General features: G+C 41.4%; 2 protein-coding genes across 4 annotated transcripts; both read left to right on the top strand.

The window, feature by feature from the left end:
* The first annotated feature begins 467 nt into the window (after nt 1–467).
* On the top strand, nt 468–52,174 carry rab11fip4b (RAB11 family interacting protein 4 (class II) b). Of its 3 annotated transcripts, XM_035181693.2 has the most exons (16): nt 468–668; nt 5,511–5,598; nt 6,841–6,902; nt 38,367–38,617; nt 39,116–39,301; nt 40,544–40,678; nt 42,061–42,096; nt 43,087–43,186; nt 43,624–43,727; nt 43,918–44,058; nt 44,380–44,461; nt 45,054–45,191; nt 45,379–45,537; nt 47,658–47,738; nt 48,220–48,363; nt 49,347–52,174. In XM_035181693.2, the coding sequence occupies exons 1-16, from the start codon at nt 516–518 to the stop codon at nt 49,461–49,463; spliced, it is 1,977 nt and encodes a 658-aa protein (XP_035037584.1). In that variant the 5' UTR covers nt 468–515; the 3' UTR covers nt 49,464–52,174. The 3 variants fall into 3 exon arrangements, with proteins under 3 accessions (XP_035037584.1, XP_035037594.1, XP_035037602.1); XM_035181703.2 differs by lacking the exon at nt 47,658–47,738 and having other exon boundaries at nt 473–668; XM_035181711.2 differs by lacking the exons at nt 468–668; nt 5,511–5,598; nt 6,841–6,902 and adding an exon at nt 25,961–26,408.
* A 635-nt stretch (nt 52,175–52,809) lies between these two features.
* Nucleotides 52,810–56,385, top strand: LOC118123308. The gene is made up of 4 exons (XM_035180656.2): nt 52,810–52,956; nt 54,189–54,687; nt 55,240–55,352; nt 55,485–56,385. The coding sequence occupies exons 1-4, from the start codon at nt 52,860–52,862 to the stop codon at nt 55,652–55,654; spliced, it is 879 nt and encodes a 292-aa protein (XP_035036547.2). The 5' UTR covers nt 52,810–52,859; the 3' UTR covers nt 55,655–56,385.
* The last annotated feature ends 4,563 nt before the right edge of the window (nt 56,386–60,948 follow it).

Genomic DNA, 60,948 nt, shown 5'->3' with positions numbered 1-60,948 from the left:
AATTTCTGCCAATAGATTTTTTTCACCTAAATCCTACACACTGGACCTTTAAATATGTCTGGGACTCCCAGCAGTCAGTTAGAACTGAACAAGCCTCTTGGATGAGAGGTGAAACGTTTTCAAGAACCTCAACCAAGTCCAGTTGACTGGACTGCTTTCAGGACTTGGATTTGTCACAAAGTTTGTTTCTTCCCACCTCTGAGTATATTATAGGCTATATATCATGGGCCTACTGTATTTCTTACTTTCCTCTTCCTCAACTCTCTGTGGAATATTCCCAGCATCATCGGTTGCCATAGCATTTACCCAAACACTTGCGGAGGTGTGTTCCCATCTTCTTCCGGTTCTTCCTGTCAATCACTCAGCATCACTCCTCCTCCTCCTCCTCCTCCTCTCGCGCTCGGCCGCAGCAGCCGCGAGCTTCAGTGTGACACGCGCACAGCCAGCACGCGGGGAACCAACCAAAACAAGCCCCGAAAATAAAAACACAACAATGATGATAAATCCGTAAAGAGATGGAGGAAGAGTGGAACCGTGAGCCGGAGCATCTGCTGACATTACTGAGGAAACTCCGAGAGGTGTTCGACGTGTGTGACGAGGACGCGGACGGTTTTATTCGCCCTGAACACCTGGTGCAGCTGGGATCTCAGTTCGGACAAGAAGAACAGGTGAGCACATGGAAGTATTAAAGGTGCTGCAGGCCACTGAAGAACACAAAGGATGGTCTCATTATTTCTCTGAGACTTAATGAGCTTCTGTGATGGGCTGTGTCACCATTTGGGCGAGTTGGGTGCAAACTTTTCAACTTTTTGTAACTTTTCAGTCAACTTTTGTAATAGTCTGGGAAAACTTTGGTGCCAGCTTTTAAATTCTTATACATACTCATCATCTTTAGATTTACTTATCTGCTGCTATATTAATTCATCTATAACACATCTGCTGTATATGTATTTATTCATATGCCACAATATTTATTCATCTGCTGCTCCCGAACCTGTAGATATATTCTTCATCATCAGTATTCACCTCAACTGTTTATAATCTCTATATATATATTTATCTGCTGCATATACATTTATTCCTACGTTACAGTATTTATTCATCTGTTGCTACCTGGTCCTGTACATATATTCCTCATTCTCCTTAACTGTACATCATTTATGTCTGTATCACTTGCCTCAGTGCACTACGATCACTTTATTCATTCAGTATTTATCTATGTTCTTGCAGTCCATTTTCTCAGCTGTTATCCTGTTCACCGTTCTTTTACAGTCATACACTACTTTTACTTCATAATTTTAGTATACTACATTTTGAACTGTTTTATTGCACTGATGTCATCGTAGTTTTCTTTCTTGTTTGTACTTGTTGTCTTCACTCCGGGGACAAATAAAGTTGTTTTGAATTGAATCCAGTTAGACATTTTCACGTCAGTCGATATTGATAATGATAACGATTCATTTCAAATAGTTGACGGACTACTTGCTCCTGAGGGAAGGTTGTGGCTTTAAACTCTGCTTTATGAGCAGAGAATGACAAACATTTGGCAAATCTGAGGAAGAATATTAAAACCAGCGGTGTCTTACACCTCCTCAATGTGCTTACATAATGGATAAGCAATATATCCATATATATATATATATTGAACTTTTATTATATTTCTGTTGATGAAGATTTTCGTAATTATCTGTCTGTTGCACTTTAAAGTCTGGAAGGATTTAAAGGATCTGACTTCAGAGACAGTTTTCCTGCCAACTGCAAATCAACGTCTATTACAGAAGTCACAGGCTTTTCGATTTGAAAATGTTTATCTTACACTTTTAGTTATGTATTGACACATAAGAGGCTAACTGGGCTGAGCTGAGCTGGACCATTCTGTTGCAGTGGAGGTTCATTAATTAAAGTTTTCCAGGTTGGAGCCAGAGCAGAAGTTTCTGTTCTTACAGTAATTTAACAGAGGGAACACTGAATACTGGTCACTGAAAAGTGGAAATATAAGTTTTAACAGTGTTACAAAGGACATCAGAGACATTACATCCCTGAACCAGTGTGTTAATCAGATGCAAACCACTGATACAAGAAGTATAAAACAGATGAGCAACATGCAATGTGAACAGTGCAAATTGTTCCATTCAAGGGTTGTAACACACTGAGGAATAGAAATCGATTGATGATGTCTGATTGTTTATACAGTAGTTGCTGTATCAGTAAGTCATTCATATTTTGCATTTTATATTTAATGCCATAGTTTGTCCTCCATATGCACTAAGGTATGTCAGTATATATCTAGACACAATTCTATAGCACATTTAATAGATTGCTGTGAAAAATGTATGTTTATACTACATGTTAAAATAAAAATACTAGTATCGGGCTTAGAAAACCAGTATTGGTTGGGCTACAAAGACAGTATATCCCTAATATAATGCAATTTACAATGCAAAATGCAAAAAATACATAAAACTGCTGACCTGGCCATAGAGGGTGTAACATGTCTGTCACACAGGGCTCAGTGTGCCGATACAGCTCCAGTCTCCTGCATCCAAAAACAGGCCAAGCACCGTTTAGAAAGGGTTCAGTGGATGGATGGAGTGTATATTGGAATAATGTGAGGACCTTCATAAGAGGGTCTATTGCCGGTGGCAACGTGAAGAGCTGTAAAGTGAGTTTCAGTTCATTCTTTAATAGTCCAGTTTACAACCTGCGAACAGATTCACCTGTTTCTGCTACTGCCCTTGATCAAGCCTCTAAATCTCTGGTACAGCTGTTGTTGTGTTGGGATGTTGTTTTTTTCTTACTTGGGTTTGCAAAGAGAGGCCTGCAATCTGTACGTTAGTGTAGGATTTGTTGATCTGAACCGTCAGATGCAACATATGCATATATAACTATGGGATGGATGGGATGTACGGCCGCTCTGACAGATGAAATGCATCATGATTCACTGGAATTCACTTCGGGAATGCAAACTGCAGTTTTGACATTTTGACAAATGTTCTTTTTTCCAGTCGTATCCAGTTTCCAAGGCAAAAGTAATGATTTATAATAAAAGCCAAAGGATTAAGCTTTCAAATGGTTTTTATTTCATATTTCTGTCTGTCGAAAAATAAGTTTTAGAGCAGTTTTTTAAACAATAGTTAGGTTTCAGTGCTTTTTAAATTGCACCTCATGTCTTAATGTGTTAAAAACTCTTTACCTCACTTAAGTTTTTCAGTTTTTATTTGATGGTGGATCCTTTTGAATGATTGCTTCATCATATAAAACCCATGGCTACAAAATGTAGAATATTCTGTAAACTATTCGCCTCCAAAGCTTTGTGTGAGATGACTAACGGATATTATTTTATTTTATCTTTATCTTTCGTTGTGTTTTTCCATCGGTTCATGTGTCACGTTGGACGTCCCTGTGGCCTCTTGTGTCCCGCTGCTCGTCAGGGTGGTTGAACACTGCCTCTGATTGGCTCCCCGGTGGTGCGGGGCTCATCAGCAGGAACATTGTGGAGGCACTGATTAGCTCCTGGGGGAAGCTTTTCACTGACCTGGGAAATCGCTTCATTGGATGCAGTGCCTGTAATATTTAACTCACTGACCCACATGTTACTGGTTCCTGTAGAGTACAATGCATTACATTTTTACTTGGTGGTGCCATCACCAAACCAGTATTTAAATTAGGCAGTTTTGTTAGTGCGCTCCAAGTATAATACTGAGTGTTATGTACTGAAAGTAATTTACACAAAACCCCCAGAATTTGATTGTGATCATGTGACCCAAATAAGATGGTATGAAGAGGAGTTTGTATTTTCTAATTGATGGACTGCTAACTGTTGTGTTGTCCTCCCGTGTCATTGCGCTCTGTGAGCAAATCCCACTGGCTGCTTTGTGCCAACCTGACCTACTAATACACACGCTGGCTGACACTTTCCCAACCGCACAGTCACATGCACACACTCCCATAATCCTTCAGTTCTCTCCTCTGACCTCCTTTCTCTCCCCTTCAATCGGTCCTTAAAACAATATGCGGACAAGCAATTAACAATCTATGTAAACAGTTTTTTAACGGTACCTGCTGAATTATACAAACTGATCCAAATAGATGACCTTGAGCAAAGTCGTCCACTGACCTTTTTAAAACATCTTGAAATTCCTCAGTGAGCGCTGCTGTACATGTGACCCAGTTGCTACGGCAATGAGTGTGTACCATCAAAATAACTCCTGACAAGTTTTATACAACACATTATTTTCACACCATTTTTTTCCCCGTCATATACTATCTCCCTCTTGAGAAGTGAGGCATTGTCAACTTTTTTAATTTGAACCTGGGAAAACCCCTGAGGTTGTTTCCCTTTCAGTCACAAACCTGTGCTAAAATTAGTGTCGTTAAAATTGAAATGGTTGTGGCTGGCTCGCAAAGAGAAGAATGCATTATTCAGCCCCAGCGCAGAGGGCTCAGCGGCTGCAGCCCTCCTCAGGGAGTGCATGTACTTGGTCATGATTTACCCAATTTTATTAGACAAATGTGATGTTTTAAGTTATTTTCAAACATTACGCGAGAGGGGGAGGAGGAGGAGTGATGCTGAGTGATTGACAGGAAGAATCGGGACTGGAAGCCTTATCGTCCGTGTGTCCATCAGTAAACAGATCTACTAACAGACATTCTATGTCTCCCTAATATCAGCTCCGAGAAATCCACATTGGTCGAGCTCTAATTGGTACGTTCCTATCAAGTCATATCAAGACTTGATATTCTCTGGTCAAACAAACCCTTTAGCACTGTCATGTAATAAATATAAAGACTCTACGCGGCTATAGACTGTGCCTTGTTTTAAAAGATGATCAACACTAAACTGTTGTCATTTAGATGTTTATTGTTGGGATGATAAACCTACAAGGTTTTAACATTTTAACATCTCAAGCTGCCCTTTTGATGATGTAATAATGACACAGCATCATCAAATCATAAACAATTTTCTTCTGTTATCGTGGAATACATATTTAACCATGCATTTTAAAAATCATTTCAGTATTTGATGCACAGCAAATGAAAAGATGGAGCAGCATGATGCTATATTGTGATTATCAATACGCTGCGTCTCTATAGAGAAGATCCTTGGTGTTATATTGAAAGTGTGGATGAGTCATCTGGTTTGGACTTATCAGCCACCTCTCTGTCTGGGAAACCAAATGGTGCAACATGAGGCAGTGGGAGGCTCAGACCTGCGTTAAAACACACAAACAATAGGCTGGATATCAGTGCGGTTATTTTTCAGATGGCTACAGACACCAGTAAGATGGATTGATTTTGTCACAGCAGGAGGAGGAGGTGTAAATAACACATAATAGCAACGCTTCTCTTCTTATTTATCACATCCCTGCTATGCAGTTGTGTTTTTCTGCAAATCTCCAGCAAGAAAAACAATGTTTTTTGCCTCAGTTCTGTATGATACTGGTAATTTTAAACAATGAGAGCAAAAATGAGCTCATCGGTAAATAATTGTTTGGTGTGCTTCTCCACAGGTGAAGAGGTTGGCCAAATGTTTGGACCCCAACGCTCACGGGAGGATCAACTTCAGAGACTTCTGCTGTGGCGTGCTCACAATGAAAGGTGCGAATGGGCGACATTTTGTATGTGTTCTTCTGTGGATACTGGCATCAGAAACAGATCAGGAAAACAGAATTGAGTCACAATATATAGAATTAATAGTTTAAGCACTGGCCTCATTTCAACTGAAGCAATGTTTTACTAAAGTAACCAAGCAGAACAGTTTCAGCTCGGGCATCAGTCTTTAATGTATGAAGCTCACGGTTGGCTGCTTTTATCCACAGTTTAATATGGGGTCACGTCTGCGTTTGATTTGCACAATTTGAGATTGATGGCCGTGTGGGTGATCTGAACCAAACCTCCTCGCTCATTCACAGTCGTGTTTTCTTTGTCTTCTGCCCAGACTGAGAGTCTGTGTAAAACCAGGTCAGTTTATCCACCACAGTGGACCAAGGCCAAACAGGACAAAGGGGGGGACACAGCCTGAGCAATAACAGTTAGAGCAGAGGAACAAACTGGGTTACTGCTTCTGCATTGTGAAGTGTTACTGAGTACTGAGCATTAATAATAAGATGTTAATTTAACACTGTGTGGGCCACACAGCATGTGTCGTCCATTAGACTTAATGTTCATCATCATGAGACCCCATGACGTTTATCTCTAATAACTCCATTATGTATCATTCAAATCACAAGGACATTTAAAGGAGCTATTATAGATATTTTTAGAATAACATGTATTAAGTGCCAATGTGAAATGAATATGAAATAGACGGCTTATAGTAATGAACCGAAGAATTATAACTGAAGGCTGCAGCTCCTTCCGGCTTTTCAGAGCTGTAAAGTGAGTTTCAGTTCATTCTTTAATAGTCCAGTTTACAACTTGACTGTTTTCATTCCCTCTGACTGGTTTCATGAATGTGTGCACGTCGGGTATCAGAGGAGATCATTCTCAACTTCTTTAAATTACACAGGAGAGTCTGCTTGTTGGGACTTTTGAAAGATTTGCAGAATATAAATGTGTTGTTGATTAGAACTTAAATTGAACTAGAAGTCTCTGCTAGTACAGCACACCTTTAACATGTGGCACATCTATGCAATATGCTGTAACAAATATAATGAGAACAGTTCATTTATTTAGGACAATGGGAAAACTTCATTTTCAATGTAAATACAGGTAATCGCATGCAAGTGAATGATATTAAATATCTAAATACATTTTAATTGTGTATCTTGCATCAGTTTTTTTTGCAGAATCTCAAACAGACAGAAATGAGTCATAAATGTTTTTTTGGTTTTTTTGCAGGTTATGTTTGGAACTTTAAAAAGAAAAGTTCAACACATGAAACAGCCAAGAGTTATTATCAGGTACGTTTTTAAACTGTGTGAACATAACCAGTTACAGTGTCTCATGGGCAGTTTGATCACTTGGAGGAATCATGACGATAACAGTAGCAACAATACTGCAGGTCAACTGAAACTACACAAAGCGTGTAATACAGTACTTTGTCCACTAGAGGGTAGTGTTTAGCTGCAGAAGACAAAAAGTATCACTTGTGTCATGACTAGAAACATCCAAGACAAGTTCTAGGATACAACTCTACAAGCTGTCGGATATGTGCTTGTAGATGTTTGATTTTGGACTTTAAGAACCTTTGGTTAAATTATGAAACATTTGATCTCTTTCACAGTTTAAGGTTAAATTAGGTTTTCTTACCTCTTGACGTTGTCCTATGTCTTTTGTTTGATTTAATGTCCTGATGTGCGGGTTCACTGAGACGATTGATTTGTTACATCAGTGAGAGGAACGGACCCAAGATGTTACATGTGACACAGATTTCATAAATGTCTGGTGTGATCTCTAGGGAAATTTCATACTCTGTACAATGTCACTATATCTCATTAACAAGACGGGTGACTCACAGAGCCACAGACATCAGCTCAGTTTTCTGTGCATCAATATCATTGTGCGTCTTTTAATATTTCCTTTTGTTTATCTCAGCTCCAGAATGTTTGCCTGGAAGCTGGGAGTCTTTTCTCTACCTCTGGCATAGTATAACATTTCATCGTACCAATGGAGAAGTGCTCCTAAAATATTCAGACTGTGTGAAATGCAATACGGTCGTTGCCTACTGAGTCGTTCACCGACAACAACATGCTGATTTGATAATGCTGTTTCATTTGTGCACCTCCCTTGTGAAGCACGGCGTATAAATGAGTAGCAGTCATAACATCCCATATTCCAAGAAGAGCTTTAATCCAGGATTTCTTTTGACTGCATATCATTTTCTCCACACAGTGACAGGTAGGAGTGATTTGCAGTTGCAGGTGTGGGTTTATTTTTGCGTTTGAATAAGAATTCATTCCGTCCATGTGTTTCGATCTCTGAGATATTTGTGCACTGACTGGGAATGACAGCAACAAATCACCAAAGGATGGAAATTTGCAAGCTACTTTTGTAGTGTGGACACTAAGACTAAGGTTAAATGTGTTCTTGCTGAAATGGTTTTCAGCCGTTGATGAGAAACTACTGAAACATAAAAGTAGTAAAGTGATAATATAGATAGGAATGATATATAATATAAAAATTATGAAAAATAACATAGTGTATATGAGTTGTGTGTTAAATATGATACTTACTTAACAGTGTTTAAGGCGACATGATGGATATGATCAAATCACAATATGAAAAAACAAATACTGGGATATAGGATCATATCTCCCTTTCTTAACTTAAAGTAACTGATGTTTTTTTTGGAGGATAATGTTCTACTAGATAACTTTAATGCACTTAACCTTGTATTAGTGCTGGTTGAAGTGACGACAGCTCTGCTTACAGCTCCTCATATGAGAACTACTTGGCCTGGTCTGTTTGCATTATTGATCTGTGGTATATTGTCGAGTGGATTCTGCTGATCTCACATTTTTCACACTGTTTTTATGTTTTCTTGAATGTTTCCCTCGGGTGTAAAAAAAGGAAAAAGACTCACAAGTTCTAAACTGTGGCAAGAGAAAGCAGTCACTGCATTTAGACTCATTGGAAGCTGCAGCCGGTCAATGTATGTAAATACAGGGTGTAATCAGCAGGTACTTCCTCTGTTCTCTCCAGCTTATCTCAGCTTTCCTTTAGGATGCTGTTTTCCTCCTGTGGTGGAAAGAGATAAAGTGAAACTAATACCTGCTGTTTAAGCTTCTCACTGACAGCAGCCACTTTATTTACATCTCTGTAGTCGACTGGACGTCTTTTATAAAGATCTCTTTGTCTTATTTTCACATTAGAGAGGTTTCTCTCTGCTTTTTGTTGGGTGAAGATATGTTGCTTATTGAAAAAATTTAATCTATGATCCACAGAAGCTCAGTTATTTCAAGACTGCGGTGTTCAATTGTGGGAACGCAGTCAAGTTGCGTTTCCATAGCAAAGAGATGGAGGAATCCCAGAGCTCCCCAGGGTAGCTCTCTCTCTCTCTCTCTCTCTCTCTCTCTCTCTCTCTCTCTCTCTCTCTCTCTCTCTCTCTGTGTGTGTCTGTGTGTGTGTGTTGTGTGTGTGTGTGAGAAAAGGTGAGAATCGCCTCATTATTTCAAGAGACATTGCAGTTGAGGATTTATTAGCTTGCTCTCTTCTGCTGCTGAGGCAGACACACCTGACTCACACACACACTCTGACACACATGCACACACACACACAAATATTAGTGAATGCAGGAGACAGAGTCAGCACGGCCGTGTCAGGTGCTGAAATGTATTTTGGCACATAAGACAGATTAAACTGGGGCACTAACCATCTGGGAGGATACGTGTGTGTGTTTGTGTATTCATTTTTGTTACCTTTTGAGGACCTTTTCCAGCATAAACGCTGACCTTGTCAGGACCAGTAGACCTTGTCAGGACCAGTAGACCTCATGGGGACCAAAGCTTGGACCTAATGAGGCAAAACTTACTTTCTGAGGTCCTGCGGTTGGGGGAAAGATGTGAAATGTGGTTAGGCTCAGAGTTGGACATGAGTAGGTCATGGGTATTGATTAGGTTTTGATTAGGCTGTCCACAATGAATGGAAGTCAATGTAAAGCCCTAATAAGGATATCTGCACAAACCTGTGTGTGTACAACCTGATAGTATCCCTAAGATATCAAGGTTTATGATTGTTCTATGAATTTATTATATTTACATGTTCAGTTTATTGTTTTTTTATATAATTAACATTTCAGATTGTTTATTTTTTTATTTTTCCGTTTTATCCCCTCACAGACACTGAGTGGTAACTGTATCCTCCCAAATACAAACCGGTGTTGCCATCTTAACCAGCAGGGAACCTCACAGAACCGGATCCTATAAAGAAATATGTTAAAACTCAGTGATGGCCCAGATCTGCCACTGCAGAAAAATAATCAATAATTTACACCTCATTTGTCCTCTAATGGAGTTTTTTTTTTCTCTTCCTCCTGGGGGTTTCCAGGAGGTCACAGGAATCATCTGAGATCCCTGCCTCTAATGTGCTCTCCTCCTGCCACCGCTCGTCCACTCTTTCCCCGTGTGTTTCCTTCATGTCCTGCTTGTTTGGTTTGATCCCTGTGCTCTCAGTGATCATGGGTGAATGTCAGACAGAAATCTGTGTGTTTATGAGATAGTGTCTGTGTGTGTGTGTGTGTGTGTGTGTGTGTGTGTGTGTGTGTGTGTGTGTGTGTGTGTGTGTGTGTGTTGCGCCTGCAGAAGTGAAGGTTTGCAGGTCAGACATAAGCACTTGAAGTGACTTTATCTTGTCCCCTCATCTGTTTCTTGGTTCCTCTCTATTTTTATCCCTTATGCTCTGTTAGTAGAACATACCTCCTGCTTTTATCTTTATCATCCATCCCTGCCTGGTGCATGGCCGCATCACTTTCTGTTTTGCATGAACGCCTCTATCCCCTCATTTCCTCTCCCTTGCTCGCTGATGTGTCTTGCTCTCTTTTTCTTTGATTTCTTTTTTTGCCATTTCCCTCTTCCATCATCCTTTTCCTCCTCCCCTCCTCCTGCCGCCGTCCACATTAGCACTTCAGATGAACAGTGAGGAGGAGAGAGCTCCGCCAGCCTCTGCAGTCGTCTCATGGTCTAATTAAAGAGCTGAGATGTGTGTGTGGGGGGGGTGAGGAAGAGAGGCGAGAACTGAGACCAACATCAGGGGTGTAATAATGGCAAAAGTTGAAACAAAGAAAAACCGAGAGGGGGATGAGAAAAGGGAAATAGAATGAAACGGAGAGCAAAATGGAGAGAGGGGGAGAGAATACAAAGGGTATGTTTACTGTTTACCATTGTTTGTGTCGATGGGAAAATCCGCCCACTGAGCTGCACTGTAGCACAGCCAACATCCCTGTCACTGTCTGCAACACGAGCACTTCCCCAGGATAACGATCAACAAGCCTTCCTCCGAGCTCTGTGTTTGTTAGTGAAGTGGCTCTTTTTACAGCAGAAGTTTGTTTAAAGGTCACTGTCAGTTTGTTTCTGTATTGCTTTCATGCAGTTTGCATTCATGTGTCGTTCCTCATTATGTCAGTGTGTGGCTCATGAGCTCATTTCATGCAGAAGTGACTTTAACCTATAAGACTGAATAACTCATAGTCACTGCTGCTGCATACATGTCGATGCACAGTCTGCAGGAGCACTTGCTGACAAGGAGTGAGTGACCCTGACATCAGAGATCTTTATTCACAACCTGTGTCCTACCAACAGACGCTGTCGTTTCATTACTTCTGCCAAGGGTTAGCCTTCCGCTGTTTGTTTGTTTGTTTGTTTATTGGTTTGTTTGTTTGTCTAGTTGTTTGTCAGCAGGATTATGCAAAAACTACCGAACAGTTTTCCAAAGAACTCAGTGGAAGCAGGAGACAAAAAAAGAACCCATTAACATTTGGCATGGATCCGGACAAAGGGGCGGATAGAGGTTTAGGATTAGGTAACATTACAGGATGCCTGCAGTAATGCAAGGCAATAACTCATATTTAGAGGACTGATATTTATGAGTGAGCTAAATCGAGCGAATTTAAATGTGGTTTCTCGAGGGGATTGATGGGCCTCAGCTCCACTGTTTGCCATCCTAGTTACCTCCCCTAAGGAGGTGGTGTTTTTGCCCTGTCTGTCTGTTGGTTTGTTTGTTATTTGTTTGTTCGTCAGCAGTGTGTTATTTGGTGCAGCTTGATTGAATTAAAGTGGACTGCTGGGTCTTGGCAAAGGTATGTGCTCTCTGCTGAGTTTTAAGCATAACCTCTGTCATTCCCTAACCTTAACAAAAAGTGATGGTTCTAAACCAAATCCAGAGTCATCCTTTTCTCTTTTCTTTTAATAATTAAGATATTGCTTAAAACTGTAAGAACTGCCCTATAATGACTTCCACTACTTGGATTATTCATAGCGGCTGACATGTTGTAAGTTCTGGGCACACTGCGTCTGTCCACAGAGACGTGATGCCACAGGACGTTTGGACAGTCTGAGACCAACATGTCTGGCCACACAGTTGACTGATAGTCAGCCATGGAAACATGAATATGACAGGATTTGACAGCACATTTTGATAAGCTGTCCTTTAGATTTCCCGCGTGTGGCTTTTCTGTGGCATTTTGCTAATGACACAGTCCTTCCTCAGCTGCTGGGGTGAATGTCATGGTGACATTTCACTCAAGACCATTTCAATCATATGTCATACAGTAGTAAACTCAGTGTAGCTTCCTTTGTGAACTTTCCTAAGGGAAGAATTACACACCATTTTATGCAAATATGCAATGTTGAAGGAAATGTTAGGACTTTACAGCTGTTTTGCTGATTTACAAATGTGTAGATATAAAAAAACGACACAACCATTATGAACAATATTTGAAAAATAAGAACAATGAAACCATATGTAAACAGATCTGATGTCCGGTGTGATGACATATGCCAGGAAATTATGGTATGCAATGAAACCAGTTACGTTAATTTTCTACTTGAGATCGGGGCAGGAGAAACAGAAAATATGATTATTTATCAATGCATTATTTGGATCATAATCAAGATGATAAGGGACGTACTGAGTCGTACAGTCGTTTTTTCATCACAAAGATGGGTGTAGTGCACAACAAGACAGCGACAGTACAACATTTACAGCAAAGTGGTGCAGGAAATAGGACAAGGATCTGGCTATATTATGATGCCATGTCATATGCAAAGTGTACTAAACAAACAGAAATGTTCTAAATTTGGAAAGGGTTTGCATATGTGACTGTGAGCTTTGTGTAGCTGTCTCTGAGAGAGGGAGCAGAAAGTGATGGGGTGATGACGACAGCAGAAAGAAAGAATCACACAAGGGAAACAGAAACGGGGAAGAAAAAAATAGTCAGTTAGAGGAAAAGAAATATGACGTTAAAGTGAAAGATATACGGCATGTGATGGATTGAGTGTGAATGGCTGTGAGGGAATGAGACTTTGGAAAGCGATAAGAGCAGCAGATGGAATGCAGACACAGAGATAAAGTCCGAGGAGAGATGAGAGGAAACGTAGCAGAAAAACGGAGAGAAAAGAAAGACATGATAAGAAATGCAGGCAAAGCAAATGAGAAGAACAACAGAGGGAGATAAACAAAGCAGCGGCTTTATCTAATTTGCCTGTGGTTGTGAGTGACAGGGTCCATTAGTCCAGGTTACGCTCTTCAGGCCACACCTCCAAATCTGAACAGACAGACCCGGGGAAAGGATGTGTTGAGGCCGAGCCAGAAACGAGTGTGTGTGGTCTCTGCTGTGGCTTTTCTGCTGAGAAACATAAACGTGGTCAGCACAGGTCTCGAAAAGTGGTAAAGCATATTAACTGAAGCCCCATTACGGGCTTGAACACAGTTAATTCTATTTCCGTCTGTGTTTGTTAGCAGGATTACGCAAAAACTACTCCGCTGATTTCCATGAAATGCTGTGGAGTTTTGGATGATGACCCAAGAAAGTATCCATTAAGTTTTGGTGCCGATCTGGATCAGGGGGCAGGTCCAGGAATCTTTTCTCACTTTCCTCTGACTTTGCAAGATTTTCCCTGATTTCCCAGTGAATAATTCATGGATCTTGATGGAAAAAAAAAACCAGCCAGTATAGGGGACTGATATTTATGAGTTTGTGCAATTTGGTGCAGATCCAAAAGAGAATCTGGATCAAGTGAATTTAAATGTGGTTTAATTAAGGGACTGTTGGGCGTTGAGGGAAATTAAATCTGAAAACTACTATTTGATCTTCTACATGTTAAAACTAACTGGGTAACTTATCCCAACATCTGATGTATTCAATCTTATACTTCTCACAAGTGGTTGAATTTAAATGTGGTTTCATAAGGGGACTGTTGGACCCTTTTCTTTTGCAACTGACATTAAACAGTTCCAGGTTTTAAATTGGACTTTATACATTTTGGAGACACCCAGCGAACTGTGTCCCCTCCTACGACAATATCTAATATATCCTCAAAGCTATCTGATTTCTGACTTATGCAGCAGGGACTCCATCTGCATGTCTAAGATTTGAGACAAACCAAATCCTGGGGTCACATGAAAAAAACAGTAACTGTGTGTGGAAAAGAAAAATGCTGACATTTTCATCTATCAATCAAAATGCCGCAGAAGTCTGCATATGTTTCCCTTGAGGAAATCCGCTCGTCGACCAGTATTGTGGAGTTGCAAAATCATTCTGTGTTCGAAGCAGAGATCGACAGAGAGTATCAATAAAGAAATGCGGCAGAGGATTCTTGGTTTTTAAAAAAAGGGTGCATGTTGCTGAATCAGCTTAAGGACCATTGTTTCAGGCAACTGTGGCTCAGGAGGTAAAGAGGGTCGTCCATTAACCAGAAGGTCAGTGGTTTGATCCCTTGCGTCACTAGGGTGTATTCTGAAGTGTCCTTGGCCAAGATAACCCAAATTTCCCCTGACGGCTGTACCGACAATGTAGGAATGGTGTGTGATAGTAAAAGCGCTGTGTAAAGAAGCGCTGTGTGAATGGATGAATGCAACTTGTACTGTAAAGTTGACTCTAAATACGCTCTATACAAACACAATCCATTTTCCATTTGCTTCCTCTCATTCCGTAGTTTTTGTCCGAATGTTTCTCAGTGCTTTACATTGTCTGCTGCAAAAAAATGTAAAATGCCATCATTACAGAATACTGAGTGCAGAATACTGCACTTTGTTGCCGCTACTATTGTCTCAGCTATACATCCGATTTGGAGCGGATTGGAAATGTTTGCACAATAGGCTAATTGGACAGGCGGGGAATTATATTTTGTCGATTTGGAGGAACACAAGCATTAAACTGCCTCACGCTTTTTGGCAACAATTTGTGTGTGAGGCTCAGTTGGTTAATTAAAGTTTTGAAAGACACACACACACAAACACACACACATGCACAGAGTCTGGAATAGAGACAAGGCCCAGCTGAGTCCCACCAATGACAGTCAAGGACACACCGCCACCAAGCCGACATGATTATCCCGCACCTCTCCCGCTCTAAGGGAGGACTGCTAATGAACAGAAACATCCCTCGTTCACCCCGGGACCCTCCCTCTCTCTTTTTCTCTCCCTCTTTTTTTCTCTCTCCATCTCTGTCTCTCTCATGTTCACACATGCACGTACAACAATTGCCTTTCTCCCATGATCTCACTGACTTGCAATGGCTATAGGCTCAACTGGCTCTCACTCATTCCAGTTGTGCTGTCCAATCCCCCAGTTTAATGTGCATGCATCTGTGAACTGTACACGTGCATTAACATGTTATTTTTAATACCCTCACACTTTATTTATTGTTCATGATCTTTTCCCCCTTTTTCCTGGCTTGAACCTCATCATGTAGTTTGCAGAGTAAATACAGAAAAACATGCGAGTACGCCCAGCTCTCTAATTCCACTGTCTGATAAATGATGCTGTTTTGCATTTGATTACCTCAGCCGATCCCGCTGATTTATCGTTGGTGTGTGTGTGTGTCCCAGAGCTGCTTCTTCTATGTTATGCTAAACAGTCGCACAATTTCACAAGTCCGACTCCACTGAGGGTTCTTAAAAATCTTTTTATAGTAACATTCATATGAGAATATTACATCATGCTACATTCCGAGCTTGAGGCATCGTGAGAGGAATTATCTATGGGAAAAAATAAAACTGACACCAACGTGACGACCAAGGCTGAAGGAGGTGGAAGTTTGCATGACCTTATTCTGACTTTGAGCAGGCGTGGAGTTTTTATTCGCGAGTGTGTGTGTGTGTGTGTGTGTGTGTGTGTGTGTGCGTGTGAGTTTTCGTTCGGGTGTGATGCCACAGGTCCAGACCATCTGTTAGAGCACAGAGGTCGCCTCCTGCCAGCAGCATCTGTGTGCAGAGCATGAAGCGTGACACATACAAACACATGGAGGATGAGCTTATGTCTCTATAGCTGCACTTATTTCTGTCAAGGAAGCACACCAATTCACATACCCAGTAATGTGAAAGTTGCATATTCAGATTGCATTGCTCAGGCTGTCAGAAGGCAATTCTTTTTTACATATAACTTGTCTTTGTGCAAACACGCTCTTGATTTGCTGTTTTTTTCCACATCCTTCTCTGCACTCGTATCTTATCATGTTTTGCCAGATGGAGAGAACGAAGTGTTCTCAAACAGCAGAATTGTACCCAATGTAGTAAAGCTGGTCACTGCGGCATGTAGCCCACATTAAAGTACAGTAAGGAAGCTTTTGTTGCAAATCAACTTTCGTACTCCGGAAATTTGTATCTTCAAAAGGTGCAATTATGTGCCTGAAGTAAGCAAAATGTACCTTTGTAATGAAACAGTAACAACGAGCAGTAGTGAGAAAATCACTGTGCTACACACTTAAATATTTTAAACCTTATAATAGGTGGATAAAGATTTTTTAAAGTCTGGTCTTGTGTGAATTTGGGATTTTGGACAACCAAAAAATTTGCCTCTACACATCAACTGGAACAATAGTCAGCAGCTGTCCGCCCTCGAACACTGTTTGATAGAGGCAGTCTGAAAAGCACCATTACTGAGAATTGAATCTGTTCTTTGCAGTGATGGATGAGTGTTGTTTTTTTCTGCCTTGGCAGCGCAGGTGCCTCAGTGTGAGTTTGGCCTTCACTGGTTTAATACTGTGCTATTCTCGCCTTTAGTTCAGGTTGCAATTTTTACACACTTTCTTAATATCTCAGAAACTGTATTTTGAGTCTTGCAGAATTGAAAAGTGCATGTCTAAGGGGCCTGCTGTCTGTATGTATAGTGTGTGTGTGTGTGTGTGTGTCTTTGTTTGTGAACTTGAAAGAGACAAAGACAAAGACAGTGTCTAAAACTGTCCATTTTGTCCTCTATCCCCACTTTTTATGATGACACCCCTTTTTAACACTTAACTTCCCCTTCTGTCTTGGTGCCTCTATCCTCATCCCCTGTAAAACAGAGCAAAGTGCAGAACTGACGTCACTTGAACTTGTACCTATGTAGTGTCCTTTCTCCAGTCAATGAAGAAGAGTGGGAGTCACAGGGCTCAGCATTAAACAGGAAATGTGCCTTTGCAAGTAGATTCGATATTATTAACACCTGCAGATTTACAGTATTTCTTCAAATATGTCTTTATAAAATACCAAATCACATATACTTTGTATACATCAGTGGATAAACGGATCGATCTCATTGCTTCAAACCAATATGAAATCTTTCATAGATAGCAATATTGAGCATTTATTAGCTCAGCTTCTTCCTGCTTCACTTTCAATGAGGGCTAATGGAACGGTAGGGAGGTGTGCTCTCTTTCCATGTACCGCCCGCGAGTTTTTGCAATTTTTGGCTTCGAATACATTTTGAAAGTGGTCCCGACTGAAATGTATTCACAAGCAATACCACTTAGAAATGACTCTGTGGTATTCAGCTGAGCGTGCACTTTACTGAGTCTGAATGATGCCTTACAGGAAGGTGTCAAACAGCTGAATCAGTGTGACCAACAGGATGCATTCTCTGTCATTCATTCCCCTGCAGAGTCTGTTTTTTTTTTTTTCTCCGTTTGCATTGTTAAATGTGCTTGTGTTGTTAAATCTTCAGAGACGAAACTAAACAGTTGGGACTGTTGGGACTGTGTGGTTGTGCGCAAAAACATTACCCATGTGTCATCTCTGTGCCCTGAGTCTTATTAAATAAATGAGTCCACTCTTCCTCTCTTTCTGTCTGACCCTCCCTCCCTTATCTCTCCAGACCAGTGCTGAGAGTCTGGGTAAAGCTCTTCTGTCCATCTGTCTGTCCTGTTATCCATAATTAGTTTCCAGACACTATCTTCTTCTCTTCAAAGCAGATCATCTGGCTTTTCTGTAACAGCACCGTTGCCCCCAACCTCCCTCTCTCTCTCTCTCTCTCTCTCTCTCTCTCTCTCTCTCTCTCTCTCTCTCTCTCTCTCTGCCCCCAAATCTGTGCCAGCAGCATTTCTTTCATTGCTGGAGGCCAGTGAGTAAAAACCCTGGACCCCTCCTCACTACCGCTGTTACCATCCCTCTTTTCCTTTTTTCCTACTTTCTGTCTCGTCTGCAGCCCATGTTTTATTTGGGCGTTGCCTGATTTAAATCATTGATTTTTCTCCACAGGCTCAGGATCCTCTCTCCTTTCCCTCCCTCTCTCCTTGCAGATTTTTGTTTCTCGGACCCCCCCTCCCCATTTTCACATTCAATGAATTCATCCCTCTTTTTTTTACATTCCCCTTTCTTCCTCTCTTTCTTTCTCTCCTTCTTTTTGCCCCTCATTTTCTTTCTGTTTGTTTAATTAGGTCGCTGATTGTCCTGTGATGTGTGGCCTGCATATAAAAGCTGTCACAGGAGCTCAGTTCTGGATCAGTGCCTCTTCCTTCTCCCCCCCTCTTTCTATCTATCTCTCTTTCTTTCACCCTCTTTCATAAACAACATAGTTATACTCACACACACTCACACAAATTACCATGGGGGCTACAACCTTTCATTGCATTGTTTTGAATTTAAAAACATGATATACAACAACATAATGTAAATGAGTGCAGTAGCACAGTCTTCAAACTTTAAAAGTGGGGCGATGAGAGGACAGTAAGTCACTTACAGCATGTTACTGTATAAATATGATCCATAAATATCACTGTGAACTCAACCAAAAGGCTTTTGATTGAATGAATAAAGACTGGAATAGTCAAAAGTTGATATCCATTGTTTGGAAGTGTTTCTTCATGCTTTTTTCAAAAGTTTTGTATTGTGCTTTACACTGTTGATCCTAAAAATGATGTAACATTGTTGACTCCAGCTGTGGAGATCATAGCACGGAGAAAGAAATGTAGGAAGAAATGAGGAAGATTCTTGTTGCACAAACTGTTTCAACAGGTGTTTCAGCAGAATGTTAAGCTCCACAGTGTCACAACACACACACACGCACGACACACACAGACACACAATAACCTCGGGTGGCTCATAACCTTTTCCCATGCTAACAAGAACTGTGAGTAAATAGAGGAGCCATTTTCATGAAAGTGTTACAGAGACCAACTTCCTGTGTCAACAGCCAGGTGTCACCACAGCAGTGGTGAGCAAATTAAATACTACTCCCAGTGGTCCAGTGGTACTCACAAAAAATACAAAATACTCAAATGCTCATGAATATAAAAGAAGCAATAAATATCACTGTTATTAAAAACAAGCCCTAAAATATTTACTGCATAGAAAGAAGTGGTGTATCATGAAAATGCCACATTTGGCCACTTGTTATTTCTTTGGTTTCTGCCAGACATTTATTTTTTATTTTTTATTGCTAACCCATAAACAAGTTGACACAGAAGGATGACTTGGCAGCATTGACTTAGTCACTCAGACACCCTCTGCCCAAAAGCAATACAATAATGAAAGACCATAAAATATGTTGTTTTGAATTCAAATTGCATCGGTACCAATATCAGAATGGACTCTTAAAAAATATAGAAGTAGTATAGTAGAAAAACATATAAACTTATAAAACTAAGTATAATAGCAAGGTACTGCTATATTACATTGCATCTGCTGTGGTAGCACAAAACTGTTAAAAGCGTCACCTTCCCTTACAGGAAGAGGAGTAACCAATGAAATAATGTGACCAATAAAAGTTAAAAATGTGTGATTTCAGGCTGTGATAATAAGTCCTGTCCTCCCTAGTTAATCCAAATACCTTCTGTGTGCTCTTTGTTTATCTCATTGCAAAGTGCATTTACATTCCAATGCTCTGGTCAATAACTTCCTTTCATGGTTCAGTGTTTTCTCTCCTGTCTGTGAGGATAATTAGCAGCCATTGTTAGTGGCATTGTTTCAGTTCAGCTCACACAGAGCGCCCTCCCTTTACCCACTGGAACCTTTCAACAGAGGAAGTGAAAACCTCAATGTATTCCCCAACGTCCCGCTAAAGCTCTGTACTACTTCCTCTTCAGCTTGTATCAAAATAACAGTTAATGTTTTGCAGCAAGTGTTGTTTTAACTTTTTTAATTTTGTTCATCCCTTTCTCTCTGCTCTCTCTCTCTGGTTTTAATCAGACTTGTCTTTATTTTCCTCTTCGTCACCTCCTCATCGATTCCTGTGTCACCTGCTGTCTCAGAGGTCTGGTAGTGATTTGATAGATGGATCCTTTGGTCTCGTATTGATCATGGAGCTTTGATCTGCTGTCAGTCAGGTGTTAGTCAGACCTGCTCAGCATACTGACAGAGTAGATTCTCACTATTTGCTGTGGCCAATGTTATTATTTTTTTTTTTTTATGTTTTGTAATTCTATACAGTATATCCAACAGCACATATCAGCCTGTTTGCAGAAAAAGGAGATATTGAATCAATCATGCATTTATTATCTGTGCCCATTAACCTGTATGAAATAAATCTAAACAAGGAGCCTCATTCACCAAGAAGAAATTTCTGCTTAAAACAGTTTTTACAAAGATTCTGACATTCACCAATGTTTTCTCTGCTGGGATTTGTTCTTATGTAAGAACAGAATCAATGCACGATGAAGAACACACATACAGAATATTTGGTCTATACTGTGAACTCAAATGTTTACATTTTGAATGCAAGCTAAGCACCAAATAACACATTTTAAACCCATGATCATGTTGAAGAGGACAATAATTAGTCACAAAAATAGGTCTTTAGGTTTTACTCGCTGGTGTATATTTAATTTGTCCCATGTCTCGTGGTTTTACAGCAACAGATGTTACCGCGCACTGAGCAGGACCTGAACCCGAATATTATTTAAATCATTTTGTCTGAACCCGAGCCAGCATGTCCGCTCCCGATGGGTCCTGTCAAGTTCGGTTGGTGCTAACATTACGTGATAGTGGATGTGACCAACTTGAACCTTTAACTTGCCTTGGTTTTTATGGATCTAAATTGAATGTTGCTGTAACTACATATTACTAACGCTGAGGTGCATCCTCTGTGTCTTCTCTTCTTACTTGACACTCGCTTTTCATTCATAACCATGCCAGAGTACATTGTGTCCCTCTATATACAGATGCAATCTACCCATGTAAACAGTAATCAATCCCTCCACGACACCGTGCGAGGTTCCCTGAAGGCATCACTAACCCAGTGGCCTCTTTTCACTCATATTGCATGGCAGCCACATTGTCACCAATATATAGATTTGTCAATGGCTCATCCTGTACACGTCTGAGCTGCAGGAGTCCTGATGTGAAAGCCTGAGCAAACGTTGCTGTAAAGTTGATTGTTCATTCATTCAAAGATGATATCTGTTGTTGTGACATGGCCTCAAACAGCAGGAGATAGTATTACCCAGACGTTTGCAGTGCTGCTCGTGCTTTCTGTGTTGGGCTGTCTGCTCTAAATGGTTTAAATGGATCAAGGGCAAGACTTTCAAATGAGGAACTTCATACAGGAAGTTGCTCTTTGTTTGGCATTAAACCCTCATGTTTTTATGACAGGAAGTCATACCTTTGATGGAGCGTAAACAATTTTTTCTGCTTCACACCTCATGTTGGTATGAGTGTAAATGTATGCGTTATTGTGAGGTATTGTTACTTTTGTGTTTGTGTATATTGGGCATATGTAAAAATCTGTAAATGTGCATCGCCTCCTGAGGAAGATTAGTGTTGTTAAACTAACCTGAAATGTTAGAATATTTAAAGGTGCAATATGAGTCTGTCAATCAAAACAATAACAAAAGACTTAATTTGATGACGTCTTGAAGCAGCGGGGGTTCATGAGAGTTGTCGTCTTCACCACTATTGCCGACCTACCTGATGCAACTCGGGCGCAAGTCATGTTAATGGTTGAGGTAATGAATAATCGGGATCCATTACGAGTGACCAATGCAAACAATGGAAGGAAAAAACAGCAGACTGGCTAACCTTGTGTTTTCCCTTCGTCAGATGTTGCCCTGGAAGTAAAGCGAGTTGACGGAATGCAAATGTAACAAGATAAAAAACATCCCGTTACTCTGAATAAAATTGGGGATTTCTCCGTGTTTGAACATTGTTGGAAACATTTTGGAAAAGTATACATACACACAGGTAGTCGTTTTTTGGAAATTCAAATGATGAATTGTTACACATTATATCTTTAAATGAATTTGTCGCCTTGGTGATTCTCTTCCTCTAAGTGCTGAACGTCCCTCTTTACTTCACGTCCTGTCCTTTCCTCATATCCAAATGATCTCCTACATTTGTTTCAGTCTGACGTTGTTAGACTTAGATATTAATGGCCTCCGGTGTCAAGCTATAAAGCAGTGGAAATGATCCTGCAGATTTCAGGCTGCTTCGGTCTGTCTCACTCTCCCTGACTCGTTCACTCACTCTGCCTCTGACCCCTTCTTCTCGCTGTCTCTGCTGCCTACACTGTCACGTTGTGCAGTCCATGTTCGCATGCTGTCAGATCTCATTGGCTCTGTTACTGGAACAGATGTCAACTTCAACTGTGCAGAGCTCCTCCAAACCGTAGTCCTGTATAATGATAGAGGATAATTATGGGATCTAAAGCGTAACATTATAAATGTATCTGTAGTTATCAATTATGCCAGAAGTTATACATCTGCCCTGTAGCCTCATCAGGTCTGTGCCATGATTCAGACTGGACTTATGGAAATTATCAAGTGCAGTCTCTAGGCTGGAGAATCAACTGTGTACGTGTATTGAATACTCTGGGCTGGTTGAAGGAAACATAGACTACATCCAGGCTGCTACATTTGAGTTTTGAAAACGCTTCACCACTCCTGCATTTACGCTTGCCGTCCACACTACTCTGGAGTTGAGAGTTGATCGGTTTGGAAGCGCTGCGGCCCAGTTTTGGTTTGAAAACTCCACCGCTGCTTTTGGACGTTTGTGGCGCAGTCTCCCACATTCACTTCCTGATTGTTTTTTATCTGTCCTGACTCGGCCACCAGCAGTGAATGTAAAATGTTGTAAACATCGTCAGGCCAAGAATAAAAATCCCATCGCTTCCTGTTTACACCAGCACGCACAAGGCCAGAGTACGAGAATTGTCACGTGATATACGTTTTCACGCTTGTTTGAACTGAGATAATTACAGTTTAAAACGCCATTTTAAAAATGTATTTGTGTGGATTTAGCCCAAGTCCAGTTACTTGCTGGGTGCAGCTCAATTACTTGAAGTCACTTTTACTGTTTCAAAGAGAAAGCTGCAACTATGCATCACCACAGGCCATTAAAACAGGCAGGTTAAGAACAGACACATAGAAGAACTGCTGCCCTTAATCTGAAATTCAATTTGTTACACAAACACAATAAAAGTTCATATGTGACATAGAAGAAGTGCATAGAAGCATGTTTAGAGAACATTTAAATCTGTGCATGAGTCTCATATGTGCAGATATCTGGCTGCAGCAGAGTTGTTCCGAGCATCCACTGTGCTCAGCCCAAACAAGCAGCTCTACCAGCCCACTGCCCCCTGAAGAGCGTCCCTGCCCTCGTTTATTTCTCGTATGCTTCTCCTGCTCTCTCCCTCTCTCTTCTCTCTCCCTCTCTCCCTCTCTAGCTCTGCCCATGTCTTCCCCCACCCTCTTCCTCTCGATCATTCGTCTTGCTGCATTGCGAACCCCAGCAGCTGGTGGAGAATCCCCACAGAGCAGCTTCAGCCGAACTCTGCAACACATACAATTAGTTGGGTTTGTGTTTTTTTTAATACAGAGTGGATGCACTTTATGATGTACAGTATGTGAAGGTGTGTTTACTCCAGTCCTGTGTCCAACCCTCTGTGAGGACTATGATGCAGATTGTCCAGCTATCATCTCCACCTTGCCCCTTACTATTTAACCATCATGCAAAGTAGTATAACAATGTCATCCCCTCTCAGAATAACTTTAACATAACCGTGTTAACTCTCTGTGAACGGGCCTCGGTCCACAGCTATGTGTTGCCTTCTTGAATGAGGCAGGTAGACATGAATAGAATTGTAAATGGCTTCTGTGAAAAGGGGGAAAGGGGCCAGCCCTCCAACAAATTGCACATAAACAAACAGCCACAGGCCATTGGTTGAGCCACTGCCAGCGTCTCTGAGAAGTGAAGGAGAAAGAAAAGCAAATGAGAGAGAGAGAGAGAGAGAGAGAGAGAGAGAGAGAGAGAGAGAGAGAGAGAGAGAGAGAGAGGAGATTATAGGAGGGGTGCATTCCTTTCCACATAATTAGGTTTTATTTGGCTCCCTAAGCTTGGATCATATCTCTCCCCTCCTCTTCATCATTTTCTCTCCCTTTCTCTCTCTCTTTCTCATCACTTCATCAGACTTCTTGCAACAAGCACCGGGACCCGAGCCTCCGTGGCTCTCTGATAGAAGCAGCACATGAGTCATGATATTAACACTAGAGCACTGAAAATATGTCAGTCACACATTTGTGTAATTTTAGCAGGATTAATATTCAGAGTAACCTTCTGTTGAGGAGAGACCTCAACTTCCTAATAATGAAATGTGATCCATTGGGTAAAGGAACTTCAAGCAAGATAAGAGTATTAAGGGAAGTTCTCAGATGACAATATTCACTGAGAGCTGATCGTAATGGTGGAGATACTCAGTCTTCGAAAAAGGTGGAATTCAAAGCAAACTTGCAGCTCTAAGGAATGTAGAGACTTACCACAACCTGTGACAAAACATAATAGCACAATTTTTCAGTGCTGACTCTCAAGTCGTTTTCTGTTTCCCGGAGTCAGCATTCAACTATGGGAGCAATTACAAAGATACAAGAGAATAAGATGTAGCTGTAGCCAGGAGAGTGATTGAAATGTCCTGCAGTGCTGAGATATGAATTTAAAAAGACAGAAATTATAAATATTATGGAGCATGCACTGAGATAAGTGATTGAGGTGAGTCACCTTCATTTGATTAACCAAAGTTTGACCCACTTGCAACAACATGTCCACTGTTGTAGGGTTGGGGAGTAACTGGATTTATGATGGAGCTGGATATTACTGTTTGTATAAGTAGATTGTCACTCAGTGGAGCGCAAATACCACCAAGGCCCAACAGTCCCATGATGAAACCACATTTACAGTCACTACATTTGGATCTGCACCAAATAGCACACTCATAAATAACAGTCCCCTCAATATGCCTGATTTTTTTCATTAAGATTCATAAATGATTAAATCTGTACTAAAAAAAACCTCCCAGTGTTAAAGAAAGTGGAAAAAAAATCTGCCCTCCGTGGATCTGTGACAAACTTTAATGGATTCTTTCTTGGCCCCTGTCCCATCTCCACCCAGTTTCTTAGAAATCCGTGTGGCAGCTTCTGCTTAATCTTTCTGACAGCCAAACAAACAGAGAGGGGTGAAAACATAACCTCCTTGGTGGAGGAAAAAAGGCTGCCGCATCTATTGATTAATTTGTAAATAAATAAATAAATAAATAAATAACAAAAATAATTGTCTATAAAATGTCAGAAAATAGCAATGTGATTTATTGTGATTTAACAGCTGTTTTTTTCTCTTCTCAAAAGTCTCAGGACAGATTCAAGTGTATTTCTTTTTAGCTCTTGACAGTTTTAGCCGAGAAAAAATGCCTCAAGCTGATTTTCTGCCGCTCTTCATCACTCCCCCTCCCCTCTTTTCTCTCTGTTTTGCTTCATTGTGACTAACCACTATGTGTTTTCTTCTTCTTTTTGACCCGTCTTGTGGAATCTGCTGCATCACTGAAGACAAACAGTTTCAGTTTGAGAGGCAACAATCACCTCCCTCCTCCCCTCTCGTCTCTCTCTCCCTCTCCAGAGCCCACACAGCCTCTGGCCCTCGTCCACACATCACCAGCAGACACAGGCAGGCGGGGCTCCATATGCAAATATAGCCTGAGTGGGCGGTGAAGCCAGTGCAGCAATGTGAGGACTCTTAGCGAGCCCCGCCCACAGAAGCCAGTTGCCAGGCAACCGCAGGCAAAGGGTGAGCGAGGGAGAAGGAGGGGGGGGAGGCGGTGCCATGAATTCAACAACTGTTGCCTGATCTGAGCTCTCCCCTCTCAGTGTGTGAACGAGTCAGCCGGCGAAGGAGAGCAGCCAGAGAGGGACAGTGTGTGAGGGTGCAGAGTCTGTGCTTGTGTGTGTGTGTGTGTGTGTGTGTGTGTGTGTGTGCATGTGTGTGTTTGTGCACGTGTATGCATGTGCGTGTGTCTGTGTGTGCGTGTGAAACAGAGAGAGAGAGGAAGTGCAGGTGAAGCCAGGCAGTGTTTTAAAGTGGATGGTACATTGCACTCCTCTCTGCCTCTCGCTGGACTATTCCACCAACAAGGACTCACCCTTCGGACTATCCGGACGCTTCCTCCTCCTCTTGGGAACACCTGTGTGCATGTGTGTGTGTGTGCAAAGGAGACAACAGACTTGGCCCTGCTGAGGGTCTCTGGCTGGGGGAGAAGGGGGGACTGCTGCTGACCATGGACTCCCCTCACTAGTAAACGGGGTAAGGAACCAGACTGCAGCCTGCCTGCTGAGAGAGGGGGCGGGGGGGTCATGGCAGATTATTTGACAGACAGACACAGTCTATATGTTGGGGAGGGGGCTGGCTGTTTCAACAGGGGGCAGCTCAGATGCAGTGCAGAGTCCATTGTCCGCTGCCTGTGTGAAAGTGTGCTGTTGCATACAGTGGACCCAGCCTCACTGCTTTGCGTGTCTGTCTTGCTCAGCTGTTCGTGACTGTGTCATCACTGTCCTGTGTCGCTCTCTTTTCATCCTCCTTTGCTTCAGGTGCATCCTCCCATCGTTTCTTTTTCTTCTCCTCCGTCTCTCCTTGTTCACTTTCTGTTGCGGTTCAGCGTCTCTCTGAGGGTAATGGGATTGATTGGGAAAAACCAGGGTATAGCTGGAAGGAGAGGGAAAGATTAAAAAAAAGAAGTGTGCAGTCCCAGTAAGGTGGATATAGATTGACCACGCAGGTGTTGATGGACTGAAAAGAAAAGGAAATGGAGGAGAAATGAGTTTTGCTTGAGTTTTCGATATCTAAATGTATGATTCAAGTTTCTTATTCACGTTTAGTTTGACGATAGTTCAATATTGAAAATGATGCAGGAGGAAGAGCATGTTTTCACACAACTAATCGAAGAAATCATAGAACTTTGTATAATATTGGATTTTTTACTACGACCTCTTTTAGATATCGTAAGTTATGTTACAGTTAAATAAAATGTCTCTTTCTGAGAGCATCGCCCTTTTAAAAATAGACTTAACTATATTTTATATTGTAAAATGATCTGTAGAGTAAAGGATAAATCAATAATACATGTGCTGTTTTTAACCGTCTGATCGTGACAAGTCAGTTGATGATATCAGCCTGTTGACAACAGAACTGTTGCGTGCACTTTTTACCTTCTAAGATTAATTCACAAGTCCAGAAATAGAATCAAAGGCAAGGTGAGTTTTATTTGTATAGTGGGTTCCCAGCAGCAACATGTGACGTCAGACTCTCTGGTGGTTTTGAATACTCCTGGTCTGTGACCGGACGTTACATAATGAGATTTACTCTTCTCCTGCTGAGCTGGAATTCTCTGCTTATTGTCCCACACCCGAAGCATTCCTATAGACTTTTGTTTTCAAATAAAATCCCTATTTTTCATTTATTACATTACATCAGATTAAATTAGACTCAACCTTGTCATTATTGCACATGAAACTGCACAGAGAGCAAGTGGGCTACAGAGACAACAACATGCACTGGCATATTATTGTCATAACATTGATTCTTTCTACATTTATTTGATTTAGTTTCCTTAAACAAAACATTCAGCCAAATGTCTTTGACAGGGCACAACCTGTACACCAGGACTAGAATAACTAGATTAACATGCGGCACTGAGCTGTTCTGGATAAATGGAGGATAATCTGCAGCAGTCAAAACAGTCACTCCTTATTGACACAGAGAAGAAGAAGCATTTCTAAAGAGGAACACAAATATCTTCACACAAAACAATTACATCATCTGAGTCACTGAGTTTCGTATTGCACTCTAGTTGTTATTACACAAAACATCTACACAAGCCATTTTAAATTCTTATTTTGCTTTTAGAAGATGTTCTAATGGGTTAAACAGACGTTTGAATAACAACATTCACATGCAACAAATGACGAGAGGCGGCGGCTCCACCACCTGCTGAGGGTCGGCCACCAACGACCCACTGAAGGGCCCTCGTTCAATAGGCAGCAGCAACAGGCTCAACAAACAGTCGCTCGACAGAAAGACAATGCACTTTGCACAATGCACGAGGTTCTTTCTTTTCAGCCGACATGACGTTTTTTGACACAGAGTGGTTGTAGATGCGACACACTTCGGCTGTGAGATGACGAACTCAAACAATAAATGATAACATTTATTTTTTGTGCGGCTACAAATGTGTCAGGTTGTTGTGCGACACTCCCACCTCCAGTGTCGGCTGTAGGACTAAGAACAAAACAAAGTCATGACTTTGGTTTGACTTGTGTGTAAATGCTGACTTCCTCTCTGGTGTGAAGCAGCAGTGTGTGTAGTTGAAACATACAAGTGGTTGTCGAGCACTTGCTTATAAAGGGCTTTAGAGAGAGAAACATCAAAATATAGGGCACAAGATGAACAAATATTTACCGTAAATTAAATTCTAAAATAATTTGATTAAAAGAGAAAATAAAAAGCTGCTAACAATTATCCAGCTCACCCCGCAACCTTAACCATGATGGATGGATGGATGGACTTGCATTGTTGAGTTAACCTAAGTGTGCACATGTGAGGCTACAGCCAGGATATAAAAGAGGAACAGATGGGGAAGATCTGACAGTGAGGTTTCTAAAACTCCTTTTACACCAACATTTGCAGGAATACGCAGGTTTTAAACCTTTCCTGTTGCCAGTAGACGCACGAGCGCACGAGTGCACTGTCAACTGAGGCGCTCTCTCACCTTGCTGCCTTGCTGAATGCAGATAAATTGAAAAGCCAAGAGCTGATGCATTACGGTCGATGTTGTTGCACCTCTTTTTCTGTCCACACAGTGTTCTACCTCCGAGCACCCAAAGCCTGCTCAAACTTGATTGGTCAAACCAGAAATGGAAACCAGAAGGCTTCTGGTCCCAAAATGCTAAATGCTGTGAAGACTCCTATAGGACATTGTAGTCCAGTTAAGACGTATGGATGTCTATGTGACTAGACAGCTAACTTGTCCCGTCATGTTCTCAGGGACTGTGTCTTTAATTGAAGATGCACTTCACCCATTAACTTGATTCCCACACTCAAAAACAAAGGACAAGAGATGTATTTCAGGTTCTTCTTATTTAACGGAACTACCGTGTGCATACACACCCACAAACACACACATGCCACTGTTTGTTTTATAAACTATCACTGCCTGGTATTAACCCTTTACTATAAAATTTAAATACTTTCTTGATAAAGTCAGGACTATTTTAAAGAAAGTTAAAAACTCTACTGTAGGACTTACATGGTCTAGTTGCGGGGTTTCATTTCTTTTTGAGAACATTTCACTGTCATTTTGTGGATTCAGAGACACTTACACTGTTTCACCACTTTGGGTTTCCTGTGTGTATCTGAGCTGGGCTTCATTGAAAATGCCTCCACACAGTGTCTCTGCTGTCGCTCGAGTCCCCTCCCTACATTGTCCTTTGTCCAGTGCAACATTCCTGGTAATCCAAGTAGCTACCTGCTTCCCTTGAGACAGAAACAAATGTGTGTGTGTGTGTGTGTGTGTGTGTGTGTGTGTGTGTGTGTGTGGTTTATTACCTAAAGACAAAGGGGTAGTGTTTTTATGTGTGTGGTTGTAAGTGTCGGAACTGATTTAAAAGCTGTAGTTTTGACTTAAAGACGAATGAGCATTGAGGACGAGAGGATATATTTCAAAGTAATCACACTGGGGAGTCTCAGGTGTTTTTGTCATGTGCGTGTGTTTGTGTGCTTGTGTGTGTGTGTGTGTGTGTGCCTGCCTCATTTATCGAAACCTACGTTTCTCACAGTGTTGACTTAACAAAATGGTAGTGAAATATGAGTCATTACTTCTCTTTGTGCAATGTGTGCATGCAGAGGGAGAGTATTGCTTTCCATGGGAGGTGATTAATACAGACACGCAGGCAGATACATGCAGATGGATGTTATTGGTCCCCTGTCGATACAATCCATTTAGGCATGAATATGATTATGCCCCTACACAAAATGACTTTTTAATAGTAATAATAGGGATGCAAAAATGATTAAACTACAGATTGCTACCTCGGCCAAGGAGGTGATGTTTTCACCCCTGTCCATGGGTTTGTTGGTTTGTTAATAAATGAAAAACACCTGAACAGATTTACACAAAACATGGATGTATGAAGGGTGAATCCAATAACCTTTGGTGCCAATCCGGATCAGGGGGCAGATCCAGATGGTTTTTTATCACTTTGTTATTTATTTTCCCAGGAAATAATTAATGGATCTTGATGAAAACAATCGGCCACGTACATTCAGGAAACTGAAATCTATGAGTTTGTGAAATTTAGTGCAGCTTGAATGAATTAAGGAGACTGCTGGGCCTTGGTGGATAAATGCGCTCTGAGTGCCAAGTTCTAGTTTGATGTTTGTCAGCAGGATTATGCAAAAACTACTGGATGGATTTCTAGGGAACTTGGTGGAAGGACACGCTCTATGCCATTCTAGTTTTATCATGTTTAGGAACTGTCAACAAAATAATGAATTCAGTTCCACCATCAAAAATATTTAATTTCATATTATGTACAGTATGACACAGAAAGGCAGAGAATATCCACATTTGAAAAAGCTGGAACAAGCAAATATTTATCATTATTTGTTTGGGAAATTACAGATTATTGAATAATCAATGAATTAACAAACAATTTAAGCTTTTGTTTTCAATGGGAAGTAGTGTATTATTTCCTATGGCCGTCTGACTCTTGTCGTTCCCCACCGGTGAAATCTGAAGAGAGGTAACAGAAGTCAAAATGCTGAATATGAAAGCAGGAGGATTAGACGATCCACTTTTTAGGTGAATATTTTTGCAGCGGCGGCACTTGAGGAGCTCAGAGCTCGGAAAGAATAAAGAGAAACAGAGAGGATGAAATGAACAAAGAGAGAGAGAGAGAGAGAGGGAGAGAGAGCGAGAGATGCAGGAAAAGCCTCTGCAGAGAAACGCCTTGTGTCACTGGAGCTCAGTCTGATAAACACAAGCAGAGAGACTCTGCTGCTCTCTGTTCTTTCTCTGCTGTCTCTCTCTCTCTCTCTCTCTCTCCTTCCTCAATCCCTCTTTCTATCTCTCTCCTCTTCGATTCCTCTTGCGCTCCTCTGCTCGTCCTCCAGTCCCTTTACTGCTGACTCACACTCTATCAAAGCTTCGTCAGTGTCATGGATCGATCCAGTCGATGTCCCTTCATGTCTCCTCCATCCCCACCCCTGCACTGGTCTATCTCTCCATCTCTGTTCCCTCTTTTTGCACAACACTTGTTTTGCTTAATTGTTTAGCAACACGGTTACTGTCCGACTAGTTGTACAACTAACATGTAACCTGAGAAACACCTTTTAAATCCTTTTAAGCAGTATAACTCCTTTAATCTAGTTTTGCTCCAATGACTCACCGCAGAAGTGCTTGTTCGGATATCCTCAGAGGGCACTCCTAAAAAGAGATCATAACTTAAAGCCTTACAAGACTCTCATAGATCCCCCTTTTTATAGGGTGAAGCTTGTGCAGCAAATTTCTAACTTCAAATATCTCAGGAAGATTCTTCACATAATCTGATCTGCATAACTGCAGAACTTTTACAGCACGATGGGTTGCTACCATTGTTCTTGATAATTTAGAAGTTCTTATGGGAAATTCTACAAAAGCTGAAAACAAGTTAACACATTTATGATAAATGTATAAGTGAATAAGACACAGATGGAAATCTGATATTCTTATCATACGAGTGTTGTGCAGTCATGGTCTGGCAAGTTCAATACCGCCCTCTGCCTTTTTTTATACATTGGAATCAATAAGGCCTTGAAATGCACCATCATCCACATAATTCTCCATTGTTGCAGACAGACAGATGGATGAATTATTCAGCACTGAAATGGCATTGACCCTCGGTACTCAGCACAGACTCAGAGGTGTGAGGGGCGGTGGGAGGAGACTGTTGTTGTTGTTGTAGTTGAACCAGGGGCCCATCGACACAATGGTTTCAGAGTTAGATAGCTAGTTCACTTCTTTCTAGGCTAAATCGCCATGGTAACTTATGTTGAATAGATCCAAAAGCTGTCATTGGCCCAACTACTGACCAATCAGATCATTGGGGAAACATGAGTCATTCTACAGGATCCTGAGTGGGGCAAAACAGTTTACAGCAAAGTGACAGATAATGAAGAGCAATATATGTTTTCATTAAATGTTGTGTCTGTTCCAGAGTTGATGCTGTAGTCTATACTCACTCTGTCACTGCAGCTCGGGACAACATGACAAGACTCTGTGACGCCAAAGCTAAATCCTTTGATGTCGTATTAGAGAAAATATCAGCTCAGAGTTGAATATTTTACCATTATTATAAATGAACATTTCAGTCGGACTGAGCTCATCACACATCAGCTACTTCTCTCCTCTTTGCGTTGGCAGCAGAAAGAGATATCACTTACATTTTTTATCTGCATCACGTTTTCATAATAGTTTGTTTATTATCAGGCAAAAACGCATAAATACTAAATTGAATTAAACTCTTGTACTTGTACCTGAATCAGAGTTTGTTTGCCGATATGCGCAGATTTGAAAACAATGCAGAAAAGATGCATTTATGTTCACATTTGACTTTAAACGACACCTCAGGAATCATAGACCATTTTCTTTAAATATACATGTCGGCAGACTGTATTGGTGTCAGAAATGTTTCACACAATAATATCATTATTGTTATTGTCTCCCAAAAATCCACATCATTCAGGCTCTAATTTTCAATGTAGTATCTCTTCGTGCTTGTTTGCCAACTGCTCGACTCAAGTCTTTCTCTAACACAAGTACACACTTGTTTGCTTCATGTGTAAACCGGTACTGTAGCTGCAATAATATCATTTGGATATTTCCATTTTCCAAAGTGTAATCTAATAGTGTTACTCAATTGTCAGATGTCAGAAACTTTTCAGTAACCGTGTCGGCATGATATGATTGATTGTCAGCGTTCATGTTACTCAGACTTGCTGTTCACTGCTGAAGAGAACGATGTGATTCTCAAGTTCAGCTGAAAGTTAATGACTGGAAAATTAATCCAGTCACTCAGAGTTTCAGTTTCCTCCTGTCTTTTCTCTGCCCGATACATCTCTCTCTCTCGCTCATCTATTTCTCTCCTATTGACATGGAGTGGTCTCTCTCTCTTCAGCTGTCCAGAGAGAATTGTCTTCTGCTCTTTATTTTCTCTCTATCGCAGCCGCAGTGATTGAATAATACATTGTTCCCAGAGACCCTGGCTGTGTTCGTCTCTTTGTCTCATACACAAGTATCAGTGCTTGTGTATGTTCCTTTACTTGGAAGATCTGCTGCGACAGTCTTTGTGTCTATACAACACTATCTGACCTATATTTTACAGGGACATTTTACAGGGTGAACTTGCTTTTTCAGCTGCTCGTGACATTTGATACACGACATGTCATAAAATCTGTGACATTGGGTATTTCAGTGATGATTAAGGGGATGTAGAAGCTCATTTTTACCTGGAAAGAGAACGTATTCACACATACTGTATATACACACACATGTATATGGCTCGCAGTAGCTACATGCAGTACACACATTTACATTTTATACTAAAATAACACACAACCAGGCTCGACCTGGCCACTAACACACAGCAAAGGTCTGTCCGCTCAACCTGAATTCCTCATCTCTGAAAAAAGAGACTGAGAGTTCCTCTTCTGTATCGCTCCATCTTTTCCTTCCCTGACACTGGTTTCACCTGGGAGAGCGGAGAAGAAGAGCAGGGAAGGACTCTCTGCATTTAAACTGGGTCAGACCCTGCGGCAACAGACACAGAGATCTGAAAGTCTTTTTCTATCTTTCTTTTTAGTTAAATGGGTAAAAAAATATGTACATCAACAGATGCTGTGCAATGTATTCATATCTTTTTATCTTTGACCTCTGAGAATGATGATCAGTGGACATGGATGTTGATCAAAGCATAAAACAGAGTAGATGTGCAGTAAATTATAACCATAAGGAATCTCAAAATAAAATTCAAAATGTTGGAAATATGTTTTTATTTATGTATAGGCCTATAGATAGGTACACCTCATCCATACTTATAGTCCAAATAATAACTATAGATACACATGACTGCACATTACTTTACATTACCATCTCTAACACAAGCACGCAAAGTCAAATATCACAATATTTCAGTCAGGAACACTTTGTCATGATTTACCCATTTATTGCACAATGGGGATGCAGTTATACTCGGCGCGGATCGCTCCATTCTTTGGATGTTCCCTGGATTAGCGAAGCAGCATGCTAAGATAAAGCAGGGAATTATTATTATTATTTGTCGTACTCTATAATCCAGTGAAACATTAAGGTTCAATATTTGCTATTAGTTTGCAGGTATTTTTGATCTGAACGTTTGGGAAAATGCTATTAATATGTAAAAATATGCCTGCAAAGGAATTATATTATATTGTAAAATATGTAAAATACCTGATTAAACCTGTTGATACATAAAATTGTTCCCAGCAAACATGTAATAACAGCAATAAGAAATCCTGATTTGGCTAAAGCAGATGTGAAGGCCCGTCAGGCTTCAGGCCATTAAAAGCACAGCAGATCTCCTCATCCTCAGTTCAGAGCCGTTGGCAGGTTGGATGGTGTTTGGCAGCCGAGCTGTTTGTGCTGCGGGGAATCAAGCAACACAAAACACTCTGTAGAGTCATGTTTTGGCAGTTTGAGCCCCCAGGCTGAACTGGAGCAGGGGGGAACAGGGAGAGGCACACTGTAAACACACACACACACACACACACACACACACACACACACACACACACACACACACACACACACACACACACACACACACACACACACACACAGCACCTGCTTTTACTTCTATCTTTGTGAGGACACTCATTGACATGATTAGTTCCCTAACCTTAACCATCACAACTAAATCCTATCCTTAAATCCAAGTCTTTGCCCTTAATCGACTCAACAAAGATAAAAATACAAGTACACACTCACTGTAGGATGATACCGTTCATCGGTGTCTTTGTCTGAAAAGCTTTAAGTGGCAGCTTCAATGACGGCACATGTTCTCCTGAAACTGCTACTTGACTGCTTGGCATGAATCCTTTCTGTTTCTTTGCATGAGCTCTTGAGTCAGAAGACACTGACACTCATTCACCTGAACAATAGGAAAATAAAACTCTTCAAATAATGTGAAGAAAGAAGTCAGCTTGCAACTAGATACAGTCTTTAGTATCCGTGTTGTATGAGCTGCAGGATAATGTTGTTATTGAGAATGAAGATATTAATAAGTCACTATGGTCCTGCTGTCAGACACTGGGCCCGGCCAGATGTAGAAGATGAGACCAAACAATTGTGCAAAAAGACCCTGTATATGTGATGAGCCTGGCAAACTAGCTTCTCTTCTTCTTCTTGGACCATGGCACTGTGTCTCTTGCTCGACTCCTGCTTCTCCTGCAGGTTCTGCTGTAGCTGGTTATTTGTGTACAGGAGAGAGGCCTTCTCCTCCTGTTTTAGATGACAGCAGTGTTTTTTTTGATGGAGCTCAGCCTTAAGGTCAAGGGTCAGTGTCTCTCCAGCACTGATTTGGTCCTTAAGCAGCTGAATTTCACTCAGAAGTATTTTCTCCCTCTGTTCATGTTGTCGTTGAATCTTCTGCTTTATCTTTGCTATCAGAGTGGGCCGGCTCACTGCGAGAGTCTTCCAACTGGCTCATCAAGCCTTTGTATCGCCACCCCTCAACTCTTGCTTAAAAAGAAGACAGGGTCTCCTAGCAGAGCTCTGAGATGAGCTTTGTGGACAGCCGACGCCACCTTGTCGTTCCGGTTTTTCATGGTGGTGCGCGATGGTTCGTTTGTTGGTACTCTTCAATTTTTCTTCTTCTGTTGGCTGTGCTTTCCATGGTGTCTTCTCTCAGCTGTGGATGTGAAAGTACTGATTTTGCCAATGAAGTAAATATCCCCAGTTATAGTAACAGTCTAAAGCTCTTTTCAGACGTGATGAAAATGTCTGCAAAAGTGGGAATTACTGTATATTGCATGAGCAGGATTTACTATGTTAGCGAGGACTTCATATGAAAAACCTGCTCTCTTCAGAATAAGCGCAACAGGTGTCAAGTTGCCCACTGTGTTGGTTTGCTCAGTTTTTGCAATTGTTGTGGGGGAGTGCAGAGGGGGGTGCGGCCTATTTTCTTGCCACACACTGGGATTCTTATTCATCTGCAGGGATATAAGGAGACTGGTCCGAGGAATGCTAAAGAGACCTTTATCCTTCATTTTCTTTCTCTCACGGACTCAGCCTCCGACCCCATGTTGGCTGTTTGCACAAGTGCAGTCTCAGTTAATGTGGTGAATGGATCTTTTTTTTTTTTAAAAGCAGGTACTGTGTGTATGTTGTTGTCATTTCTCCATTGTTAACAGAAATACACAGCACAATACATACAGTACAAATAGTCTTGTGTTAGAAGGAACTGAGTATCCATTGTTCAGCCAAGAAATCTACATAAAAAAATGTGTGTGTGTGCGTGTGCGTGTGTGTGTGTGTGGTCCAAGTATTACTCATGTTGGGGGCCCTGTTGGGGGCCCTAAATCGGTTAGGATAAGTGTCCAGGGAATCAATGTAGGCCTAAGTCAGTGTATTGTCCTCTGAAGTCATGGAGACACGACTGTGTGTATCGGTCCTCAAGCTTCTTTCCTTCGTTCCTCACAGCTCTCAGACTCTCCTCTAATCTTTTTCTGCAGTTAATTCATTTTGTATTCTTTCTTTACTTTTTCCTTATCCTCTTTCTTCTCCTGACTTTTTAGTTCCACTCTTCTTTTTCTACACCTATTCCTCCGCCCCTTCCTACACCCATAGCTCGATCCATGCCTCTCTCACGCCCTCTCCACCTTTCTGGTACTCACTCTTACCCACATCTCACTGGCTCGTCTCAGGGATTTTGTCTTCACCTGCTCCCCCTCCTTCACTCTGCTCTGCGTTTCAGCTGTTCAGTCATGCTGAGATAAGTCCTTGTTCTCTGTAGCGACTAGATTTGAGACGCTAAAGAGCTGAACTAGATGGAGCGGGACCTGTGACCTTTGACCAAGGCCACCCTTTCACCCCTGTCACCCTCCAGACCCCCACTGTCAACCTAAGACCATTCCCACAATGACAGGGATTTACTATATGGGAAATTCTCCCTAAAACTGAATCCACAAGTTTCTCTGCATTAACTGGACCAACCTTGATTTGTGAACACCTCTCTCAAACATAAAACAGAGTCGAGAACTAAACTCCAAAGGACCTCCATTGTTTTAAATGATAAAAGTTACCCGGTATAAAGAATTGCAATGAATAATATTTACCATTTGAATATTTGGCTTGTTTTCCTTGGTTTTCTTTCCCTTTTCTTATTTTCTTCTTCTTCTTTATTTACACATTCACAGCATTTCTTAGCACGCAAAGTATTGTTATTTTCAGGATGAGTTAAGCTCCTATAAGTCCCCTTCAATTTCATACAGCTGCACCAAATTTCACACACTCGTAGAAAGCAGTTCCCCAGATATTTCCCATGAGTTATTCCTTGGAAAACCAGTGGAAATGTGAACAAAATGCTTTATCTCACAATGTTAAAGAATTCCTTGATCCACCATCTTTGTCCAGAACCAGCCCACCGTGCCACCGGGTTACTAATTAAATGGGTTCAGTAGTTTTTATGTAGATACAGACAAACTCACAGTTAGCAATAAAAACACCACCTCCTTGACAGAGGTCATTTAGATCATTTCCTTTATTATAATGTTCACAGATATATTAGTGACACTGAGTTGGCTGTTTAGTTAGTGGGAAATAATTTGGCTTATCGGTACCATGCTCCTGTGGCCCCCATGTCCTTGAGTCCTTTACATTTTGTGATCCCTACCCTATTAAAACCCTTACTGTGACAGCCACTGGCAGTTCCTGTCAGCAATGTCACGCTGGATTTAAATACAGCAATGAGAAAACATCTAAAAATGAGGACTGGGAGAAAAGATATGAAGTTATAAGGAGTATGTCTTTCATAAAGTGGATCCTTAAAGGTTTCTCATGTGTTAGAAAATAATATGAACAGAAATAACTCTATAACAGAACAGAGTAATAGTAACAGAAAAGGAGGAGGATAATGGCAGCATTACTGAGATAACAAAAACAAACTCTTTTTCTTTCTCGCTGACGTTCTCCAGGGTGGCGAGGAGGAGCGGGTGTGTCCGGTCATCATGTGCACACGAGCCTGTCCTGACCCCGTCCCTGAGTGCCAGCTGTTTCCAGGAGAGGTGGAGGGGCCTGAAGAGGAGGTGGCAGACGACGGCAGGGAGAGGGAATCGGACAGAGACAGCGCTGTGGAGAGCACCCAAGGGTCGGACACCTCAGACGGGCTCATCAGAGCGGGGGACAAGGAAGACGCACTCGGCGATCTCTTTTTCCCAGGGGAGAAGTAAGGACTCCTCCATTTTTATTTTCATACTTCCAACAATGTTTAAAACCTGTGTCAGTTTGTTGGTTTGTTTGTTTATTTGTTAGCCGGATTTGCCATTTGATTTTGATTTTGATGCAGATCCAGGATGGGTTTTTTTTCACATAGCATTTAGGTTATCAGACCACTTCCTTTTTTATTTTCTGTTTCTACAATAAAAACTAGACAATCATCCATGTTTTCACTTCCTCTTTCCTGTCTGTCTGTCTCACTACCTCTAAATTGTACTCCAGCTTGATGGCACTCAGTACTGTTTCTCTCTCTGAAGGAAACGTATATTCTAAAGTTAATGTACAAGTATATTTACTGTGTATTAAAAGGTTTGATTCTGTCATCATGTGATCAAGATCTTAAGCTCATTCTGTGCTTCTTCCATTACTTATGGAGGTGTCTTTGTTTTAATTTGACTCCCACACATCATTATGAAAATAATACCAACCTCTCCCTGTTGTCCCTCAGGTGTGGTCAGACTAGCGTCTCAGTGACCTCTGACCTATCGACACGTTCCTCGGCTTCTCTGAACGAGGAGCAGTTTGAGGACTACGGGGAGGGGGAGGAACCTGACTACACTCTCAGCAGCCCCTGTCCGGACGACGAGACTCGTACCAACGGATACTCGGACCTCGGTTCATCTGTTCCCTCGAGGTAAGGGAGAGAAAATAAAATGCTCTTTGCGTTCAGGATATTTCAATCAGGAGAGAGTGATAGAGTGATATTAACTTCTTTAATTATTATTATGAACAAGATGAACTGACATTGGAGCTTAGACCAACACAAGATAAGAAGTAGAACGCCATGGAAGCAGTCTGATGACTTAGGTGCTTAGGATGTAAAGGTTGTCCTAGGAGACACATTAAGCAAGTTTTATTAGTAAGGCACTGAAAAAAATCAAGATCTTTATGTTTTGTGTGTGACATGGTGTGATTTGGTAAAACCCAATGCAGGAAGACAGTAAGGTCACGATAATTACCTCATAAAATAACCTTCATTAGCCTTTATTAGAATGAATGTGATTATCATGCAGGTTTCTTTATGAATCATATTTGCTTCTGGCACGGTAGCAATACATTTCAGTCGGCTTCTGTGCTGTAAAGTGCTGATGAGGCAAAATGTAAATCACTGCCCAGTTTCTGGAGCTCGAACTCTGTTAAATACATTTTTGCTTGAGCCTCCACTCAGCAAGCTCTACAGTCTTTACCTGACTCCTTATTCTGAGTCCTGACTGTGTAAGTTTGGTTTTGGAGTTCTTCCCCTTGAGGCCACATTAATATGCATCAAAAAGGCTGCGCTTAATGGGATTAAGTCTCCCGGCTGATAGACCAGCAATACTGCTCCATGCTCCTTCCACGCATACCAAGCAGACAGAAGTCTCCAAATGCAGTTGGCATGGAGATTTTAATTCAGAATGAGGCCCCGGTTTATTAGAAGTATTAGACAGCTCAGCATGGGAAAGAAGTCAAGTTACAGAACAAAGTAGGTTAAAGGTGCACTTGCTAATTTTGATGTAGGGCCACTTAAACCACAACAAATTCTTCTAAATCATCGGGTGTAAAGGTTTGAGACTCAACTGTGCTGGTGTGAACACATACTTAACACTGTCCACTTGTGATCGGATCTCTCAGGACAGATGCTAATATCAGGTCTGAACGGGGCCCTTGTCTCTCTTTCTCTCTTTTTGAGTCTCATTTTTATTGGGGTTTCTTAGTGGCTAGTCGGATCATTTTTTAAAGGTCTCTTGGCAGCGGGTACTTGGTTTTATACACTCAAATGGAGACTCAATGCTCTCACACGCACATGAAATTCAAGTCGGTTCACTTTAAATTGACTCCATAGTGTTTTCATTGGCAGATAAAATAATTGTGTGCGTGTGTCTTTGTGTGTTTACAGTGCAGGACAGACTCCTCGTAAGGTGCGTCAGCATTACTCCGGCGAACAGATGGATGTCTATTGCTCTCAGTGCAGCAAAAAGGTCAACCTCCTAAATGACCTGGAGGCTCGCCTGAAAAACCTCAAGGCTAACAGGTAGAATCACACGCACATGCACACACAGTCACACCTACCAAATACCGGTGGTTGGTACAATGGTTGGTACAAAAATAATATTTTTGTGCAGTGTTATGCGTTCCCCTGCTCTCAAACCTTCCCTGCTAACCTCCATACTGTCAAATCAAATCAAATCACCACCATATATGTGCTGACTGCAATCCGTCCTGTCAGTTTAATTTAAATAATTGATCATAATTCCACCTACTTAAAAATTCTGTAGCAGCGGCACAATAACCGATTCCACAAACAAAAGCGTCTAATTTAAAACAGGTGGAGCGACATATCTCGGTGAAGACTCTGCGTTTATGGCAGGTTGTCTGTACACACAACCCGGGTACATGAAATGACAAACAGGCTCTTAGCTATATGTGATGAAATGAGACTGGTGAGGCTGACTCAAGGACCTTTTCATTTAGTATAATTTAATAGACAAGATGTGATATAATTACAGGGGTGTTTAAAGTGTTCCTCCACCTGCTTCATGCACAAAGAAATTATCATTCACACACGCACACGCACACAAACACTAATTGATAGTTACATAAGGACGTCACTCCTGTGCTTACCTCATCAGCCACCGTAATGTGGGAGCCTATTATTGGAAACATAATCCTTAGTGACCATTAATAGCTGTGCGGTGTACCTGCAAACACATGTGCACACATGCACACAGGGTCATGTAAGAACAATAGATAGTGGAAGAATAATAAGAATAATGTTTATGAGTACAGTGTGTACTGTTTAGTTACTCTGCTGTTGACTCTGCAGGTTTGTCTCCCTGTAGAGAGACGGATCTATATTCCAGCATGTCTCTCCCTATTAGACCTGTGCTTTCCCCTTATGAATAATGGAGCAGATATGAGTGTAAAGACAGAGTCAGAGTGGAAAAAGCAAGAATCAGAGAGTGAGATGTATATCGATCGCAGAAATGACTTTGTGAGCTCGTAGAAAGTGGATCTGAAAAGGATGATGATGGGATTTTATTTTGATGAAGAAGGAGGATATACTCTATATCCGTGTATGAACATAGGGCTGTGCAATAAAACGATATAAATAAACCCTACACTACATTTGCTCATTCCTGTTATTCCAATGTGAAACACCAACGATCTGAACATTAAACTAACAGAGTCTGTGAGTTTTGGTTCAGCAGACATAAGTGAAATTCTATTTTTATTGACATATCCTTTAATGTTTCTTTCTCTCTCTCTTTCCACTCGATCTGTCACAGTGAACAGCCAAAATCTTAATTGCCATCAGCAATTATTGTTCCAGTGCTTTGTTGAGCTGTGAGTCTAGACGTATCCATGACGATTCACTCTAACAAATTGTCTGTATTTTTTTTTTTGCCTTTGTAGCCCCAACAGGAAAATCTCCAGCACGGCGTTTGGAAGGTAGGTTACCTGTGTGTGTGATGTGTGTGTTTGTGTGTGTGAAACAGTCACTCCCTTGTTCTCTGTGTTTATGCATTATACAGCCTGAGCTGCACGTGTTTGCTTTATTTGTTGACACACACACGCTCACAGATGAAGATAGAGCGAGATTAGCAGTCCTTGCTTCCTTATCATTCCGCAGCCCGACCATTGAGCTTTAACAGCCAGTTAATTACTAACTAGTTATCCAGAGATAATACACAATGTCTGGATGAGATTTATCAGATCTATAAACCGAGACGTGCAGGAAAATCGTTTTCTTCCGGGCTGCAGAGAAATCAGCGTTTCAGTGGCGGCCACTTCATGGCCGGTTGGTCTGTACTGACTGAAGTCTTTTGTATCCAGGCCTTTTGTCCTATTTCCACCCTCAGTAACTGAATTACAGTGACAGAGTGAAAATGGCCTGTCAGACCTGATCTATGTATTCAATATAAAGTTTGGCTCCCTCTCCTTGTTCCCTCTACTGTCCTCTCTGTCCACTTTGATTAGGTCTTTCACTTTATTGCTCTCTTTATCTTCTGCTTGTTCTTTCGGTTTCCTCTCCTCTCCTCTCCTCTCCTCTCCTCTCCTCTCCTCTCTAATCTCAATAATGGAGCAGAAGCTTGTTGTTGATACATTTTTCCATCAGTGAAACAGGGGTCATATTGGCATGTATGCCCCACTTGACTGAGTGACACAGTCCCATATACAGTACACACACACTCCTGTGTGGGTGTCTCTGTAAGGCTATATGTACTCATTTTAATTCTGCTTGCAAGAGCTCTCCCTCATGGGACTGTCCTTGTATTCCTATATCATTTATCTTCCAGCAGCCTCTATGCAGGGCAGATCACACTTACTTTCAGGCTCTCTCTCTCTCACACACACACACACACACACACACACACACCAGATATTGCTCACCTGGACCTATCCTCAGCTGGTTCTCTCTATCCCTGTGTGTTTGAGCAGGCAGCTGCTCCACAACAGCAACTTAAGCAGCAGCAACGGCAGCACGGAGGACCTGTTCCGAGACAGTATCGACTCCTGTGACATCGACATCAATGAGAAGGTATGGATGTGTGTGTGTGTGTGTGTGTGTGTGTGTGTGTGTGTGTGTGTGTGTGTGTGTGTGTGTGTGTGTGTGTGTGTGTGTGTGTGTGTGTGTGTGTGTGTGTGTGTGTGTGTGTGTCGCAGGTTTGTCCAGATGCTATGTTGTGATCTCTTTTAACCACCAGATAGATGCTCTTTGGGTAGTACTAGCTTTCTGTATTCCTGTGTGACTATTAACAAACCATAAAAGAATAAACACTGCATATCTCACCTTCAGCCCTTATTTGAACTGTTAGCAATGGCTCTAAAATACCAGAGAGCTGCATGTACAGCTTAAGTCGAAAATGCTAATTTATGATCATCCCTGTCAGGATTCCTCTTGTGTCTGCAAAATACAGAGATATGTCATGTTCATTTTGTGTTCAGCTTTCAGTAAATTTTCTCGATTTCTATCAGGTGACTTCTCTGGAGAAGAAGGTGGCGGAGCTGGAAAATGAGATTCTGATGAACGGTGATCTCAAGTCCAAGCTGAAGCAGGAGAACACACAACTAGTTCACAGGTACAGAAAGCTGTTCTTTCAAAAATGGATGAGATATATTTTAGAAAAAGTAAGTTGGCTGTGGTGCAAGTTTTTTTTCTCCAAATTACCAATCTGATCATCAGACATAACGTTTATAATGTAGCATTTCAAAAAGTAAAGTTTGTATAGACGCTGTGTTGAATTTTATGTGACTTGTTCATCGTGTCAGGGTTAATGAGCTGGAGGAGCAGCTGAAAGACCAGGAGACACGATCAGACCAAAACCTGCAGGAGGGGCTGAGACGACATCGAGAGGCCTACGGCAAGATGGAGCGAGACAAGAACACACAGACAGAGCTGCTGAACAACCGGTGAGACACATACACACACGTATACTAATGTACACAAGGTAAAGATTTCTTTTTTTCAGTATGAGAGGATTAGATGAGTCAGTGTTGCTTTTAAATCCCTTGATATGGGGAAACATGCACATTGACGTGACTGCTTGTTAAGAGAAAATACTGTGAAACCATTTGGGTCTTAGATATTCCTCCTTCACATTAGTCAGCTACTTCTGGAGCCGCAGGACATACTGTGTTTGTTTGGCTAAACCTGTTCTAGGCCTGAACTGACTATGAGGTTCTCATTTATATATATATTTACACTGACATGCTGGATCCTTTGTTTTTCAGAGTTAAGCAGCTGGAGGAAGAAAACTGTGAGATGTCTCTTCACATGTGCCGACTCAGGTCACAGTCGGAGAAACTGGATGAGGTAAGACTTGTTAACTTGTCCATGTATATTTATACTACCGCGACATAATTATGACATGTGGCTCATCATTTGCATAATACATGCCTAGTGCCTAGTCTGGCACAGCCCTTGACACACCCAGGTGAAGCAAGGGCAGAGACCAGCGTTTTCAAAAGTTGACCAATCACAACAGAGCGGGCCAGCTGGCCAATCAGAGCAGACTGGGCTTTATCAGGAGGGGGCCTTAAAGAGACAGAGTTTTCTGAAAGGCAGAGCATGTAAATGTTTTCAAGTAATAACCCAAACAAAAATTATTAACCTGAATATGAGCATATTATGTTTCCTTTAATACATCCAGCTGATGCTTTTAGCAGCGCAACTTGGGAGGAACTGTCATTTTAGTTACAGGATGAAGTGTGAGAACAGCTGCGTATTGAACCACACCTCTATTTTGAGGGTAAATAAGTAACACCATCCGGATACTTGTCAGTCATACATGTTGTCGAATGTGCAGCCAAAAGTGTCACAGAAACAAAACTCTTTATATTCAAACTTTACTTAAATACATGCACTCTTAAACCAGACCTGTGTGTGTATGTCTGTCCATCGTCAGGAGAAGCAAAGAATGACGGACAAGTTGGAGGACACCAGTCTGCGCCTGAGGGACGAGATGGACCTCTACAGGAAGATGATGGACAAACTGAGACAGAACCGACTCCAGTTCCAGAAAGAGAAGGACGCCATGCAGGAGGTGGGAGGGTTGCAATCACACACAGACACACTAATCAAAACGGATCTGTTCTACTGCTTACTCGCTTTCACTCCTCTCCCTCGCTCACTCTCTCACTGCAGTTATGTCACCTCATACACCTACACTTGGAAAAAAGCTGCATTGACATTATATAACGTTGTTCATCAGCCCTTTATCTTTTGTCCAGCTGATAGAGGACCTGCGTCGAGAGCTGGAGCATTTGCAGCTGTTCAAGCTGGAGACTGAGAGGCCTGGCCGCGGCCGCACCTCCTCCACGAGTCTGGCCGACTTCAACTGCAGGACCAGGGAGGTGGAGCTGGAACACGAGGTCAAGAGACTCAAGCAGGTACTGATGAAAGTCTCTCTCTGCAAATACTTTACTGTGTACAAGTTGTAGCTCTTGGTTTTCAGGGATGTCTGCATAGTGAGCGAGCTTTAAGATGCTGAGGTGATCATAAAACACCTTCATTTGGATTCAGAACCCTGAACCCTGTATTGCTGAGTTGTTATTGAAAGATCGGGCCTGTTTAAGTATAGGTTGCACTGAAATGTTGCACAGAGCTTCTCTAAGTGACCTACATTATGTGTCACAGATTTAATATGGCAGAAAATGGAAGGTGTTTAATTTCACACAGGATACTCAGCAGTTTTTATTTATTTCAAACATGCAAGAAATGTTTCTACTTGTTTTCCTATCCTTGATTTTCAAAGTGTGTCTTAATGTACTCTGTGGCTTGTCTCTGACTTCAGCCAGTCCCTCCAGGAATGTGAAATATTAATTAAAAAACTACACTTTCCCTGAATTATTATTTGTGTTGTTATGCCAATTATCAATTTTTTCTGTAAAATGGCACAGTTGCTGTTCAAAAACAGTACATTACTCTTATATTACAACCAGTTCTCTAGCTCTACATGCAGGAAATACATGCAGGATTATTCAGGTGGTTTCAGATGATGCAGCTCATAGATTCATACTCAAGTTACATTTATCCCTGCAGAGCTCGGTGCACTTAACCAGGCTCTCACAGTGGTTTCCATTTAACATCATGTGTAACTGAGCATCACATCCTGCAACGCCCACATTCAGCAAACAATGATGCGTATTTTGCCTCGGCAGGCGATAATCATTCACCTGCATTCAGGTATGTGTGACCGTGCCGATAGTGTGGACAGGTGGTTGGTCAAGATCATGTTGGCTCTCCTCATTCCCTTAAGGTTCCCTTTAAAAGCAGCACTATCCTCAGCATAGTGTACTAATAGTGATGTAACAGAGAGTTCAGTGGACCTTAACCCAGCTCAGTGTGGCAATAGTGTCCAACATATTGATTCTCTGTTCTTTGGTTTCACTTCTCCCTAAATACATTTGCCTCTAGGTATCTGCCTACCAAAGTTAGAGACTAAGATATCATGTTCCTGCTTCCAGTCTCAGTGCACAGACCTGATGCAAAGTAAACATGTGAGATAAGGGAGCAGGTGAGAGTGTTACTCGAAAACAGAGTTTTCTGGAAGCTGACATGTCATCCTGTGGATTTGAAATTGTGCTTCCACTGACCTTAGCCAAAAGTAATGATCAAAGGGAGAAGTTGCTTAAACCACCTGGCCTTGAGGTAACTGTTAAGCGATGCGCAGCCAGTCAGAGAGGATTGCTGTACAGTGTGTGCATTTGAACAGAGACTGATATAAGATGATGTAAGGTGCATGTCCTCCTGTAGCCTCGAGCCAATCCCGTCACACTTAAGTTAAGACAGGGAAGAAGAGATAATATTTTACTACCAGCTGCAGTCTGCAGATACTTTTTTTCATGTCTTTCTTTATATCACCTTCTTCTGGCAGTTTTAGCCAGAGAACAATGGAATAGTCATTGTCTGGGGTTGGATAAAATAGGAAGCTGCGTGTAGGTCACTGCTTTGATTTGACAAATGCTGCCCTGCAACATCTATGAGAAGGATAAAGTCACTATCTGGGACCCCGTTCAGACCTGGTATTATCATCCGTCCTGAGTGATACGATCAAAAGTGGTCAGTGCTGAGTTCAGGTCTGAACGCACCCAAATGCATCCTGAGATCCAATCACTAAATCACATCCACCGATGGTCCTGGATGCATGTGGCCACATTTGTTTGTTCGGACCAACTACTCAGCTGACGTCCTCTGACCCACTACAGTTTCACCATGAATCAAACATATTACCACATAATGACTGATAGTTTGCCATCACACACACACACACATGTGACATCAGATGCGTCTGTAAAAACAACACAAATGACATACATGTATATTTATGTATGGAGCGGTAAAGTCTTCCCAGGGGACACATTCTGGATGCGTTTTAGTACGAGGTGTGAACGAACGTACTTAAAGCCGTCCACTTGTCATTAGGTCTCAGGATGGATGTTAACACTAGATGCGATCAGGGTCACTCTTGCCTGTGCGCCTTTGTAAATGTCTGTATATGTGTGTCCAGCCGTTTGCGTCCCAGGACTTTCCTCCCTCTGAATTCCAGCACCTGGTGTTGTCCGGGGCTTGGTTCCATCCTGGCCTGATGGTAAAATTGCTTCTATGACATCTGACCTCCCGATTAACCACTAATCACATTGGAGTAGAGTGAATTTGCCCGTGCTGAATTGGGGTCAGTGTTGCAACCCCCCCCCTTCCCAACTGATGGTTAAAAATGGAATGAGGGTATAAAGCAAACTGACCTCTTCTCAGCGCTCACGGGCAACCTAATCATGGAGCTTTCATAACAAAGCAGAGGAGCAGTTTGTCCTGTAACACGCGTAACCCATGTTATGTCCTGTAGGTGTCGCCGAAATAGATGTGCATTGCTGTGTTTGCTGCTGGCTGAGGTACCACGTGCAGTGTTTTGGCGTATGGGCTGAGTGAGGCTTGAGTAGTGGTCATTTAAAAAAAAAAAACATAAGCAGCTTTAATATGCTTGTGTGGTCCAGATGCATATCTCATTCTCCCCCCTGTCTCTCTCTCTCTCTCTCTCTCTCCCTCCCTCCCTCCCTGACTCTGTATTGTAGGAGAACCAGAAGCTGAGGGAGCAGAACGATGATCTGAATGGTCAGATCCTCAGCCTCAGTCTATATGAAGCAAAGAACCTGTTCGCCACTCAGACCAAGGCCCAGTCTCTGGCTGCAGAGATAGACAATGCCTCCAGAGACCAGGTACAATTTGGAGCAGAAACATGCTACCTACTTTACATTAGGAGAATGCAGTCCAGTTAAACTAGTGACTCATTAATGACAATGAAAATGGTCAACATATATTGTTCTGAACAATAGACTGGATATAATCATGGATGTTATGACTGATCCCTAAAAGTGAAGCATCTCAATCGCCACCTGTTGGCTCGCTGCAGTATATGTCAGAAATCCGTCCTCCTCCATGTAAATGAATGGGGACATGGGCCAAACTAAAAAGTACATGTCAAATGATTTTTTTGTAAATCCTGCATTGCACTATTTTTGTTTGTTTGGTTTTAATAAGCTAATTGATGATGTCAAAATGGGGGGGAAACTTCACGATTGACAGCTGAGACTGACCCGTTTGGTCGGGCGCATGTATCGGCGGGTCATCGCCACCGCCGCTCCCTCCCCTAATCACTGCTGCGTACACTCCGGCTCCAGATGCCCAAAATGGCAGTGTTCGAATCCAGAATATTTGGGCTTCATTTCTGGATAGTGGAAGAACACACATTCTATGATCTGAACTATGTGTCTGAAATGTCGACTTATCTGCATCTAATTCTTTTATTAAATGGATTTCAACTGAACAAGGCTACAGCATCCTTATATACAGTTGTTAGAGCCTAACTGTATATCTAGCACCAGTGTTCTGGATATTACACTATTGTAAATTTGAATCTGTTGTGCATAATATGCAGGTCATCACCATGGATATATCACACACATAACTGCTGACCAGTCCCATGGAAATAATCCATAATACAAATGATGTATGCATAAAAAGACCAGCAGCATTTCTCTGTACTAAGAGAATTTGTTTGTTGCTTTTTATTAATTTAGTATATTCTTGCATTGGGTCCACAAAGGAATGGTTGTAGAGCGATACAATTAATAAGACTGAAGTGTGCAGTGTTAAAAATAACTGAATTGTAAAGATGTTTGACATACTTCTCTGTCCCCAGCTAATGGAAGCCCTGAAGGAGCAGGAGGAAATCAACCTGCGCCTGCGACAGTACATGGACAAAATCATCCTGTCCATCCTGGACCACAACCCCTCCATCCTGGAGATAAAAAACTAGCAGTGACTCAACTGGAGTGAGACTCATTCTGGAACTCGGGAGGACGAGGATCATTCCAGTTGCTGCATCAAGAAGGAAAGCAGACAGAAGGCAGAGCCAGTCGGAAACCGGGACATATAAATAGACATGCATCGCCCCCTGCTGTTTGTGGCTGGAAAAGGACTTCTTCTGCCGCGAAGGCTCAAAGCACTGGTTGCTCACTGACTTTTGATCACACTGCTGTGACTCTGCAGCTTGAACTTTGTTTTTACTCTCTGTACATCCTTTGACCTGAAGACAAAACTGGAGATCCTGCATTCAACGATCACTGGACATAATGTACTCGGGATTAAAAACTGGAACGATGTATTAAACCTGATGTGGGTTTTACTGTTTCCTGGTGTAGTGTTAGCTGAGGCAGTTTGGTACAGTGTAGAGAGAGAGACGTTTAGGACAATACAGTGAGACAGACAAACAAAGTTGACATGCAAGACTGTAAGCCTGAGCGAGACAGACATGAAGGCGGGTCAGTCCACTGTTGCCCAATCTGTAGACTGCTGTCTTTTCTCCCCCTGTCATGTCGGTGGTCTCTGAATGGATGTGATGTGCTCGGACCAGCAGGTGTCGAAAGGAGGCTGAGGAAGGAGGCAGAAGTGGTGAGAGGAAGAAATGAAGAATGCCTTGATTTGAAGTTGAAAACGATGAATTAAGCAACAGTGGGAAGTCGGATGATGATCCATGGATGCTATCACAGGAGGTTTTTTCTTTTGTGAAGTCAGCGAAGGTTTATAGAAGGTGAAGTTTTTTGGGGGGTTTATATTCTTGAGACCATGTCTTCCAGGAACTTGAGACAGCACTTGCAGAGTCAATCAGTCCAGTGGTGAACCTTTTCTCACCAAGAAGTGGCCCTTAGGTTGGATCAGGCGAGTAGCAGAGTGTCACTTTATGAGGCTGCAACCGAGGAGTGTCTTTAAATTGTATACTTCCGTGGCTGCTATTCGCCAGCAAGAGCATGAGCTTGTAAGGATTCTCTGCGTCGATAGCAATAGACCCAATGATGTTGCACAGACATGTTATGATATGAATGTACAGGACGTACGGTGGAGTGACGAGTAGCCATTGTAACGTGGTTTACTTATCTCTCTATGCTCAGTAAAAATCAACTCAGAAACTGGATGTGAGCGTCCATCACCTTTTTGGTACAACAGACTGGATTAGTACAGTTTTTTATTCCCAACTTTATTCAAGAACGTGGTCTTTAGTTTGACTGCAGGATATTTTGTCGCTGGGACAGATTTCCTGCGCTCACACTGCGTCTGTGCGCACATGAAACGTCTGCTCTATGATTTCTTCTCTGCTCTTGGTTATCTTTTCTTCTGCGGTTGGATTATTTTGTGCGATAAGTCTTTCAAAATTACCCAACCAACAGAATGCTCGTTGTAGTGTTAAAAATGAAATTGTCCCGCCCACATCGTGGGTGTGTTAGCTTTACTGCACAAGCAAAATCTGAATGTGACAAAATCTGAATGTGACACCAATAAGTCCTGCTCTCAAACAGAAACACCACGCTGTCCAATAAAGACGGGGGGGAAAATCCCACAGATTAGCAATCTCAATCTCTGAAGCCTACAGGCCTCAGATTGTAGGGAATGGCTCTCTGATACTCTCTTATACTGTAAATATCATGAATGTACAACTTGATATTTCACTTTGTGTGTGGCCAAAAAAGGCTTTTTGACACAGTACAGTACATTACAGTATTCTGTACTGTAATGAGGTCATTCTTTTAAGATGGGAAATAATTACAATCTGCTGTGTCATGTAATGATTTAAAACTTGAGTTTTGCTTCCTTGCACAAAAAAGACGTTTGTTTCCTTTTGCATGGTTCAACTTTTCCTCTGTCTGTGCCTTTTTGAGGACATTTTTCAGGAAGACGTTGCTATAGATTTCCACAGGTACGTTTCTATGTCTGTGTCTGACACATTTTCTGGAATTTCTTGAAATGTTGTAATTATATAGTGATAATTTGTATTCACGTGCCACTCACCACTGTTTTTTCAGATTGACAAAATGAGATTTTATACAGTTTTATCATGAGAGACCTTGTGATTGCTTTAGGTGTTCACATTAGAAAAGCACTATAGCACACTGCTTTGTACGGTACGCAAGCCAGTTTAGCAAATTGGGAATATTTGATCAATTATATTTTTGAATGCAGTGGGGGACTTTTTGTTTAATGTCTCAGTTTTCGTGTTAGTCACTGTGAGTCCATTGCTTATCAATTTGTTTTAAATTGGCCTTTTATATGGTTGTAAATCGTCTTCCTAACTTAAGCTAAATGTTGAGCATTATGAGCAATTATTATTTTCCACCAGCTGATTTTTGTCCTGTTTTTGCCTCACAAATATATAGCTGCTCGTGCCAAGCTAGATTTAAACAGAAAAATAAAATAAAAACAGAAAAAACAGTACATTGATCTTTAATTATTAGGGCTGTCCAATGCAATGTTATCACTAAATGGCAATAAAAAATGGCTTTGGCAGTGATGCTGGCTCATGAAACGTCATCATTTTAAACTGTTTATTATTTTTTTTGTCCTTATAATAAACAACAATTTCTAAAAGATAAATCTACTTATTCTGTTCTGTCAGTGAATGCTGCTGCTCTCTTCTTAACCGTCACAGTGATGAAACTGTTTTTCTGTAAATAAAAACATTTACCACCTTGAAAATTATATGTTTATCTATTTCAGTGTTGTCTCAAATATCCAGGCAAACAAGGAAACATGTGATTGCATGTTATTCGAATTAATACCGCAGTCTGACTAAGACAAAAGGTGCCAGGTAGTGCTTCACTATGTTTGCAGTGGGAGAACGTTTGAGAGATAGCAGGATGGCATCATGAGCAGATTTTGCATCATGTAACTCTCTATAGAAATCATTTGACCGATCTATGATAATATAAAAACAACATCACCAATTTGACGACATGCAGAAAGTCAAAACAAGCAAGTGATGAACCTGCTGTAGTTTAATGCTTTGTGTATATTGAAGTCTGCTTCTCATCAGTGGTGATGGGACTTCTCAAAGCATTAAACTAGAGGGGTTTTTTTCATCACTTTTTTGGGTCTCCTTGAAATATATCTGTTGTCGTTTTTTGCAATTTGCAGCGTGTTTCTGTGTTCGAGTGTGTTGTGACTTCTTTTCAGCGCATGTGTCCTCAATTTGATGAATTTGTTTCCCTTAATTTGCACGTGTTTTTTCTATTTGCTTGTGTTTTCCTCATTTGCACGTGTTTTTCCCTATTTGCATGCGTCTGCTTCATTTGTAGTGCATTGAGCTCTCTCGGCCACCGTAGGTTTTTAAAAACCAAACAACCCGGCAAGCATGGAACCGATATGACTTGTATTTGGTGGAATGGCGCCCCCCACCGGCACATGTCCCCCCCCCCTGCTCACCCGTCGCCCCCTCAGTGTGTGTGGGTCACTGCTGCTGAGCTCCAGGACTCTTACAGGTAAGAGGTCAGCGGGTTAGACCGGAGAACACGAGCTCTGTGTTTCAGCCTCAACTTGTTGGATTGGTTTTAAGTAATCGGTTTAAATATTTCTCCATGGCAACCGCGTTCACGCAGAGGCGCAGCAGCAGCAGCAGCAGCGGACACGACCACAGCTGTCAATCAGCAGGGCTAGCTACTGGACACGTTAGCAGGTGGCTAAGCTAACAGGTGGTACACAGGAGAAAACTGACTTTACAAAGTTTACCTGTTATTCATAAATCCAGTGTACTCGTCCAACACAAAACTTTATACACGTTATATTAAGGAGGAAGGTGTATCTGCCCCTTTTATAGAAACACACTACACATGGTTTACTAATGATTTCATCACACACACACACACACTGATGAAGCAGTAAAATCTTGCTAATGTACAGTAAACGTGGCCCCCTTTGTGTTTGATTTGCTTTAAATGGGATCATGGCTCATTTTATAAATTACATGATTAATGATAATGATAATTATCAAAAATTACATGATAATGTTTTTAAATCTTTATATTTCTGTCATTGGCAACAATCAAATGTGCAAAACCAAGTTAAATTATTCCTACTAAAGACGTGAATCCTTGAAATGGGTGATACACTTATAGAATGGTATTTTTTTTATAGTTAAAAAATATAAATCAGGCCCTGTAATTTGCTGAAACTTTATTCCAAGTCATGTCTTGTGTCTTCCTATTTACTCTATTGTATTCTTGTGTGTGCCAAACGCCAGCTGGAGATTATTTTTAAACAGTGGTTTCAATTGATGGCACAGAGGAATAAGCAACAAATAATATACAATATCACAGGATTCATACTTTAAATGTTGTGTGTTAAGTCAAGCTATCAATATTCAACTGCTCATTCACACTAAAAATAAAGGTTTGTGAACCAGACTTAGACCACTTTAACTTGAAATAAATTTTGGACTCAGTAAGTTGACTTCTTCAGTGTCATGACTGAGAGAAGGACACTATCTGCTGTAATTCCCATTTTAACGTTTTTTAAAAAAGGAGGATGTTCCTCAATATAAAAGACATTGAAGTCTCTTGGATAAGTTCAGAATATCATGAGCCTATGTTCTGGCCATCAGTTTTAATTGTTGCAACTTCTTTACTGAGAAATCCTTGCATCTGACCACAATACCCAGTATTTAAACTTTCTTTCATGCTGCTTTTATATCAAACCTTCTGTCTGTACATTATAGGTGACGCGATGCCTCAGATTGATATGAACGTCAAGAGTAGAAGAGGAGGAACGCGTCACAACACCTGTAAAGCAAACGGTCTGGTCAATGGTCATGTCCCAGGCACAGGTATTGTTAATGGAACCGCCTCTCATAATCGCTGCCCAGCTTCTGCTGCTAAGAACAGTGAGAGCACACCAGCTGGCATCCTGAATGGTACCAAACCACAACACATGGTTAATGGTTATGTGAACCACTGGCACAGAGGCAAGTGTACTAAAGCAGTGCCCCCGAGGATGCTCAGGAAACGAGGAGATGCTATTTCTGCTGTGACTGATGCCTCCGCCGGGGTCAGCAGCAGAGACATTTCTAATGGTGTGTCAGTCAATGGGGCCGCCAGTCTAGACATCGTAGCTTTGCTTGGTAATTGTGAGCAAACAGCACCAGGGCCCAGCCTGTCGGCCTCAGCAGCAGCAGTGAAGGACCAGAGGAGAAGGAAGAAGTTCAGACGTAAGAAGAGGTGAGTCACCGACCTGATGTTTGGTTTATGATACAGCCAAAATGCTCATCAAGTCATTATTATTCAATGTTTTCAACCCGATCCCCTATATAAGTAATCCTGAGCCAATATGACGATATAAGATGAAGACAATTGCAGCTATTGACAGGGTGTGGCATAGAATTAACAATACCTCATTGTCTCCTCCCCTTTGATGGACCTGCTAACGTGGGTGCAGTTTTAATTTGGGGCTAACAACTCTCATAAGAGTCAGGCACATCTCTGTTACCTGGACTTTGCACATTGGCCGATATCGAGTACTTATCCGATACCAGTGCATTAAAAAAAATTATATATCAAATGTTATTTTTCCTGCAGGCTACGAACCCTGTATGGAAGTGATGATTGCTATCATTGTTGTATGGTGTGGCTCAGGTTAAACAAATGCATGCAAATTGCCTACAAACTACTACGTCTCCACCATCAATAATGATATGGGTTAAGACTTGCCCATTGCAAAGACGAAATTTGTCTCATGGTAAAATGTTTAAGCCGATCCAACAACTTTTACAGAGACACTGAAGTCGCCTCTGTGCCGCCACAAGAGGAGGAAGACTGGGAGAGCGAGATCCGAGACGTCACAGTCACTGGCTGGGAAGAGATGTGCTTTGGGTGCTGCCCCTATGGTAAAGAAAAACATTTTCTGCCAAAATGTCTCCCTTCACAACTTATGTCACAATATGTTTTATTGTATTTTTTTCTATAAGAAAAGTTTTAGGTAGTACAGATGTTTGACTGGAGTTTTGTGCCTCCTCCAGGTCCAGAGGATGTGCTTCATTTTGCTTTGCGGGATCTGACACTAAAGCAAAGAGACCAAGTGGTCCTGCCGGCCAACTACAGCCCGGCCAAACGCCACCTACGTCCTGTCGAGATGTCCTACTACTACACTCTCCCTGAGCCAGGCCAGTTTGAAGACGCTGACGAGTAAGCCAGACATTTTCTGTCAAGTTAGAGGAGTGCGTAAGTGCTCACTTGAAAAATTAACTGTTGGCCTTTTTAGTTAGCTCTTAATGGCACCGTGCAGATTTTCTGGTCGTAGCGCCCATCCCAAGAATATTAGTTCAGTCGTTATCTTTCTTGTTTCCTCTAATCTTAAACGTTTGTGGAAGAAATTCTATTTAAAACTTTAGGTTAGCATCTATGCAAAATCCAATTGTTAAATGCTATTGGAGGATGGAGTCTGGGTTGAAATCAAGTTGTTTTTTATCATTGGTTCTATTTTATATTCAGATTTTATATTTCTTTTAAATCGCTAGATAAATATCTGTTAGGCTTCTGTGATCTTAAGGAATGATTTTAGTTAATGTCACACTTCGGTGACTGTTGTCAGGAATGCATTTGCTGTTGAATTTCATGGCTCCATCATTTTGCTCGTCTTTTAAAGAACTAAAATACTAGTTTCTATCTTTTAAGTTTTTGTGTTTGAACGCACCTGAATCGGAAACCCTGTTTTCGCCATTAGTTAAGCGGTTATGCATTCAATTGTATTGTTTATTTATTGCACATGTTCACAACAAATGCACGAAGAAGAAGAATCTTAATTTGGGACAGCCGACCTTACCAAGAAATTATGGATTGATTGTGTAACAGCAAAAAATCATTACCTGTCTGTTCAGATCTTCATTTTCATAACAACAATAAATCAATTTTGATTTCTAACTTGTGCTCAACCTTTTGCATGTTTTTCTCCACACCTCAAGATCAGGTTCAACCCTGCAGCAGGGCGAGTTGGCCCACCTCTGCTTTTCGTCTATTCATCCCATTTAGCTACATTCATTATAATGATAAAACATTTTAAGTTTTAACGATGGTCAAAGGCACTTTACAGTATTACCAAAAAAACTGTTGTTTTGAAAGGAAGCTTGTTAGACGCGATGACAGTATTTGGCCACTAGATGGAGGAATCGGTGTAAGCTTTGGTTGTCTCTGCCTTCAGTCCACACACCTTGGGGAGTTCATTGGGTTCATTCCCAAGGACTTGGGAGACACAAGCACTTACTCGCATGCTGCTCAGTCCTCATTTCTCTCCGGAGTTTCATTCAGACCACTAAACAAAAGAGCTGAAGTGTTGCAGGCAACTGTTACCAAGCTGATTAGAGTCATCTAATAATGCTAAATCATTCATGTTCACAGACACCGTGTCAATAATAGATCGAGGTCATAATCTCCGGTGAAATCCACAGCCGTGCGGTCTGATGGGACTCTGTAGTTGAATTTCAAGCAGAGCTCTGAGGGCTTTTTTTCTCTCAAGCAAAAGTATGCAACAGATCCGTGGCTATCAAAGAGATGAAGTCACTTTTGATGTTCCCCAGCCCTTTGCGAGAATTTCATTGTTGATGTTGAGGGCAAATGTGACTGCAGGAGCGGCGATAATGGGGGAAAGATGATGACATGGTGCTTTTTTCTGCTGTTTGCAGTGATTGAACTGAAATGTCAAAAGTAAGTTTACCATAACACAGTAAGGGTTATTCTGTGGGGGGCAGGCAATGTTCATGTGCCTTTTGTGTCTGTGTAGGTTTTCTTTTGGTCACCCCCCTCCCCCCCTCACCACCAGACAAAGACATACAGGTTAGAGCTGAGTGAACGTTAATGCTTTTCTTTGCCTGTACTCGATGGCCTTGTGTTAAGAGTGACGACCTGTCAAGAGTATACCCCGCCTCTCCCCCCCGTGCATGCTGGGATAGTTTCCAGGATGTTCAGCCCTGAACAGAATAAGCCAAAAATGTATGGATTAATTTTCATCTGTGTTTGTCTTTATGTGTTTGAAGCATTGCTTTCCAGGAAGCTGACCCATACCGCGTGTCATTGTTCATTTACTCCACCGATGATCATTCTTTGCAAACTTGGCTTTGCCCTAAAGCGAAAATCCACTCCAAAGGAGAATTCCCATATGCTATTTATTTGATCTTTTAGACAGTTTAATAAATATTTGTGAGCACGAATAACTCTCCCAGGTCCAGAAACCAGAAAACCCAGGATCAAGTCTCGTCGTGAGATGGAAGCCTTTTAGCTGCTTCTTCGACAGGAAGTGATGCATCGTCACAATCTTCACGTCAACGTGACCTGTTTTGTTTGAAAGTATTAAGAAAAGTATTTATTATTTACAAAAATGTGCCTGTTTTAAAAGTCCTGTTCAACACCCTCGGCCTCCTCTCAAAGCCCATCTGTTATTCATTGTCATTGGAGCGGCTCACATACTGGTGCACTCTCACTTTTCTCTCTGTAAGCCTTGGCTGCTCCACATTGTCAAATCCTGACTAAACCAGCATTCAGGATCATAAAATGGAGCGTTTGCATTCAAGGGATTTCCCTTTATTGCTGCAGTAGCTGTTATAGTCTTGCATTAAAACATTTTGTGGGGGTCGAATAATAGAAATAGAAATAATGTCTCATACATGTTGTAACCTTGGCGATTTATTAATGGTCTTATATGACCCAGTGAATCCTCTCACCACATCCTGTGTTGTGGATAAATAAACAGATATAACGCAGGTCTGAGCTGACCAGTCAAACTGCTGCTATGGACTTTATTGCCCACAATGTGGAAAAGTCTTTAGCTCAAGGACATAGATTACAAATAAAAACAATACTAAAAAACTGTAAATCTGGAGAGCTTGGACTTTATTCACAGACAGTACAGCAGACCCATGACAAAAATTACATGAATACAGTAACCTATGTTTCATAATTTAACAATTTAATTGCACTTGGGATAAAATATTTCTTGTGTTGGTCTTGTGTGTGCAATGACCCACCCAGGTAATATAAGTGCATTAATGGCCCGACCTTGATCGTAACAAGAGTTTCTCATGCTGAGATGACTTTGGGAAATCCGCTCCAGGCCTGTAGCGCCACATTTCTCACATGTGAATCACCACCAGTTCATCTGGTTCCAGTGTGACCAGTCATTTAGCATTCAGCATCGTTATTGATCTGACAACATAATGGTTTGTTAGCCTGGCACAAGAAGAGACCCGGGAGGAGACAGGAAGAAGGACTGTGGTCAGCTCAACCTCCTGCAGCTAAACCAAGGCAAACACGCTGCGGTAGTGGATAGACATTTGTCACGAAAATCACCATCACCCTGACTGTGCGGTCCTATAGGGATGTTTCTTCTTGTTGACCACGTAGATGCTGCAGCCAGATGTCTATACATACAAGTGTTACTCTTCCGTATATTCATCTTAATGTAAACAAATCTAATGTAAAGACTAAAACCAAAGATAATTCAATATTAAAAAAAAGTAATGTCTGCATTCGTATTCAGGATATTTAGCTTAATTTCTTGATAGTGAGAGTAGGTGGAGATGCATCATCCACCTTTATATACAGGCTATGCTTGAAAGCAACACTGAACATGTTGCTTTTGGTGTTTTCTTTTAATTGTTTTACAGGAAGAGTAATATAGAATATTGATATTAATAGTATTTACGGCTTTCTTGTGATGTTCTGTGAAGTGTTAATGTACTGTATCACTTGTTGGCGTATTTTGTGCAGTTACATAAATGATGCAATAGTTATCGTTGCATATCTCATTTAATTTCAGCTAACATAAGCATTAAATTCAGTTATTTAAAAGACACCAATATTTAAATAACTGCAGAATACACTCAACAAAGGTGCAGTTGCTATAACCCCATAATAAAGAACTTCATCCTAATCATACATTTTTTCCTGTAATATTAGTCAAAGTAATACAAGCTAAGCTAAGATGCTGAACCATAATGTAACAAAGTACTGTAGTTCCAGTATTAGGTTATACTAGTAGTTCACCATGAGGATGAATAAGTTCCCTCACATCTTTCCACACAAACAGCATGTAATACAGTATGTGCTGAATCAATAGGATCCTGTAAATGACCTCCCACAGCGTGTGATAAATCCTCCAACCGGTTCAGACAGGCAGCCCTCTTGATTCTCTTCTGTGACTCACCTCCAGTCGAGGCTTTTTCATCTCTCCTCAGCGTGTCCGGTCATTTTCTGCGCCTTCTCTTGATTGATCTTATAATGGCATGTTGGCAAGTACAGGAGGATGCCTGTGGGCAGCTAACCACAGCCAGAGCTAACCAGTACAAAAACATAAATAAATTGGCTGTTTTGGGGAGCAGGGATTCCAGTAAATTAGAACAATTATCTGCAGTCCACTCGTGAAAATTGGTAAAAGATGGAAACTACAAGGCCCTTTGGAAAATCTGCCTCAGTCGGGCTAGATTCATGCCAGTGTTATTTAATTTGGGATTTTCTTTTTTTTTTTCCTTTTTTTGGCAACATTAAATTTAATGGCTCCTTGGCATTTTAGATTCTCTCCACTTCCTGGAAATGGTGAATAGTGTTTAATGGCTTGTTTTAGGCTGTGAGGTTGTGAGCACGTTGATTTCTCTGAGTTTCTGTGAAGTCAAACTGTATCACTCCCAAAGAAGAAGGTTCATGGTTTCCTGTCATTGTGACTTGACCCAGTAGGAAGACAGCCAGAGTATAAAGATGTGGGTGATGGACCACTGAGGGGAAGAAAAAAGCATATTGCCTGTGGAAAGAGTTGGCAGTCGGCCACTGTAAAGGTTACAATAGCCTGATGACCGCGTTCACTGTTTCCTAACTTTGTGATGAGAGGAAAAGGTCTTGCAATGCTTCAACAGTCTCATCTATCTTAGCTTGTCGCAGACTAAATCATCTCTCTGCCTTAATATCCAACAACATTATTGCTTTTTATATTTTCAAATCCTGTGGCGCTGTAATCAAGATTTAACATATTATATATGTTTTGTTGTAAGCTGTTCTGAGAGAAACCATTGCCACATCTGGTGAACAGAAGAAGGGCAACGCTTTTCGCTGAGTCAGAGTGATTGGAATTGGAGGCGTTTGCCTGGAGTCAAATCTTCACCATATGGTGAAACTGGAGCGCTGCACCAGCGCTGCAACCCTGGCTCTGGTAAACCTGCTTCCTGTGTGTCACTCTTCTGCTATTCTAGGACATTCTTGTTGTAGCACGATGGTTTTTATTAGGGTACAGTAGAGGAAATACATGCAGTATGTTTTAACACAAATTCCCTCCTGATTCGAATTATAGCAACATATGTCTGCTGTGCTGCAGCCACAGTCAGGCTGGTATAAAAGAAACTGTCGCAACTGTGTCTAATTTTAGGAATTGAGAAATTCTTCAGTGTTTAATATTAAAAAGCACAATATGTCTGGATAATTCCTTAGGGTTATGGGTCCATTGTA

The sequence above is a fragment of the Hippoglossus stenolepis genome, chromosome 2 (assembly GCF_022539355.2).
Source record: "Hippoglossus stenolepis isolate QCI-W04-F060 chromosome 2, HSTE1.2, whole genome shotgun sequence".
NCBI classification, from domain to species: domain Eukaryota; kingdom Metazoa; phylum Chordata; class Actinopteri; order Pleuronectiformes; family Pleuronectidae; genus Hippoglossus; species Hippoglossus stenolepis.
Note: the sequence above shows the minus strand (reverse complement) of the source record. Positions and strands in the feature narration are given on the sequence as shown.

Coding starts and splice junctions, on each gene's coding strand:
- rab11fip4b (XM_035181693.2), top strand. CDS start 516: ATGGAGGAAGAGTGGAACCGTGAGCCGGAGCATCTGCTGACATTACTG. Junction 669..5,510: donor AGTTCGGACAAGAAGAACAG/GTGAGCACATGG, acceptor GCTTCTCCACAG/GTGAAGAGGTTGGCCAAATG. Junction 42,097..43,086: donor TCCAGCACGGCGTTTGGAAG/GTAGGTTACCTG, acceptor GTGTTTGAGCAG/GCAGCTGCTCCACAACAGCA.
- LOC118123308 (XM_035180656.2), top strand. CDS start 52,860: ATGGCGCCCCCCACCGGCACATGTCCCCCCCCCCTGCTCACCCGTCGC. Junction 52,957..54,188: donor GAGCTCCAGGACTCTTACAG/GTAAGAGGTCAG, acceptor TGTACATTATAG/GTGACGCGATGCCTCAGATT. Junction 54,688..55,239: donor AAGTTCAGACGTAAGAAGAG/GTGAGTCACCGA, acceptor CAACTTTTACAG/AGACACTGAAGTCGCCTCTG.